The following is a 52380-nucleotide window of genomic DNA, read 5'->3' as shown; positions in this document are numbered from 1 at the left end:
CTAGAGTCAGTAGGTAGTTCTCCTGCCATCAGTAGTTTACAATTTGGTATAATTTTGGCCCCTTGAACAACTACTTAAGTGAATGTATCTGGAAGATTGGGAACATTTCTATATTCTGGGGGAAAACCAATTTTCCTTGAAGCAGAAGACCCAGCTAAGCCACACTCAGATTCCTGGCCTATAGAAACTCTGAAGTTATAATTGGTGTTTCAAATCACTGATTTGGGGGAAATTTGTTGTGCAGTAATAGAAAACTAACAAAGAAACATTTTTTAAAATTTTTATTTGCGTATAGTTGACTTACAATGTTGTGTTAGTTTCAGATATACAGCAAACTGGAAAAAGTTATATATATATATATATATATATATATATATATATATCTTTTTTGGATTACTTTTCCCATATAGGACATTACAGAGTATTGAGTAGAGTTCCCTGTGCTATACAGTAGGTCCTTATTAGTTATTCATTCTATATATTGTAGTGTGTATATGTCAATCCCAATCTCCCAATTTATCATTCCCTCGCTTTCCCCCCGGTAACTGTAAGTTTGTTGTCCACATGTGACTCTTTCTGTTTTGTAAATAAGTTCAATTGTACCATTTTTTTAGATTCCACATATAAGCAATATCATATGGTATTTGTCTTTCTCTGTCTGACTTCACTCAGTGTGACAATTTCTAGGTCCATTCATGTCACTGCAAATGGCATTATTTCGTTCTTTTTTATGGCTGAGTAATATTCCAGTGTGTGTGTGTGTGTGTGTGTGTGTGTGTATGTGTGTGTATATATATATATATATATATATATATATATATATTCCACATATTCTTTATCCATTCATCTGTCTAAGGACATTTAAGTTCCTTCCATGTCCTGGCTATTGTAAATAGTGCTGCAGTGTATATTGGGGTGCATGTATCTTTTTGAATTATGGTTTTCTCCAGATATATGCCCAGGAGTGGGATTGCTGGATCATATCGTGGCTCTATTTTTAGTTTCTTAAGGAATCGCTATACTGTTCTGCATAGTGGCTGTACCAAATTACATGACCACTAACATTGTAGAAGGGTTCCCTTTTCTCCACACCATCTCCAGCATTTATTATTTGTAGATTTTTTGATGATGGCCATTCTGACTGGTGTAAGGTGACACTTCATTGGAGTTTTGATTGGCATTTCTCTAATAATTAGTGACCTTGACCATCTTTTCATGTGCTTTTTAGCCATCTGTATGTCTTCTTGGGAGAAATGTCTATTTAGATCTTCCATCCATTTTTTGATTGGGTTGTTTGTGGGGTTTTGGGGGTTTTGTTTGTTTTTTGATATTGAGCTGCATGAACTATTTGTATATTTTGGAGATTAATCCCTTGTCAGTTGCTTCATTTGCAAATATTTTCTCCCAATCTGAGGGCTGTCTTTTCATTCTGCTTATGGTTTCCTTTGGTTTTCAAACACTTTTAAGTTTAATCAAGTCCCATTTTAAAATTTTTGTTCTTATTTCCATTACTCTAGAAGGCAGATCAGGAAAGTTCTTGCTGCGATTTATGTCAGAGAGTGTTCTGCCTATGTTTTCCTGTAAGAGTTTTAGAGTATCTGGCCTTACATTTAGGTCTTTAATCCATTTTGAGTTTATTTTAGGTATAGTGTTAGTGAGTGTACTCATTTCATTCTTTTACATGTAGCTGTCCAGTTTTCCCAGCACCACTTATTGAAGAGGCTGTCTTTTCTTCACTGTATATTCTTGCCTCCTTTATCATAGATTAGGTGACCATAGGTGCATGGGTTTATCTCTGGACTTTCTATCTGTTCCATATCCTGTTCCATTCTATCCTTTCTATCCTGATCTATATTTCTGTTTTTGTGCCAGTACCATACTGTTTTTATTAATGTAGCTTTGTAGTATAGTCTGAAGTCACAGAGCCTGATTTTTCCAGGTCCTTTTTTCTTTCTCGAGGTTGCTGTGGCTACTCGGGGTCTTTTGTGTTTCCATACAAATTGTAAACTTTTTTGGTTCTAATTCTGTGAGAAATGCCATTGGTAGTTTGATAGGGATTGCATTGAATCTGTAGATTGCTTTGGGTGGCATAGTCATTTTTACAATATTGATTCTTCCAATCCAAGAACATGGTATATCTTTCCATCTGTTTTGTCATCTTTGATTTCTTTCACCAGTGTTTTATAGTTTTCTGAGTACAGGTCTTTTGTCTCTTTAGGTAGGTTTATTCCTAGGTATTTTATTCTTTTGGATGTGGTGGTAAGTGAGACTGTTTCCTTAATTTCTCTTTCTGATCATTTGTTGTTAGTGCATAGAAATGCAAGAAATTTCTGTGTATAAATTTTGTATCCTTCAACTTTACCAAATTCATTGATGAGCTCTAGTGGTTTTCTGATAGCATCTTTACGATTTCCTAGGTATAGTATCATGTCATCTCCAAACAGTACTCTATAACTTCTTCTTTTCCAATTTGGATTCCTTTTATTTCTTTTTCTTCTCTGTTTGCCATGGCTATGACTTCCAAAGCTATGTCGAATAAGAATGGCTAGAGTGTACATCCTTGTCTTGTTCCTGATCTTAGAGGAAATGCTTTCACTTTTTCACCATTGAGAATGAAATTTGCTGTGTGTTTGACATATATAGCCTTTATTATGTTTAGGTAGGTTCCCTCTATGCCCACTTTCTAGAGATTTTTTTTCATAAATGGATGTTGAATTTTGTCAAAAGCTTTTTATGCATCTATTGAGAAGATCATATGGTTTTTATTCTTCAGTTTGTTAATGTGGTGTATCACATTGATTGATTTGTGTATATTGAAGAGTCCTTGCATCCCTGGGATAAACTCCACCTGAGCATGGTGGATGATCCTTTTAATGTTTTGTTGGATTTGGTTTGATAATATTTTGTTGAGGATATTTGCATCTATGTTCACAAGTGTTATTGGTCTGCAATTTTCTTTTTTGGTGATTGGTATCAGGGTGATGGTGGTCTCATAGAATGAGCTTGGGAGTGTTCTTTCTCTGCCATTTTTTTTGATGAATTTCAGAAGTGTACATGATAACCCTTCTTTATATGTTTGAGAGAATTTGCCTGTGAAGCCATCTGGTCCAGGACTTTTGTTGGTTGGAAGTTTTTTAATCACTATTTTAATTTCATTACTTGTGATCTATCTGTTCATATTTTCTGTTTCTTTGTGGTTCAGTTGTGAAGGTTGTACCTTTCTAAGAATTTGTCCATTTCTTCTAGGTTGTCCATTTTATTGACATATAGTTTCTTGTAGTAGTCTCTTATGCTCCTTTGTGTTTCTGTGGTGTCCATTGTAACTTCTCCTTTTTCATTTCTAATTTTATTAATTTGATTCCTCTCCCTTTTTTTCTTGATGAGTCTGGCTAAAGGTTTATCAATTTTGTTTATCTTCTCAAAGAACCAGATTTTAGTTTCATTGATCTTTGCTATTGTTTTCTTTGTCTCTATTTCATTTATTTCTGCTCTTATCTTTTAACTTCTAAATTCTAACCTCTGGATCCTAATACATAGATTATTGTCTGTTTTGTGTATAAACTGAATTATACAGTATGCTTGTTTTGTGTTGACTTCTTTTACTCAACACTACAACTTTTAATTCATTAAAGTTATTGGTTTATTTATTCATATTTATTGCTGCATAGTTTCCCTTTTTATGAATATACCACAATTGTTTTATCCGTTCTACTGTTGATGAGAACCTGGGATGTCATTTATGGCACTCAGCACATAAGTAATATTTCAATTGGTTATATATCTAGGACTAAAATTAGTTGATCCTATCGTATACATTTGTTCCTTTAGTGGTAGATATTATCCAACAATTTTCCAATATGGATATCCCAATTTATACTCTCAGCAAAAATGTATAAAATTTCCAATGCTTCATATTGTCACCATCATGTGGAAATGCCAGACTTCAAAACTGTAGTCATTTTTGTGAGTGTCTAGTTTAAGTTGCAGATAGTTTGATTTTCTTAGATAATTATTATTGATAAATAGGAAGGTGCAGCAACTTTTCACATCTATTGCTTACTTGGATATCTTATTTTGGTCTTACCTGTTCAAGATCTTGCTTATTAGTCTTAGGTGTTTTTTGTCTTTTATTCTTCACTTGATGGTCCCTTTATATATTCTAAGGTTGAGTTTCTTCCTGTGTATGCATACGTATATACATACATAATACATGTCTGCAAACATACCTGTCCATATATATATATATACATACATTTAAAATCCTTGATTTGCTTCTCATTCTTTTATGGTGTCTCTGGATGTACTGAGAATCTGAATTTTAAGTACTTACATTTTTCAATTCTTTATTTGTGGTCAGTACTTTAGTGTCCTTTTCCTAAGCCTGGAGGACATGAAAATAATCTCTCTAATGTTTTCTTAAAACTTGATTATTTTGCCTTTTACATTTGGATTTACATTCCCTGTACAATTTATTTTGTGAATGTTGTGATGTAAAAATCAGGCTTTGGGGTTTGTTTCTCCATAGATATAACACTGACCCAGCACCATTTATTCAAAAAAATATGGTTTTCCTATAGTTGCCATGAATCACCCCTCCATAAATGTGTCAGTCTGTTTCTGAGCTCTCTGGTTGGTTGCATCTATCCATTTCTTTACGTGTGCACCAATATCCTGATATCTTAATTATTCTAGCTTTATAATAAGATTTGACATCTGATAGAATAAGTTCTTTTATTTTGTTCTTCTTCACAATTGCCTTGTCTGTTCTTGGGTTTCTGCATTTTCATGTAAGCTTTAGAATAACCTTATCTTTTTGTTCACAAATATATACCCTTTGGAATTTGGTTTGGAATTGCATTGAATCCATAGATAAATTTGGGAATAAATGATTTTAAAAAAAAATGAATCTTGCATTCTTTGATCTTTATATGTTCCACCATTTATTATGCCTTTTAAAATCTATCAGTAATAGTCTGTACTTTTCCATATATAGCCTTTGTATATGTTTGTTAGATTTATTCTTACATATGTTTTACACAAACTTCTTAGGGCGTAAATATACACACAGAACAGTGCACATTTCATAAATGTAGAACTCTACATATTTTCAAACACAACACATCCACATTGCCACATCTAAATACAAAAATTAGATCATAACTGGACCCCCCCCAAAGTTTTCCCCATGCTCCCATTTTGGTTCTACCAATTCCCATCTCTCCCCATCAAGCATAACCACTATCCTGCTTTAGCATTTTATATGAATTTAATAATAAAATATGCACCTTTTAGTACACTTTTCAATATTATGCTTGTAAGTTTAGTCTATATTTTATATGTAGATGTAGATCATTTATTCTCATTGCTATATAGTATTCCATTCTAAATGTACACCACATTTTATTTATCCACACAAGTGTTGATGGACATTTAAGCATTGTCCAGTTTTTTGGATTATTATGACAAAATTGTTATCAAAATACTTGTACATATCTTTCAGTTCAAATATGCACATATGTGCACATTCTTCTTTTATATATACATAGAAAATGAGCTGTAAAAGCATATGTTCAACATTAGAAGACACTGTCAAACAACCTTATAGTGGTACTAATTTGTATTTGCATTAGCAGTGTAGAGATTTCCAGGAGATCCACAACCTCATCAAGCCTAAATATTGGCAGATGTGTAGGGTAACATATTGTAATTTAAATGACTCATACAGTGAGCATCTTTTCACATGTCTATTGGCCATTTGACATCTGCTTTTGTGATTTTGTTATAAAAATGATATCATTTATGTATTGTCCACTGAAAAAAATGCACAACCTAAAAGTTGAGAATCATGTTTTATTCAGCAGATTTTCTGAGGACTTAAGCCTGGAAGGCAGCCTCTCAGATAGCTCTGAGAGACTGCTCAGAAGAGGAAAGGGAGGAGCAGTATATATGAGTTTTTGCCACAAAAACTAGGCAGTCAGAACACCAAAAGATTACTGTTAATTAAAGAAAACCAGATGTCTCAAGTTAATGAATTTAGCACTTTTCTAAGTATGGGAAGTTGCAAGTGTCTGGGCTCACTGCAATCATTCCTTAGATATGCAATGTAACTATCTAAGGCCAGTATACTGTTCTTTTCCACCCTGAATCCCTTGCTGGGGCCAGCTGCAGTGGGTGGTGGGCTGGTGGCTGACAGCCTGTTTATCTCCGTGTTACCAAATGCAGGTTCAGCTGATCATCACTTGAAAGCCAATACTCGAGAGGCAAGTGTTGGCTGGAAAGAAAAGGTTGCTTTATTCAGGAGGCCAGCAACCTGGGAAGAAGGCAACTTGCGTCCAGAAACCAACTACAGAGATCCTGCTGGACCATGATACTTTTTACAGGGAGAAACATTTGTGGAGGAGGGCAGAGTCTTCCTTATCTTCCACTGTGTGGAGACTTTCTTCTGATTGGTTGGTGATGTGGTAACAGGGCAGTGTTCCAGGAATCTTGTGCTCAGCCTGAAGTTACCTTCCTTCACCTGGGTGGGAGGGGGCTTAGTTCCTACAGAAGAACTCAAAGATATTGTTATGTATATCCCTTGAGGAGGAACAGAACCCTGACCTGTTGCTGTGCTATTGTTTCTTAGCTGCTCCTCCTTTGTGTCCTCATTTCCTCCCTTCCCTGAAAAGCCACTGTTTGAATATGCCCTTTGGAATTCAGGGAAGGTCAAGGAGGCTAAATGAGGCCTGTTTCCTACAAACAAGAAAGGAGGAGCACAGAAAGTATTTGTACCTGAGAGGGCCCCACCTGGTCCTGTGCCATTTCATCCATCCTAGTTCCCTCAGGGCTCACATTTGGGGGCCACTGTGGTGGCTGATGGCTTGATAGCCACAACATCCTCTGTCTGCTGACATGGCAGGTGGCATTCTTTGTCCACAGTATGCAGCTGTTTTTAACAGTTCTTTTTTCACATGATCTTTTTTCTGGTTTTGTTTTGATATCTGTTGTGGATGTATGTATCCTTGTAGAGCTGTTTATACAGATATGGATATAACATTTGGATTTACCCACTGAAACACATTTAGGCTGCTTTTATTTTTCAATACTTCTAAGACCATCCCTAGTTTTTGGCAGCACGTGAGTCTGTAGCTCATCCTCCAGTACTTACCTCAGAGCCAATCTCATGCAGAGAACCCAGTCACCAGGACACTCTGTCTTGACACATGAGACACAGTAAAGAGTTTAGAACAGTCCAATATTATGTGTCATGGACTTCTTTTCCCTTCCCTAGGAATTCACTTTCAGAGCTCTTTTTTTTTATTGTTGTTGATTAGTACACGACAGCCTTCTTCACTCTGCTAAGAAGATTTATGGGAATAAAAACTCATTTATCTAATTCAAGCAGTCTGTCTAAATTACACAGCCTCCCAAAGGGGAAAACAGATCAAGGAGTGCTTTTATTTTTTCCTGTGGCATTTGGGCCATTTCTAGGGCTGGCTGACATCATGCTATCTCAATGTCTGATCACTTGCAGCATGACTTTTGCAGTCTTGGGGAAAGTGACCTCTCACCTTTTAGATGGTAATTCAATAAGAGTCAGAGCTGCAGATAGCACCTCCTATAAACCCACCGAAAAATGCAAGACCATCCAAAAAGCTCATGTAAGTGTAATAGATTTTACTGAAGATGGGGGAGAACAACTTTATTCCTAAGATTTATTTGCCCAACACAACTTTGAAGGGAACCATGAGCTCTTCATTCCATCAAAGTCCAGCCCTTTCTACCTTGCTGGATCCTTTCTCCTCTCCCTATCTTATTCTTTCCATTACTCACTCCCTTCTTTGGGGAGCAATTCAAATTTCTCTAACAAAGCAATTTAGCAACCTTTTTTTTGCTTAGATTTCTGCTGATGAAACCTAGCAGGACCCTAAGGGGCCCTCCCAGGTACAAAAGCCCATCTGTGTCTCCTGTTCTTTGTTTGAAGAGAAAAAAAAAGGTTTTAGTCTTCTAAGCCTTCCCTGAGTTCCAAAGAGCAGGCTTAAGCAGTTAATAGGACAATAGAGTCACAGGACTCCTAGTTCCTCTGGAAGGGATAGAGATAATACAAGGATACATATCTCTGAGTTCTTACACAGAAACTAAGATGCCCAGGCAGGTGGAGGATGGTGACTATATGTTGACCACAAGCTCATAGACCTCACACTAGTTGGAACCAGAGGTGGAGATTCCAGAGATATCACCCTGTTACCTCACAACAAACATATCCAAAGGAAGACACACATCCTGCAAATTTTACATTTAAAAACACTTCCAGGAAAACCATCAGAGAGTTTAGGCCTTCTGAGAAGGACCCTCCTGTTTTCCTTGCTTGGCCTTTGCAATAAACTTTCTCTGCTCCAAACTCTGACGTTTTGGTTTGTTTGGCCTCACTGTGTGTCAGGCACAGTAACTTGGACAACACTGACACATCCTTGTCTTCTCCCTCTCTGCTCCAGAAGGCAGGCCAAAACATTTTACAGACATGTGCATTTTCCTCTCTATCAAGTTTTGGGGGGGGGGGGGGGTCAGATGTTAAAATAATGAACCTTTGTTTTATCTTTTGATAATGTTATCCCAATATCTATTCTGCTATATTGTAAGAGCTCAAATAGTGGCCAGATAACTTTGCTCTGGAAATCTTTGGCAAAATGTACCATAGGGGGACAGAGACATGCAGCTTAAATTGAATTACACATTTTGAATTATACCACTCTGGGAGTTGGTGAAGTTCCTGATACTGAAAACTCAACCTCTGTGCACGGGGTACCAAATTGAAACTTGGAGACAGAGTTTTGCGTGAAGTAGAAAAGAATAGCTTTATTGCTTTGCCAGGCAAAGGGGGACACAGCAGGCTCTTGCCCTCAAAAGCTGTGTGTCCCAAACTGGAGGGATTAGCTGGGAAGTTTTATAGCAATGGTTCAATGTTGGGGTTGCTAATAAGGATCTTGGTGTGTGCAGGGCCTACATTCTTTTAATCTGGCCTCAGGTCATCTCCTGATGAGCTGTGGTTCTCAAGGTTATCAAACTATCACTTTCTCTCTGGAATGAAGAATGCTTCATCAAGTACTTCATCTTCCATTTGTTGTGGCGTTTGTTTCTTCAGAAGAACTCAAAGATATTGTTATGTGTGTCCCTTGAAGTGGAACCAGGACCCTGCCCCAAGGTTGCACTATTGTTTCTTGACTGCTCCTCCCTTGTCTCTGCATCCGCTCCCTTCCCTGGTTGGCAACTGTTTGAAAGGTTTCCGTGCCCAGGAGCCCCACAGGGTCCTGCTGTGTTTCATTCCCAGCTAAGCAGAAGCTGAACAATCCATGGGATTTTTCTGGCCAGTGAAATACAATGTACCCCAGAGGAAGAGTGTGGTGTCTAAAGATAATCTGCAGAAGCACTTTAGGGACACTGACGTAATTGTCTGAACACTTTTCACATTCTGCTACGGAGTTAGATTTTCAAAATCAGGCTCTCCTTTTGCTCATACAGAAAACATGCTGATTTCCTACAAATGAGCCTGTTATAAAAGGAGCTCTTCAGTGCTTTCAGTTTCAGTCTGAATTATGTTTACAAGAAATGCCATTTCAAGTGGCCTTGAGTGATTGAAGAGATTGTTTGCCTGGCTGGAAAACTGTTATTCTAGATCATTTTGAAAACTAATTACTCTTCACCTTAAACATAAACTATGGGCTTCCCTGGTGGTGCAGTGGTTGAGAGTCCGCCTGCCGATGCAGGGGACGCGGGTTCGTGCCCCGGTCCGGGAGGATCCCACATGCCACGGAGCGGCTGGGCCCGTGAGCCATGGCCCCTGAGCCTGCGTGTCCGGAGCTTGTGCTCCACAACAGGAGAGGCCACAGCGGTGAGAGGCCTGCGTACCGCAAAAAAAAAAAAAAAACAAAAAGACACAAACTGTGTTATATATCTATTATATCTCACTAAAGCTAGACGAAATAAAAAAGAAGTCATGACTGGGATCATGTGCAATTTGGAGGGAACAAGGGGAGAAACATTATGTGAAATAAAATTTATATTTTATGGCAAGAGAAGAAAAATTTAAGCATAAACATTTTCTCTGCCCTTTGGCTGCCTGTCTCCCTCCTTCTGTGCATTGTGTGTATGCATTATACATCAACCAGGCTTCCAGCATTGGCAGAAATACCTGCTCAACCATAAAGGGCAACATTCTCCTAGCACCAAGACAACTCTTTAAGAGATAACATTCCTTCTTGATCTTGTAAAGGGCCACAATGACGCTTAGCTCTTGATTGTGTGAACTACCAATAATACGTCATTTTATGTACAGCCCTCTGTCTCAAAAATCTTTTAAAACTGTGCCTTGTATAGAATAGATAACTAATGAGAACCTGCTGTATAGCACAGGGAACTCTACTTCACTTTGCATTACAGTAGAAACTAACACGACATTGTAAAACAAATATACCCCAATTTAAAAAAACAAACTGTGCCTTGACTTCTAATGGGTGAAACGAGTTCTCAGAGCTTTCTGCGATGCTCTTCCCAGGTTATAGTCCTCAAATTTGGCTTGAATAAAATTTCCCATTTCTTTCATAGATCAACTGATTACTTTTTCATCAACAATTACATCTAAGAGTTACAGCACCTCTCATTGTTATTTTTCCAGAGCAGACTGGCTTGTTTGTAGGGCTGATGGCATGGCCAGGTATCATCATTTTTATCAGTGTCCAATTCGTTTTCACCTAGTAGTCACAGTGAGGTCTTTAGAATACAAGGTAAGTCACGTCACCTTTCTGCATAAAAGTCTTAAGAGCAGGCATTCTCCATATGGAGGTTACAGGATCCTACATCATGGGGCTCTTGCCCGCCCCTCCCCTCCTCACGTGTTATCCCAGCTTCAGCATATGGCCCTGCCTTAAGGTACCAAACACACCCTACTCTCCTCCAATCAGGAATTTATACACAAGCTCTCCTTCTGTCTAGAATTCACTTCTCTCATTTTGTTCCTTATTGTGCTCTTACTAAAATTCATCTGAACTCTCATTCTGTCAGGGAAGGCTTGCTGACTGACTAACCTAAACTGGGTCTCCTTTCTATACTTACTCATAGCACCCCGTGCTGTATTCCTTTACATTGCCTACCAGAAATTCAAACATTATACTTGTTTGTATAACTTGTTTTAATGTCTTATTTATGAGCTAAAAAAAAGAAGCATGAGCAGGGACCACGGTTGTTATACTAACCACAGAATGCTCGATGCCTTCCCAAATACCTCCCACAGTACCCAGCACATGGTCAGTGGTCAATACATGTTTTCTGAGTGACTAAATGCAGTTATATTTAAAAGTATCCACATTGATGTCATTCAGAACTGTGTATGACTTTTGCTCTCTGCAGTGTAACTTTGTTTTTAAAAAATATAGAAAATCCATCAATAATAATCAAAGCATGAATTGATGAAGGTGAATCTTGCTAGTATTGTATTTGTTGCTCTTGTCATCATCATCATCATCACCATCATCATTTACATTGGGTTTGCCTTTGACGGTTCTGTGTCTCAAAAGAAAGCACTCTCTCTATAAGATAAATGTATTATACAAAGCAGGGAAATTTAGGGATTTTACTTAGCCTTGTTTTGAATTAATACTGAGAGTTTTGGATTTTATTCTAAGTCCAGTTGTTTACATAATATCATTCTGAATAAAAAATGAAAAGTTATTGAAAAAATTTGGTAAAGTAGGGCACACTTCCTTCCCCATTAACAAAGCAACAAAAAACAGAGACCTGAGGAAGTACAGCCTGAGTCAGTGGATTGAACCCTGTTACTTTTATCTTCTACACAGAGAGTTAGGCAATTTAAACATATTTTAAGGCAAACAAGACATCTTCTGTAGACATTGTTAAGTGGCCCCTTCCTCCATGCTTTTCTTCAGTCCTTGAGACTGTTCAAACCCTGGAGCACCAATTATGAGATGGAGAGGTGCTTGCATACAGATGTTTTTAATTATTCCAGCTCAGTAGCTCCCAATGGTGCTGATTTTGCCTCCAGGTAACATTTGACAATGTCTGAAGACATATTTGGTTGTCATAATAGGCTTGGTTAGCCCTCTTCTCTGGAGAATTTCCCTTGAGTAAATGGGAACTGCTCTGCCCAAAGGGGATGACCCACGGTCAATGCCTGATGTGGTGGGCTATAGATATCCAACCCTTTGCTTCAAGGAGGGACCAACTCTAGTGCTGGTTGTGCTACAGAGATCCCACGGGACGAGCCTGAAGCCAGTTTCTACCTGAGACTATAACCTTTTTAAATTTTTACTTTATTGCCCTCTCCTGCTTACCTCAGACCCCTTGAAAACCCTCCCTCAATAAGTCACTTGCACAAAACTACATCTCTCAGTCTCTGCTTCTAGGGAAACCGACCTAAGATATTACAAATCCTGCCTTGTGGTTTAATATATGTAAACTTCACGTGAAGGTTCCAAGTCTGTTTTAAAAGAATGAGTATTCTGTTTGGGGGTGCAGGCTCTACAACTGAACATTAGGCCAAGTTTGTTCATCATGTTTTCCAAATATTTTCTAACTTCTCTGACGTTTTGGTCTTTTATTTTATGAATTATTGAGATGTGTTAAAATCATTTTTATACCTCACAGTATGGAAATTGAAAGCCTTCTCTGTTCTTTATCTGATTATAATTTAAGTGAAAAAATTCATGCTTAAATCGTCAAACTCAAAATTATTCACCTTTACTCTCCTCCAGGATAATTCAAAGACCTTAGAACACTTGATCTATATACCACTCTTTCTGAATTATTTTATGTTAATTCTGTCTTCTCATTTTTCAATCCCAGTATATATTATTTAGACTTCCTGTCTCTTGGATCTTTTTACTTCTGCTTAAAGTAAAATATTTAGAACTTCCATTAGAGTTGGTCTGCTCATGGTAAACTCTCCTCCAGATATGAATTTTGTACCCATTTTTGAAAGTTTTCTTTTCCCTGCATACATCTAAGTTGACAACTATCTTTTTCTTTACCTTGAACTTTTTCTCTTGCACTATCATTCCACTTCCATTGATGCTACTGAGAAATCAGCTTTCTTTTGCCTTGCTGTAAACTAAATGTTTTTCCTCTGTAAATATTTTTCAGACATTCTCATTTGTATGCTATAATTTCGCTCTGATTCCTCAGGTGTATATTTACAATTTTTTTCTACTTGAACTTAATCTTGCATTTGCACATGGATGATTTTTAAAGTTCTGGGAAATTCTCTGACACTGTATCTTCAAATATGACCTCTGTCCCTTTTCTCTTTCCTCTGCTACTACTTCTGATTACATATAGGCTAGACAATTTGCTCTATTCCCTCCATTACTACCCTAATTTTCAACATGCATCACTTTTTCTGATGTTTCTCTACCTCAATCAGTTTCTCTTCATTTGGGTCTAATCTGCTTCTTAAACATATAGCCCCTCCCCGAGTGACAAAGATGTTCTCTTTCACCAAATATTAGTTAGGTTTCCTCTGAGCACTCTTCTAAAATAGGACTTGACCTTGACCCCTGTCCTTAACTTGTCTAGCCCAACTTTAATAAGAATCCTGCTAAGTTAGTTTATTGAATTTCCCCACCTTTGATATCAGATCAAAATCTTCAACACCTACTCTTGATGCCGTGGACTGAATGCTTGTTCCCTCCAAGGCAGAATTTGGTATCAAGAAGTGAGGTGCTAAAGTTTAACGCATACCTAAAAATGTGGAGGCACATTTGGAATTAGGTAATGGATAGAGGGTGGAAGAGTTTTGAAGTAGATGCAAAAAAAAAAAAAAAAAAAAAACCAATATTGCCGTGAAGAGTACTAAAAAGATGATACTGGTGAGAACTCAGACAGAAATGAGAAACATCTTTTTTGAAACTGAAAGTAAGATGATTCTTTTCATAAAGTGACAAAGGACCTGCCCAAATTTGTTCATGTTCTACTATTTGGTAGAAGATAGATGAAACTGGATATTTAGCTGAAGAAATTCTAAGAAAAGTGTTGAGAGAGAGGCTTGATTCCTTCTAACTGCTTAAACTATGAGAAGAGAGGGCTTCCCTGGTGGCGCAGTGGTTGAGCGTCTGCCTGCCAATGCGGGGGACGCGGGTTCGTGCCCCGGTCCGGGAGGATCCCACATGCCACGGAGCGGCTGGGCCCGTGAGCCATGGCCGCTGGGCCTGCGCGTCCGGAGCCTGTGCTCAGCAACGGGAGAGGCCACAGCAGTGAAAGGCCCGCGTACCGCAAAAAAATAAAATAAAATAAAATATATATATGAGAAGAGAGAAAATGATGAAGTAATTGTTAACGAAAGAGGAAACAGAAGGTACAGATTTGGATAATTCTCAGGCTGACCATATTACAAAAAATAAGAAAATGTATTCAGAAGAGCACAGTAAGGTTGTGGAGGCAGGACCATTTGATACGGAAATCAGTGTGGTGTGAAGCATGGATTTAATTAGCCATCTCAAAAGCAAGGATAGAGATGGGACTGTAACAGCAGAAACACTGCCAGCTGGAACTACAGGTAACAGAGAAAATAGGATAAAATGAAGAAAGACTGTTGGACTTCTTAGACCCAAGAGAACTGGACCATAGTACTATTTGTCTGCTAATATGTGCTATTGTTTAAGATAAGGGAAGAGGAACCCCCAGATACAATCCAGAGATCATCAGGGCTGCCACTTCCACCACAAGCACAAAGTGCATGGACTTGGGGGGTAGGGGTACAGGTCTGCCTTTATTTTGCTTTCAAAGGGTGGGGAAAATGCCCAGCAGAGAATCTGTAGCAGCATGACCTCCACCCCACAGAGCCACAGGCACATGACCTCTGCCAGGAACAGACTCAACCATACAACCCCCACCAGGCAGAATTGTGCAGGCAGGGCTGATGCCCCAGTGGGTCCTGGGGCAGGATTCTGTCCCAATAAATATAGAAGGCAGAGCACTGAGAAAAAGTGGATTATTCTTGTGCCTTAAGATCTAGTAGAGCTTACCTTGCTAGGATTTAGACCAGCTTGGGACACGCACACCTTCCTTCTTTCTTTCTTACTTTTCCCTTTTGGGATGGAATGTCTATCCTTATGCTATTTATCCATGTCCCACCATTGTATTTTGGAAGCATATAACTTGTCTGTGTTCATGAATTCACAACTGGAGAATTTTGTCTCAGGATGATTCTTACTGCAAGCCTCACCATATCTGATTTAGATTATACTTACATGAGACTTTGGACTTTAGATTTTAGAGCTGATGCTGGAATGTGTTAAGAATTGTAACTTGGAGCCTGTTGAGATAAAGTGAATGTATTTTGCATGTGAAAAGGACATGAATTTGGTGGAGCCAGTGATGGAATGCTATGGACATCATGTTTGTGTTCCCCCAAAATTCATCTGTTAAAGCCTAAATTCCCAATGTGATAGTACTTGGAAGTGAGTTTTTTTTAAAAGTAATTAGATCGTAAGGTAGAACCTTCATGAATGGAATTATGCCTTAATAAAAAGAGAGTTAAACATAGGATCTCTTTCTGCTCTCTGCCACATGACCATACAATGAGGAAGCAGCTAACTACAAACCACCAGACACAGGATCTGCCAGCAACTTGATCCTGTACTTCCCAGCCTCCAGAACTAAGAAGACAATAGGTGCTCAATATCACTAGTCATTCGAAAAATGCAAATCAAAGCCATAATAAGATACATGTCACACACATTAAGATGTCTACTATTTTTTTAGAATACAAGAAGCTTGTTTTTCAGAAAACAAGTTTTGGTAAGGCTGTAGAGAAACTGGAATTCTTGTTCATTGCTGGTAGGAATGTAAAATGAAACAGCTGCTGTGGAAAACATTATGGCAGTTCCTCAGAAAATTAAACATAAAGTTACCATTTGATTCAGCAATTCCACTTCTAGTTATATATCTCAAAAGAACTGAAAGCAGGAATTCAAACATGTATTTGTACACCAACGTTCATAACAGCATTATTCACAATAACCAGAAAATGGAAACAACACAGTTATCTATCAACCTATGAATGGGTAAATAAAATGGAATATATTATCACCTCACACTGGTCAGAATGGCTATCATCAAAAAAGACACAAGTAACAAATGTTGGAGATGACGTGGAGAAAAGGGAACCCTTGGTACACTCTTGGTGGGAATGTAAATCTGTGCAACCACAGAGAAAACAGTATGGAGGTTTCTCAAAAATCTAAACATAGAACTACCATATGACCCAGCAATTCCACTCTTGGGACTGTAGCCGGAAAAAAAAAAAACCAAAACACTATTTCAAAAAGATACATGCGCCCCAACGTTCATAGCAGTGTTATTTACAATTGCCAAGGTATGGAAGCAACCTAAGTATTCAGATGAATGGATAAAGAAGATGTGGTATATATACACTATGGAATACTCTTCAGCCATAAAAAAGAATGATATCTGGCCATTTGCATCAATATGGATGGACTTGGATGGCGTTCTGCTGAGTTAAATAAGTCACACAGAGAAAGACAAATACTGCATGATGTCACTTATATGTGGAATTAAAAAGAATACAACAAGCTAGTGAATATAACAAAAAAGAAGCAGACTCACAGATATAGAGAACAAACTAGTGGTTACCAGTGGGAGGCGGGAGGGGCAACAGAAGTGTGGGGGCAGAGGAGGTACAAACTATTGGGTGTAAGATAAGCTACAAAGGTGTACTGTACAACACAGGGAATAACTGTAAATGAAGTGTAACATTAAAAGTTGTATAAAATAAAGTTTTTTAAAAAATTAAAAATAAAATTCAGTATCCATTTTCCATGGAATAATATTCAGCCTTAAAGAGGAAGGAAATTCTGACACATGTTACAACATAAATAAACCTGAGGAGATTATGCTAAGTGAAGTAAGCCCAAAGACAAATACCGTATGATACCATTTATATGAGGTATCCAGAGTAGTTAAATGCATAGAAATAGAAAGTTTACTAATGATTCCTGGGAAATAGGTGGGAGGGAAATGGGGACTTATTGTTTATTAGATACGGAGTTTCAGTTTAGGATGATGAAAAGGGCTGGAGACAGATAGTGGTGATGATTGTAACAACTATGTGAAGATATTCAATTCCACTGAATTATACGCTTAAAATAGATAAAAGAGTAAATGTTATGTTGTGTCTATTTCACCACAATGAAAAAAAATTAATATTTTAGGTGGAAGGAAAATAGAACTTGATAGTCTCTGCATTTTATATATTAATGTACAGTCAACAGGGACAGAGAGAGATTGGGACCTCTCCTACTCCAAATATATCAGGGGAGGAATTCATTAATTCATGTTTGATCTGGGTCTGTTCCCTAGACCAATCAACTGGGCCAAGAGTGGACACCATATTCAGTGCAACCTGGGACAAGTGAGCACAAAAACAGTGGTCAGGGAATAAGATGATATTGATGAAGTAAAAGGCTTCCATTCAAATAACAATACTGAGTAAGGAAGCCACACTTCCACGGAAAGGGGTACAGAGTCCAGAGTTGATATATCAGTCATGGTACAGCACAGAAACCACTTTAGTTTGTTTACACATAATACATTTGTACAGGTGATAGAGGAATAGAGATCAAAGACAGGGGCCTGTGACGTAACCCCAGGGCTAAGTAACTGCAGGAAGAAGCAACAGTCTAAGGCTGGAGAGACAAGGGACAAGGTGCTGATACTGAAGCCCAGAGGCTTGGGCCTCACAGCAGAAAGTGATGCGTCACAGGGCCTCTGCTGGGGCAGTTGGAGCCGCAGAGGAGATGTACCTCCTCCCAGATACTACCTGAGGAACACAGGAAGCAGAGACCCCAAATTGTCCCTTCCTCCCCACTCACAGTTTTCATCCAAGGCCTCATATCTTGGCTGAACCCAGCAGGCAGGCAAGGGAAAGGAGGAATATGTGTGGTGCTGAGATTTAATTTCCACAGCAATGGAGAGCAACAGGAAAGGAGCAGAACAGATCTCAGAGCAAACAGGCAAAGACCAGCAATGATAAGCACTCCAGACACTACTATTACAGAGACAAAGGGATCTTTCTATTTTAAAAAGGGCTGGAGGGGCTTCCCTGGTGGCGCAGTGGTTGAGAGTCCGCCTGCTGTTGCAGGGGACACGGGTTCATGCCCCGGTCCGGAAGGATCCCACATGCCGCGGAGCGGCTGGGCCCGTGAGCCATGGCCGCTGAGCTTGCGCGTCCGGAGCCTGTGCTACGCAACGGGAGAGGCCGCAACAGTGAGAGGCCCGCGTACCGCAAAAATAAAATAAAATAAAAAGGGCTGGAAAAAACTCATTTTAGCTAGTTAAAAGGTTCCATCACTCAGACCTTAGATGGAAAATCACATTGAGTATTTGCCTAAGGTCAGAAACCTCTTGTCCTAGCCTCACTCTGGGACCCTGGAGTTCGGGTTCAGAGCTATAAACTCAAACTCTGCTCTGTGAGAGAGTTTGCTCAGTTTTCGGCTTCCTCCAGTCCAGCTATCAAGATGCTGGCATCAATCCAAGCGTCTTAGATTTGAGATCTTTTCTGTATTTTGTTTCCATCAGATGGAAAAACACAATATTCTCAGCAAACACCTTTACTATTTTGACTATGGGTAATGGTAGGTATATTTATTACCCCTTGAAATGATAAATATTACACTCGCTTATTCATCCAAACATTCATCTATTTATTTATTCTTTCAATCACCACGCATCTGGGTTTTACTATGCTTTAACGTTATCATATTTGGTCCTTAGGATTCAATAACGCACAATTATATTCCCAGGCAAGATGGAGTAGATTGAAACCAAACTTAAAGAAGGAAGGACTATTTGGTTTCTACTCTGAGTCTTAATCACTATCCAGGCAAGATATATATATATTTGCAACATTTATTACTGCCTGAATATTGCCATAATATTATGTAACTTCCCTATAGGGGGTAACCTGCATGAGAACAAGATCTTTACTTTGCTCTCTTCACATAATCCAGAACAATGGCAGGTAGGGCATGAGAATTTAGTAAACAGTGTAAATAATTGGAACTAAGTATTCCTTAATGAGTACTAGATGTGTGAATAAATTGTTAACTACTTTTGAAAGCCTTTTTCTCTTTTTAAGTGATCAATACAAGTTGTTTTTATTATTTTTTATTGAAAGGAAATAAAAACAGTATTTCAAAGAGATATCTGTACTCTCATGTTTATTGCACTGTTATTCACAATAGCCGAGATATGAAAACAACCTAAACACTAATCAACAGATGAATGGATAAAAAAGAAGTGGTACATGTACACAATGGAAAATTATTCAGCCACAGGGAAGGAGGATGTACTGCCATTGCGACAACATGGATGGACCTTGAGCCCATTATGCTAAGTGAGATAAGTCAGACAGAGAAAGACAAGTACTGTATGATGTCCCTTATATGTCAAATCTAAAAAAGTCAAGACTTCCTTTTGTTCTTCAATTCGGGGTGTCTCTAGTCTAAGGGATTAGAACATCTGCTTAATTCAAGCTCTCAATGAGAACAGATACACAATATTTCTATAGAACAGTTTGCTTTTTCATTAAAGCCTACCATTTATTGGCCACCTATTCATTAATATATGGTTTCTTCCTTAAAAGTCAAAGCCATTCTTCCTTCTGAACACTTGAAGCCACAACTGGATAGAGTCATTTAAAGCTCCAATGAAGGGGCTTCCCTGGTGGCACAGTGGTTGAGAGTCTGCCTGCCGATGCAGGGGACACGGGTTCGTGCCCCGGTCCAGGAGGATCCCACATGCCGCGGAGCGGCTGGGCCCGTGAGCCATGGCCGCTGAGCCTGCGCGTCTGGAGCCTGTGCTCCATAACGGGAGAGGCCACAACAGTGAGAGACCCGTGTACCGCAAAAAAAAAAAAAAAAAAAAGCTCCAGTGAAGACGTGTTAACATCCTTGCAGAGGCACAGAGACTGTGATACACGAAGTCACTGAGAAAACTACACCAGAAAAGTTTCTTTTGCTTTGCTAGCCTTTAAGACCTTAAAGGTTTAAAGGGTCACCTTAGAGACCTTAATCTAGTGTGTAAAATCCGAACTATTACCAAAGACGCTTAGAGTGTTCCTAGAAATCTGGCATGATAAGTCACACATGTGTCAGTCTTTTGTTTTTCCAGCAGATTCTTATGTAGTACACTCTGTGCCTAAACATACTCTATGAAGATGTACAGAAAAATATGTAACGGTTTCTGTCCTCAGATGAACTTTACTTTTATTTGAAAACAAATACGAGACCAAATTAGTTGCATGGCACCTGAGCCAAGCCTGCATTTATTACCAGGATCCTGTGTGCCTCTACTTTAACAGGGAGACTGTGGAGTCTTTTCAGGATCTGAGTATCACTGCAAACTCAGATCCTGATTCCAAGAGTCACCGAAACGTTTGGCCATTCCCATTTCCCAGAACACAGGTACCAAGTGAATTTCCAGAGGTCCCCTAGGAGGGGGACTGGGGAAATCATTATCATTTAACCTTGTTCTAGAGTTGCAGAGTCCTTTCTCTTGGGATCCTGCCCTCTCCTCCAGGTGATAGGTTCATGATCTGAAATTGGTTTAGATCAAGACTATGGACGGTGTCTTTTTTATCGAGGCTACCTCTCAGCCTCCTGGTAAACATCCTTGTCTCCATTTGATTGTTTCCTCCCCTCCCTTTTGACTCTACAGACACCCTGTTCTATTTGCCATATTCAGAGTTTTCTCTGCTCAGGTCTGGCTGGCTGCCACTCCAACCACATTATAGACTGAGTGCTTGTGTTCTCCAAAACTCATTTGAGGAAACCCTAACTTCCAATGTTCCAATGTACTTGGAAGTGGGCCTTTGGGGAGGAAATTAGGTAATGAGTATGGGGACTTCATGAATCTGATTAGTGCCCTTATAACAAAGAATCATTAGGTTCTCTATCCGCCTCCTCCCTTTTCCAAAAATGTGAGGACACAGTAAGAAAGTTGCCATCTGTAAAGCTGCCAGAGGACCCTTACCAACAACACAACAGTGCTGGCACGTGCTTTTGGACTTACAGCTTCCAGAAACGGGGAAAAATAAACGTTCTTGTCTTAGCCACCCAGTCTACGGTAATTTTGTTATAGCAGCCTCAGCTAAGACAAACCATGATTCTCATCACTATGGTATGTACTTGGGCTTCTGATGTTTAAATGCTAACAGGTGGCCTCCATGCGTCAGGGTCTATAATCCCCAGTACTATCAGGGCATCCAGTTCTTCAATGATACATCACATCTTTGGCCCTTGCCTGCAGCAGAGAGTCAATCAATGAACATTCAAGAATGATGGGATTCCTCTCACCAGTGCATATTCTTAATGTTTAGTAATTTTCTTCCAATACCTTAGAAGTGTAACTCAAAGAGAGGAAGTGAAGGCTCCTCTAGCTGAGATTTCAAGGGGTAACAGGAAAGGTTATACCTTCTTTTTGAAGAAATATAAGGGATTAAAAACACAGCCAAAGTGAAAACAAGATTAGGATGCAAATTTTATGCTTTCTAGTAGTATTCTGATCCAACTCATTGAACAGACTGATGTCATTTCTAGAAGCAATGAGCAATTTCATCATCTAATAGTCAATTTCACATTCCATTTATTATCATTTTTAGTATTATACTTTATGTTTTCTTTGTCATTTGAGAAATGATGATACAAGCTTTCTTTACAAAATTGAGAAGATAGAGGATATAATGAAAAGTGTGTGTCCCTTCCATCACGAATGCCAAGCTGTTCTCCCCAGAAGGAACCAATGATACCACTTTCTAATGAATCTTCCAGAGGCGTTCTATTTGTACATATATATGAGTGCACATAATAATTGCATTTTTTATGGTGAACAGATTATACAAACTGTTTTGTACCTCATTTTTTTCACTCTACTATATATTTCAAGGTTGTTCTATATTTATACATATAAACCTCCACTATCAATTTTTTTACTGGCTACATAGTATTCCAGTATATGTACATGGAAAATGTATATTACCAGTTTATATAGATGGACATTTAAGTAGTTTCCAATCTTTTGCCATTAAAAGGGATGCCTCAACGGGCCTCTTGTATGTATGTATGTATATATACATATATATGATTTGGCACACATATATTTCCTAAAAGTGAACATGCTATATCAAAGTGCATTTATTCTATCTAATGTGGGCCAGGCATTGATATTTTCTAGTAACCACTTTTTATATTTAAAGATTTGCTGAATGAAAGTGAAAAGCATTCACACCAAACATAGGCCAGAGCATGTACATATATTGTGTATCTATAATTTCTTTAAAAGAACAGCAACTTCATTTTAAATAGGGAGCTCACACCACTCACAATATGACCAAGAAGTTTGACTGGAGCGCACAATAGTGAAGAGATCTTTTTGCCAAATTTGTCCAAGGCTACTGCCAGCCAGGAAGTATCATCATCTTTAGTATTATCAATCATATTTTTCAAACGATTTATCTCTGCATTCATCTCCTCAGATTTCTTTCTAAATCCTTCTTTAAGCAGAGCTTCCTGGACCTAAAAAAAAAAAAAAGTGAGAAAAGGGAAGTAAAACTTTTTAAATCCCCATTTTGTTTCAAGGATTACATTTTGTCAAACTTTAAAACTTTGCAAATTATCTTTGTTTCACTGCTAAAATTGTTCTTTCTTACTCAGTCATGAAAGGAGAATTTTGTAACACAGAATATCTACTGGTTTGGACCTAAACACTAAGAGAAAGTATAGTTTACAGCCTTACTAATATTCACATACCATTGGGTTTTGCCAAAAAGCTAAGCCTGACATGAGGACAAATATATGTTCCAGCCAAAAAATGAGAGGCGAGAGGTAACCTTGGTCTGATTGCACTGATTCTCAGTCCCACTCAAGATGATGCAGTCACCCAAATCATAGAAGTCTGTTATAAACACATCCAGATGGACAGTGAGAAAATTCCCTCTATGTCACATGATAGCTTGGGTATCTATCCACACCTGGAGACAAGGCAGCAAGTTTAGAAGCCGTTGCCTCTCTATGTTTTTAAGTCTGGACATTTCCAATAGTTTTATGACAGCATAGATCTACCTCAGGGTCTCTGGGTGGTAGCAAGGTTCCTGGTAATCGGCAATGATCCTGGTAAAGCAAGCCAGTTGCTGCTCATATCAAATATATGTGGTTGGAATATCTGTTTAATGAAGCCTCATGAGATCATTTTAAAATTCTCAAAATGGATATCCAAACACTATTTATATTCTCCAGGGGACTGGAGGGGCCATAATCATGCTGAACTCTCCAGAGTCTACTTATACAGTAGAACTCAAAGGCTTTTTGGAAGGATTCAAAGGCTTCAGGGTTTTAATATATCACAAGCAGTAAATGGCAGCGGTGCTTCCCTCCCTAGTCTTGCTGTAACCTTCGCCCACCCCTTCCTGATGTACAAGGGTAATGACCGTCAAGCACTACTAAGGCCACAGCCTGACCTACCTTCAGCTTATGCTCCAACGTCATATTGTGCTCTCTCAGTAGCTTTTCTCTTCTGCTCGCCAGCTTCTCTGTCAGCAGGGCTATGTTTTCCTGGAGACTCCTCTGTCGTGCTTCCGTCTGCTGCTCCAGCTCCTGCAGTTTCTGTTTCAGCAGCTCCTGTTCCCTCTCAGCTGTCTCCCTCCTGGCCTGCTCCTCTGCCCCAAGAAGGTTTCAGAGAGGGATGAAAATAAGGTAAGAACTGATCTCTACCCTCCTGACCTCAGAGACCAAATAAAATTGGAAAGGGAGGTAGAAAATCTCTGAAATCCACCCCCCGTGTCCACACCACCAAGAGCACATTTCAGAATGTGATGGGAGAGGCTCTGTCTGGCTGACATCTAACCATGTCCAACCACAACTCCCCTTGCTGTTTTTGGATGTAGCAGAGCTATCCCACAGATGGAGAAGAGGCTCCTTCTTCCTTATCAGGAAGGTTTTGCTCTCACACCTGTCAGAGGGAACTGCGGGACTGCCAGAGCCCTACTCCGTACCTGCTACTGCCTTCTCCCCATCACTGAGGGCTTTATCTGCCTGCAGGATGGATATCTCTATTGCCACCTGTGACAGCAGAAAGTTCTGGAGGACTTCGTTTGCCTGAGGAACCAAGAAGGAGCACAGAACTTAAAATTCCATTGAGGAGATTAGTGCTGCAAAAACAAGTATGTCCATGTAATTTTTGCTTCATGTTTAAAATTCTACAGTGGTTCACTACAACAAGCCTAAGCTCCTTACAGCGACCTGTCTTCCTCCAGTATCTAGCCCCGTGCTACTTCCTTCTACCCACTCCAGATTCCAGCCAGTCAGAACTATGTTCAGTTCTACAAACCCAGGATGTCTGGTGCTTTCCTATATTCCTCTTCCCAATGTGAAATACTGCCTCTAAAATGTGCTGCTGTTTTCCTCTGCTACTTGCTGTCTGTAACTTTAGGCAAGTTAGTTTAACTTGCTAAGCCTCTCCGTTCAGATCTTTAAAATGTTGACAATAAGCGTAGATGCTTCTTAATGTTATTTGAAGGATTAAAGAGTCTAGCGAAAGAGCTTAGCATTATGGCTCTAGGCAATAACAGTTCAAAATATGTCAGCTGCATTCTCCTCTAGCTGAGATTTCAAGGGGTAACAGGAAAGTTTATACCTTCTTTTTGAAGAAATATAAGGGATTAAAAACACAGCCAAAGTGAAAACAAGATTAGGATGCAAATTTTATGCTTTCTAGTATTCTGATCCAACTCATTGAACAGACTGATGTCATTTCTAGAAGCAATGAGCAATTTCATCATCTAATAGTCAATTTCACATTCCATTTATTATCATTTTTAGTATTATACTTTATGTTTTCTTTGTCATTTGAGAAATGATAATACAAGCTTTCTTTACAAAATTGAGAAGATAGAGGATATAATGAAAAGTGTGTGTCCCTTCCATCACGAATGCCAAGCTGTTCTCCCCAGAAGGAACCAATGATACCACTTTCTAATGAATCTTCCAGAGGCGTTCTATGTGTACATATATATGAGTGCACATAAGAATTGCATTTTTTATGGTGAACAGATTATACAAACTGTTTTGTACCTCATTTTTTTCACTCTACTATATATCTTCAAGGTTGTTCTATATTTATACATATAAACCTCCACTATCAATTTTTTTACTGGCTACATAGTATTCCAGTATATGTACATGGAAAATGTATATTACCAATTTATATAGATGGACATTTAAGTAGTTTCCAATCTTTTGCCATTAAAAGGGATGCCTCAACGGGCCTCTTGTATGTATGTATGTATATATACATATATATGATTTGGCACACATATATTTCCTAAAAGTGAACATGCTATATCAAAGTGTCCATGCATTTATTCTATCTAATGTGGGCCAGGCATTGATATTTTCTAGTAACCACTTTTTATATTTAAAGATTTGCTGAATGCAAGTGAAAAGCATTCACACCAAACATAGGCCAGAGCATGTACATATATTGTGTATCTATAATTTCTTTAAAAGAAGAGCTACTTCGTTTTAAATAGGGAGCTCACACCACTCACAATATGACCAAGAAGTTTGCCTGGAGTGCACAATAGTGAAGAGATCTCTTTGCCAAATTTGTCCAAGGCTACTGCCAGCCAGGGAGTATCATCATCTTTAGTATTATCAATCATATTTTTCAAACGATTTATCTCTGCATTCATCTCCTCAGATTTCTTTCTAAATCCTTCTTTAAGCAGAGCTTCCTGGACCTAAAAAAAAAAAAAAAAAGGGGGGGGGCTTCCCTGGCGGCGCAGTGGTTGAGAGTCCGCCTGCCGATGCAGGGGACACGGGTTCGTGCCCCGGTCCGGGAACATCCCACATGCCGCGGAGCGGCTGGGCCCGTGAGCCATGGCCGCTGAGCCTGCGCGTCCGGAGCCTGTGCTCCGCAATGGGAGAGGCCACAATAGTGAGAGGCCCGCGTACCGCAAAAAAAAAAAAAAAAGTGAGAGAAGGAAAGTAAAACTTTTTAAATCCCCATTTTATTTCAAGGGTTACATTTTGTCAAACTTTAAAACTTTGCAAATTATCTTTGTTTCACTGCTAAACTTGTTCTTTCTTACTCAGTCATGAAAGGAGAATTTTGTAACACAGAATATCTACTGGTTTGGACCTAAACACTAAGAGAAAGTATAGTTTACAGCCTTACTAATATTCACATACCATTGGGTTTTGCCAAAAAGCTAAGCCTGACATGAGGACAAATATATGTTCCAGCCAAAAAATGAGAGGCGAGAGGTAACCTTGGTCTGATTGCACTGATTCTCAGTCCCACTCAAGATGATGCAGTCACCCAAATCATAGAAGTCTGTTATAAACACATCCAGATGGACAGTGAGAAAATTCCCTCTATGTCACATGATAGCTTGGGTATCTATCCACACCTGGAGACAAGGCAGCAAGTTTAGAAGCCGTTGCCTCTCTATGTTTTTAAGTCTGGACATTTCCAATAGTTTTATGACAGCATAGATCTACCTCAGGGTCTCTGGGTGGTAGCAAGGTTCCTGGTAATCGGCAATGATCCTGGTAAAGCAAGCCAGTTGCTGCTCATATCAAATATATGTGGTTGGAATATCTGTTTAATGAAGCCTCATGAGATCATTTTAAAATTCTCAAAATGGATATCCAAACACTATTTATATTCTCCAGGGGACTGGAGGGGCCATAATCATGCTGAACTCTCCAGAGTCTACTTATACAGTAGAACTCAAAGGCTTTTTGGAAAGATTCAAAGGCTTCAGGGTTTTAATATATCACAAGCAGTAAATGGCAGCGGTGCTTCCCTCCCTAGTCTTGCTGTAACCTTCGCCCACCCCTTCCTGATGTACAAGGGTAATGACCGTCAAGCACTACTAAGGCCACAGCCTGACCTACCTTCAGCTTATGCTCCAACATCATATTCTGCTCTCTCAGTTGCTTTTCTCTTCTCCTCGCCAGCTTCTTTGTCAGCTGGGCTATGTTTTCCTGGAGACTCCTCTGTCGTGCTTCCGTCTGCTGCTCCAGCTCCTGCAGTTTCTGTTTCAGCAGCTCCTGTTCCCTCTCAGCTGTCTCCCTCCTGGCCTGCTCCTCTGCCCCAAGAAGGTTTTAGAGAGGGATGAAAATAAGGTAAGGACTGATCTCTACCCTCCTGACCTCAGAGACCAAATAAAATTGGAAAGGGAGGTAGAAAATCTCTGAAATCCGCCCCCCGTGTCCACACCACCAAGAGCACATTTCAGAATGTGATGGGAGAGGCTCTGTCTGGCTGACATCTAACCATGTCCAACCACAACTCCCCTTGCTGTTTTTGGATGTAGCAGAGCTATCCCACAGATGGAGAAGAGGCTCCTTCTTCCTTATCAGGAAGGTTTTGCTCTCACACCTGTCAGAGGGAACTGCGGGACTGCCAGAGCCCTACTCCGTACCTACTACAGCCTTCTCCCCATCACTGAGGGCTTTATCTGCCTGCAGGATGGATTTCTCTATTGCCACCTGTGACAGCAGAAAGTTCAGGAGGATTTCGTTTGCCTGAGGAACCAAGAAGGAGCACAGAACTTAAAATTCCATTGAGGAGATTAGTGCTGCAAAAACAAGTATGTCCATGTAATTTTTGCTTCATGTTTAAAATTCTACAGTGGTTCACTACAACAAGCCTAAGCTCCTTACAGCGACCTGTCTTCCTCCAGTATCTAGCCCCATGGTACTTCCTTCTACCCACTCCAAATCCCAGCCAGTCAGAACTATGTTCAGTTCTACAAACCCAGGATGTCTGGTGCTTTCCTATATTGCTCTCCCCAATGTGAAATACTGCCTCTAAAATGTGCTGCTGTTTTCCTCTGCTACTTGCTGTCTGTAACTTTAGGCAAGTTAGTTTAACTTGCTAAGCTTCTCCGTTCAGATCTTTAAAATGTTGACAATAAGCGTAGATGCTTCTTAATGTTATTTGAAGGATTAAAGAGTCTAGCGAAAGAGCTTAGCATTATGGCTCTAGGCAATAACAGTTCAAAATATGTCAGCTGCATTCTCCTCTAGCTAGGATTTCAAGGGGTAACAGGAAAGTTTATACCTCCTTTTTTTGTTTGTTTTTTGTTTTTTGTTTTTTTTGTTTTTTGTTTTTTGCGGTACATGGGCCTCTCACTGTTGTGGCCTCTCCCGTTGCGGAGCACAGGCTCCGGACGCTTAGGCTCAGCGGCCATGGCTCACGGGCCCAGCCGCTCCGCGACATGTGGGATCTTCCCGGACCGGGGCACGAACCCGTGTCCCCTGCATCGGCAGGCGGACTCTCCACCACCGCCACCAGGGAAGCCCTATACCTTCTTTTTGAAGAAATATAAGGGATTAAAAACACAGCCAAAGTGAAAACAAGATTAGGATGCAAATTTTATGCTTTCTAGCATTCTGATCCAACTCTTTGAACAGACTGATGTCATTTCTAGAAGCAATGAGCAATTTCATCATCTAATAGTCAATTTCACATTCCATTTATTATCATTTTTAGTATTATACTTTATGTTTTGTTTGTCATTTGAGAAATGATAATACAAGCTTTCTTTACAAAATTGAGAAGATAGAGGATATAATGAAAAGTGTGTGTCCCTTCCATCACAAATGCCAAGCTGTTCTCCCCAGAAGGAACCAATGATACCACTTTCTAATGAATCTTCCAGAGGCGTTCTATGTGTACATATATATGAGTGCACATAAGAATTGCATTTTTTATGGTGAACAGATTATACAAACTGTTTTGTACCTCATTTTTTTCACTCTACTATATATCTTCAAGGTTGTTCTATATTTATACATATAAACCTCCACTATCAATTTTTTTACTGGCTACATAGTATTCCAGTATATGTACATGGAAAATGTATATTACCAGTTTATATAGATGGACATTTAAGTAGTTTCCAATCTTTTGCCATTAAAAGGGATGCCTCAACGGGCCTCTTGTATGTATGTATGTATATATACATATATATGATTTTGCACACATATATTTCCTAAAAGTGAACATGCTATATCAAAGTGCATTTATTCTATCTAATGTGGGCCAGGCATTGATATTTTCTAGTAACCACTTTTTATATTTAAAGATTTGCTGAACGAAAGTGAAAAGCATTCACACCAAACATAGGCCAGAGCATGTACATATATTGTGTATCTATAATTTCTTTAAAAGAAGAGCTACTTCGTTTTAAATAGGGAGCTCACACCACTCACAATATGACCAAGAAGTTTGCCTGGAGTGCACAATAGTGAAGAGATCTCTTTGCCAAATTTGTCCAAGGCTACTGCCAGCCAGGGAGTATCATCATCTTTAGTATTATCAATCATATTTTTCAAATGATTTATCTCTGCATTCATCTCCTCAGATTTCTTTCTAAATCCTTCTTTAAGCAGAGCTTCCTGGACCTAAAAAAAAAAAAAAAAAGTGAGAAAAGGGAAGTAAAACTTTTTAAATCCCCATTTTTTTTCAAGGATTACATTTTGTCAAACTTTAAAACTTTGCAAATTATCTTTGTTTCACTGCTAAAACTGTTCTTTCTTACTCAGTCATGAAAGGAGAATTTTGTAACACAGAATATCTACTGGTTTGGACCTAAACACTAAGAGAAAGTATAGTTTACAGCCTTACTAATATTCACATACCATTGGGTTTTGCCAAAAAGCTAAGCCTGACATGAGGACAAATATACGTTCCAGCCAAAAAATGAGAGGCGAGAGGTAACCTTGGTCTGATTGCACTGATTCTCAGTCCCACTCAAGATGGTGCAGTCACCCAAATCATAGAAGTCTGTTATAAACACATCCAGATGGACAGTGAGAAAATTCCCTCTATGTCACATGATAGCTTGGGTATCTATCCACACCTGGAGACAAGGCAGCAAGTTTAGAAGCCGTTGCCTCTCTATGTTTTTAAGTCTGGACATTTCCAATAGTTTTATGACAGCATAGATCTACCTCAGGGTCTCTGGGTGGTAGCAAGGTTCCTGGTAATCGGCAATGATCCTGGTAAAGCAAGCCAGTTGCTGCTCATATCAAATATATGTGGTTGGAATATCTGTTTAATGAAGCCTCATGAGATCATTTTAAAATTCTCAAAATGGATATCCAAACACTATTTATATTCTCCAGGGGACTGGAGGGGCCATAATCATGCTGAACTCTCCAGAGTCTACTTATACCGTAGAACTCAAAGGCTTTTTGGAAGGATTCAAAGGCTTCAGGGTTTTAATATATCACAAGCAGTAAATGGCAGCGGTGCTTCCCTCCCTAATCTTGCTGTAACCTTCGCCCACCCCTTCCTGATGTACAAGGGTAATGACCGTCAAGCACTACTAAGGCCACAGCCTGACCTACCTTCAGCTTATGCTCCAACATCATATTCTGCTCTCTCAGTTGCTTTTCTCTTCTCCTCGCCAGCTTCTCTGTCAGCTGGGCTATGTTTTCCTGGAGACTCCTCTGTCGTGCTGCCGTCTGCTGCTCCAGCTCCTGCAGTTTCTGTTTCAGCAGCTCCTGTTCCCTCTCAGCTGTCTCCCTCCTGGCCTGCTCCTCTGCCCCAAGAAGGTTTCAGAGAGGGATGAAAATAAGGTAAGAACTGATCTCTACCCTCCTGACCTCAGAGACCAAATAAAATTGGAAAGGGAGGTAGAAAATCTCTGAAATCCGCCCCCCGTGTCCACACCACCAAGAGTACATTTCAGAATGTGATGGGAGAGGCTCTGTCTGGCTGACATCTAACCATGTCCAACCACAACTCCCCTTGCTGTTTTTGGATGTAGCAGAGCTATCCCACAGATGGAGAAGAGGCTCCTTCTTCCTTATCAGGAAGGTTTTGCTCTCACACCTGTCAGAGGGAACTGCGGGACTGCCAGAGCCCTACTCCGTACCTACTACAGCCTTCTCCCCATCACTGAGGGCTTTATCTGCCTGCAGGATGGATTTCTCTATTGCCACCTGTGACAGCAGAAAGTTCTGGAGGACTTCGTTTGCCTGAGGAACCAAGAAGGAGCACAGAACTTAAAATTCCATTGAGGAGATTAGTGCTGCAAAAACAAGTATGTCCATGTAATTTTTGCTTCATGTTTAAAATTCTACAGTGGTTCACTACAACAAGCCTAAGCTCCTTACAGTGACCTGTCTTCCTCCAGTATCTAGCCCCATGGTACTTCCTTCTACCCACTCCAGATTCCAGCCAGTCAGAACTATGTTCAGTTCTACAAACCCAGGATGTCTGGTGCTTTCCTATATTGCTCTTCCCAATGTGAAATACTGCCTCTAAAATGTGCTGCTGTTTTCCTCTGCTACTTGCTGTCTGTAACTTTAGGCAAGTTAGTTTAACTTGCTAAGCTTCTCCGTTCAGATCTTTAAAATGTTGACAATAAGCGTAGATGCTTCTTAATGTTATTTGAAGGATTAAAGAGTCTAGCGAAAGAGCTTAGCATTATGGCTCTAGGCAATAACAGTTCAAAATATGTCAGCTGCATTCTTACTATCATTATTACTTTTTTATTATTACATTTGTTACTATCACCTTTGTAGCCCATTTTCAAGGTTCACAAGAGTTGTAACTTTGTATGCAATTGTCTGTGTATTGGACTTCCTCTCTTGTGATCAGCCTTGAGTACAAAGACTCTGATTTGTAGATCGTCTGCACTTGGCACATCAAAAAGCATGTTGTTGGATGAAGAAATGAACAATTTCTGTTCTGTCTCGTGAACTTTAGATCCATAGTCATTTTGGGGGAATGGACATTTCTCCTCAGGAATAAAGAACATTGTATGGACCTCAAGAGCTAAAACTGTCATGATATGTCCATGCTCTCTCATTACCGACACCTGGTGCTGTGCTCTCAGATTTTCAGGAACCCCCCTTGACTCTATTCTGTAGACTCCCATGCTCCCCTTATTCCTCACCTTCACTCCTTTCCTGGGCACTTGGCAATACTCGCTTTCAACCATTCCCTTTGCTTTCCTGTAGAGTTCATGACCTCCAGGAACAGAAAAAGTGCCTGCTGAAATATTTTCCATTAGGGCCTTGGAAAGCTCCTGAAGTTTAGCCTGGCAGTATTTGACAGATGCCTGTTCATTCTGCAGCAAGAAACCCTCCTTCTTATCCTTTATGATTTCCTGCGAGGGAAATGTAGAGAGATGTCACCAGAAGCAAGGAACAGAGGAGATACGTTTCCAAGGAATCTGGTAGAAGGACTGGTGTGACTGTGGTCCTCAGGAGAAAAGCATTCTGTTGGAGTACAGGGAATAAAACAGCAATCACAAGATCTGATCTACTCACAATCTTGAAAACTCTCTGTAAGACCACAGGAAAGATTCTAAGCCTCCCTTCAGGCTCTTCATCTGAAATGTTGGAGGCACATTATCTAATCTCTGTGGTTCCTTGCAGCTGCAACATTCAGTGATTCTATATTCAATGATACAAGGAGCAACCTAAGTTGAAAATGGCCTGGAATGAAGGGCTGATAAGAGAAATTTTGGGTGCTGGTCATGGGAATGTGTTCACAGGAAGAGAAACCAGCTTCAGAATGACTTTTGGATGCTCTGGACAGCCTTGGAATCCACAGAAGTATTTACTTTATGAAGATATCTATACTGATTTTACATCAGAGTTGAGAGACATTTCCAGATAAACTGCCTGAGGCTTGGCAGAAAAAAGAAGGAAATGTAGTCCTTTGAAGCCCTATATCCCTGATGGGAACACAGACTACTTTATCCTTGAGAGAGGGATGAGCCATGGGTTCAATAAAGGCTCTGCTAGGCTTTTGACAGATGCCTCTTCATTCTGTCATATTCTCCCCTTCTTCAAGAGAAGGGGACAAATAGTAAATACTAAGAGAAATTACCACAAGATTCTTCTGGAATTCCTGATTTTCATCCTTGAAGGAGCACTCCATGAAGATTGCAATGGCTTCCCTCTCACAGGCTGCGTGCACCTCCAGAAGCTCCTGGAGCGTGTCCGTGGGGAGCCTCAGTTGCTGGGCCATCTGCTCACTGTAGTGGTCGGCTGCCTTCTGCACGGCCGCTGAGTTCTCCAGCTGGGCCAGAGTTGTCACTGCGTTCTCCAAACAAGGTACAGCTCCAGTATTGATGGTATCCACATAGGTCACAACCAGAGTCCTCAGACCTGAATAAGCCAGGACATTTAAGGGATAAATATTAAGTTATCAGTCAATAGGCACCAGGATTCTGAGGCTACATTTCTAAGGTCTCACACACACACACACACACACACACACACACACATACCACTTCCCCCTTCTACTATCCCTACCTTCATTTCCCTACTGACTCTTCATTTTTATGGTTTTCCAGCCCACAGGGCTGAAAAAAATTAAAAATTTACCTGTATGTAAAATACTAGGGGATATCTGAAATATTGAAAGCAAGATAGATTACAGAGGTATTAGATGAGACAGGGTATATCAGATTATATCAGATTATATTTATTCCCAATTCTGGGGCTTTGAATGGATTTTTCAGTGATTTATGGGCTAATATTTATTTTTGGACCACTGTAAACTCCCAAAATATTTTTTGTATTCTCCTTGTGAAGAACACTTACTATACAAGACTTCCCCTGAGAAAATGGAATTTTGTTTTTATACCCAGATAGTGAATTTTTTTCTTAGTGTAGGAATTTTTCAGATCAGTGGAAGCCACAGATTTCAGTGACAAAACTTGCAATTTGGGGGAGAGATTTTTAAATCTCCGAAAGTAAGATAAGTATAAAATATACACATTTCTTCATGGAGTATGAATGTCTGTAAAACCTAAATTCTATACGGAATCACACAAAACTACTGAAAAACACATATATAAAATATTCAGTGGTCCCACGGAAATGGGAAAAAGAGTCTCACGGTTCCCAGTGACTGTGATTCCCTCTCTGAGGGTCTTGGTTTTTGCATTGGTGAAGATGTAAGAACAGAAATTCTTTGTTTGTTCCAGGAATTTAGGATCCAGTTGGTCTTCAGACACATTCTCAATATCAGCTAGAAGTTCTTTGTCATTTGTTGGCCGGTCAAAGACAAAACATTTCCGTGTTGGAAAGAAATGCCTGATACACTCTCTGGGTAGATTTGATGTTTGGGCTTTGGGATTCTTGCCTGAGGGAGAGAAAAACAGAGATTAGACTGGGAAGAGTCTTGGGACAAGGGAGCTAATGGTTTTTATGACAGGGATTTGTGTATCTTTGCTGTCTTCTGTTTATAACTCCTTTAACATAGACATTCAGTACTTCTATGCATATCAAACTTATACCAATGATGTAATTCTGGAGAGAAATTTGGGGAGACTTCTGATCCAGTAAAAGAAACCTATGGCTGGTATCCCCAGACCTGCACATGGTAGAGTAGTTGTCTATTAGATGTTTACTGAACTAATGGCTAAAAGAATGAAAGGTCAAGTGTAACTTTTTGCTCTACTTAATCTCATGTAGGAATTGAGCTGTGGGACTAAAAAGAAGAGCCACAAAAAAGGGATACTGAACAATATCAGGAATATTAGGAATGACACCAGATTATTTAGGTGAAATGATTTTGATGCTAAAAAATAATTGGTACAGAGTTAGCTAATTTTTAGTAAAAAACACTGAAGGGTAAATGTACCTAAAATGTAATTTTAAGATGTCACCACTAATCAATAACCTCTTTGACATAAAGGATTATGTTTGATCTGACAGTTGTCTTCTCCCCCCTAGCCAATTTCTCAATAAATATTTAAAGAAAGCATAAATAGAAAAATGAAAACAAAAAGGAATAAATCAGAATTGTTATATCTTTCAAGATTTCGTCAGATATACCCACGGTAAATGTAACCCATTAAAATAATTTATTAATTTGTAATTAAAGCATGGGTAAATATATGGGAATTAGGAGAAAGCTGTGATATGGAATGTAAAATGAATGTTCTAAAAATTATTGCAAATATTGAAAAGGCATAGATTGAAAAGACACACACTTCTTCAGGATTACTTAGAACATGAAGTCATTTTGTAGATGATATACTATACAGGATTAGAAAGTTCCCTCTTTGAGAAAAATAATACCTAGCTATGTGAAATGCACTTTTTTTTTCATTAGATTGACTTTTCATTTTAATTTCATGTCTAACAAGTATCTTGTCAGTTTTTTTCCTCAACAAAAAAAGCAGAAGCCAAAATAGGGAACTCAAGTGTCTGGTCTTTAGAAGAATTAGCACCCATTGTAATCTGGATGCTAAGTTAAAAATGGTATGAAAAACAAATTGGTTTTGAATAATTTCACTTTACCTTACACTTTACTTTTCTTAAGAGAACTTAGACTCTAGTCCCTAGAGCTTTGCAATCCGCTTTCCAGCCACAGTTTCTACAGACTTTGATCGAGTCTCAAATACAAATGCAGCCCCAGAGATGGTGGACGGTGTGTAGTAGATCCCACCCTCTATTGGACCATCCACTGTCCAGACCATGCTCTGATACCTGGAATCAGCTTCAAGGCATTCTCCAGGTACTCATCTTCTGTGATAGGGTGACCGTTTAACATCAGTTCCAGGGTGAAATCCCGTACAGTCCAGATAAAGTCTGGAAAGAAACTCACAAACTCTGTGGAATCTTCTAGTACACCAGATCTTGAAGAGGACTTGGCCCTGATGAGTTCTGTGAGCTCTGTCACATAACTAGGAACTTGGTCAAGGAAAAGAAAACCCCTACACACAATTCCCACATTTCCCTAATTAAAAAGTATTATAATCACTCTCTTTTGCCGTGAGTCCCCTCCACTCCACTAAAGGCAGCTAAATAACAGGGAAGGAGAAACTGACGCTATCTCCATTCCCAAAAACTCAATGAAACTTGGTGGTTCAGTTCCTGGAAGGATACTGCAGTTGTTCCAAGGCCTGGTGGTTGATGGTGTTCATGCTGTTGTAGACAAAGCTGCTACATAGAAGCACAGTCAGGGCAAAGATCCACGAGTCATTCTTAGGGTCACCCTAGAAAGCACATTTGAACACAAGACTTAGGAGTTTACTCCTAAATTAGAAATTCATTCATACACTTATTCTATCATATTTTCATTTATTATTTCAGCTGACATACTCACCATGCAAAGAAATTGTTTGAAGAGAAACATAAATACAGATAACAGCTTTGACAATTACAAAGACATTTTTATGTTTCCAATTTTTTCATATATAAAATCCTTCTTATCTTCATAGTGCTTTTTTCCCCTCAATTGGATGAAGTAAAATAACATATACATAAAATCGAGTACAGTACTTGGTGTGTAATTATGTATTCAATGATGACTGTTAGCACTTATTTATTCTACAAACATTTATTAATCATAGCCTATATAAAATATACCACAGTTGGCATAACTGGGTATTTAAATTATATCCAATCAGTAAATATCTGCAAATAGTTACTGAATGCTCCCTACTGTTTCTTAGATTTCAAAAAGCCATGTTAAAAATGACAATTATTCCTTTCAAGATGCCTATTTAAAAGCAGTGACAAACAGCCATAACAATAAATGTAACAAAGATGACAATACCTATAAAAAGCTTACATCTTAGTAGTGTATATAAGCAGTTGAACTTATAGCTATAATATTAAATTAAAATTTGTCAAGGAAGAATAGAGCTATGAAAGCTGGAGAAAGAATCTATGATATGAAAGCCTCCTCAAAGTCTTGAACTGAGTATTAAAGGATTGGTTGAATGTGGAATTGAAGAAATGAAGGTGGTCCCATAGATAGAAACACTCACAGAAGCAAAATTAGACATGGGAGAATACAGGGGTCTTGTAATGAAAATAGAGTCATTTCATTTGACTGGAGCAGAGGTTGAGTGGAGAAGTACATTTGAGCTCTAGTGCAGCCTGATGAAGGACCTTAAAGGCCAGGCTAATTTGTTTGTATAAATCATAGCACTGTCTAAGTAATAGCATAAATCCAGAGATCATTTCTACTATAACGGTTGTGAAGCTATTCCCTAGAACAAATGCAAAAACTGTGATTCATGTCAAGAACAGTCTATATTGGAGTTTGGGGGGGAAATAATCTATTCATCACTTTATTTCCCCAAAATGCAATTTTTAAAAATAATCAATTAGGATAAGAAGAAGTGGTATTTATGACAAACAATAAATTATTTCAACAACAAGACTATATCATTGCTTGATATATGATTTTAAATAAATACAGAATTTCTAATTCTCCTTTAGGAAGAAATAGAAAGCTATAGAAATTTAGATACTATTTCCAAATAAGTCTCAAAGTAAGTGGAAAAAAAGTAATTTATTTCATCCATTAGTAGAAAGCTAAAATACCAAAAATCCATCTTAAAATGTTTCTTGTAGGACAAACACATGCCTTTATAGAAACAGCACATTCAGAGGTATCTTACAGCATTCTACAATGCTCTGTGAGTAGTTGATGAACTTCATCATAGAAAATATAAACCCATCTCTTAACTCTAACCCTCAAATACATTCTTCATCTGGTAGCTAAGAAGGTGAATCAGAAAACTTTCCTCACTCCCAGGTTGATGTTTCTCCACTTTCTTACCAAGGCATCCTTACACTTAACTGTCAATTATAGAAACTGTGAGGTGCTGCCTGGATCACGTTTCAAGACTGAAGGACTTAGTCCCCCAGCTGTTGGGAGTGCTGGTGAAAGACAGTCTTCAGGTGTCAGGCCTCTTAATTAGAAAGGCTTCCAGAGCAGGCTTCCAATAATTTATCAGCACCCTTGTCCCAGCTCAGGATAACTCAAAAGGACCTTTCAATCTAGAGCTCACATGGAATTGACAGAAGTTGGAGATTGCAACGCAGCACTTCTTCCTCTCTCCAACCTGCTTCTTTACCAATCATACTTTATTAAAGCCGACTGCATATGTGCGGCCTTGTCAACTGGACTAAAGACTCTTTGAGGACAGGACCTTTATTTTGGTCAGTGATATCTACAGTACTAAGTCCAAAGGTCTAGAATTCAGTTGTTCAACAATTATTTATTAAATGTAATCAAGTCATCCACACAGTGCCAAGAAATAAAAGATTTTATCTAACATACCATGATACCTTACCTAGAAGTGAGATTCAAACAAACCATAGTCTGCCTCCTTTACTATAGGTGATTTCTAGACTTTACAAATAGACAACAGCAGTTAAATGTCTATGATCATCAAGCAATAAGGAGAAAATCCAGAATAAAAAGGATTTATCTGTGATTTTCTGCCTTACCTTTTCCACATCGCCCAGGCCCTCTGTGTCCAGAAGGACCAGGGTATGGTCTGACTTGGAAGGGTGAGGCACACACCACATCCAGATGCCCTTTGTTTTAGACTGCACTGTAGAGCCCAGAGGGAAACCTGCAAGGGGAGGGGAGAAAGCAACATTCAGTTACAGCAGATAATCTAAGCAGCCCAGGGGCTACAAAGTCAGACTTACTGGAGTTTAAGTACCCCAGCATACAACATGGTGCTTTCTCTATTTCCTCAAGAATGTCCTACTTTGTCTGTCACCTATTTCAAGGAGGAGGGGATATTAATTGTGAGAATGACGCCAAGCAAGGGATCAACAAGGAGACAAAGAGTTATCCATGAATCAGACAAAACAGAGGTCTCAGGTAACCATAAGAAGAGTATTTTGAAGGAATGGTGAGGTTCAGAGACAGAGAGAAGTGGATTGCAGTAAAATATGGGCAGGTAAAAAAGTGGAAAAAAGAAATTGAGATTATACTTTTTGCCAGACAAAATAATTTTTGAAAAGGGTAAGAGGTATTAGCCACAATAGGATATGAAGTCCAGGAAGGGTTTTTAAGATAATACATAATGAAACATCTTTATATGTTGATGAGAATATCCCATAGAAAAGCAAAATGTGTTTTGAGAGAGAGAGAAGACACAATTGCAAGAGCCCAGTACTTAAGCAGGTAGAAGAAGGTAGGATTTTTTGCATACATAGGAGAAATATTGCTTTATAGGAATAAAACAAAAAATATGATAACAGATCACAATAAGGTAGTGATTTAGTGGTGAGAATTAGAAGTGAAACGGTGGCTTATTGAGAGGAATTTGGTTCTCCCTTCACATGACCAGGGAAGAAAATTAAGAGGCTGAGATATCAGCTAGAGTCAAACAAATGGATCCTGACCAAGTATAACACTCACCATTGTTCTGTCCTTTAAGACGGTTCATCAAGTAGGATTTGCCTGTACGATACAGTCCTACAATGGCCACCACCACCAATGGCTGTGAAATCTTCTCAAGAATCTGTAGAGCTTCCTGGTTCACTGACAGCAGGTCATTGTCATTTTCCACCAGACAAATGGGGTCCATCATGTTGGGTCCAGATGCCATGGCAACCTGCTAACCTAGAAGTGATTCCTAGTAGAAATAAGATTATAAAGTCATTCCCTAACTCAGAGTCATACAAGCACTTGTCAACGTTGGACTTGGTAAGAATTCTGTACTTTCCATGAGACGAAAGCTAACTTAGAATTAGCAGACTACAGAGGCTTCCCTCCATCATTCCCTCAAATCTCTGCTGAGGTTTGTAGTGAAACACAGGCTATTATCACTCTCTATAGTTTTACTTCAATAATAATAATAAAATTCAAGTTATTGTTACTACACATTGAAGGCCTAGAATATACCAAGCCCTATGATACATAAAGTACATACCCACCTAAACGCATACTTAAAAGAACCAACCATGCTATTAGAGACATGGAACATTCAGCTTCATCCCCCAACCTCTGGGGATCAGAGAACAGCTGAAAGTTGTGTAATCATCAATGACTAATTGTTTAATCAACCATCCCTATTTAATGAAGACTTCATTTAAAAAACCCTAATTAAAAGGGTTCAGAGAGATTCTGACTTGATGACCATGGAGGTGGTCAAAGGATGGCATGTCTAGAGGGGACATGGAAGCTCCACAACCCTTTCTTACCTTTCTCTATGCATTTCTTCTATCTTGCTGTTCCTGGGTTGTATCCTTTTTTAATAAACCAGTAATCTAGTAAGTAAACTGTTTTTCCTGATTTCTGTAAACCATCCTAGCAAATTATTGAAACTGAAGAGGAGATGGTGGGAACCTCCAATGTATAGCCAGTTAGAAGTCCAGGTGACAACCTAGACTTGCAATTGGCATTTGAACTGGGGGGCAGTCTTGTGGGACTGAGCCCTTAACCTGTGGGGTATGGACTAACTCTTGGAAATTAGTGTCAGAAATGCTTAGTGTGAAAAAAATGCCCAGATATGTGGTGACCAGAAGTGAAGTATGGAGAATAGAGAGTTGAGAGGAGAAATTGAATTTTTCCTTTTCAGGGTGGAGACAAACAATAGATGATCAAAAGACCCAAGGAGAGAAACTTTGGGAAATTAAGATATTTAAAAGCAGCATATACAGGGGAAAACTGAAAAGGCACACACAGGTTCAGGGAAGATGCATGCTCAGAAAAGCCTAAAAAGACTTTATGGTTTCTCTTTAGCTTAATCCCAAGCCTCAAAACCAAGGGCCAGTTTAGTGAAAGAATTCCTTGGCACAAAGCCAGTATGCAAAGAATGGGAAAGTTAGCTGCTTTTATAAATGCCCAATTTTCAACAAAAGCAACAACAAAACAAAAATCACAAGGCATACAAAGAAATGTATGCCCATTCAAGGCATACAAAGAAAATGTGGCCCTTTCAAAGGAAGAAAATAAAGTAGTATGAAACACCCCTGAAGAAATACATGCACTAAGTGTTCTAGGCAAAAACTTTGAAATAACTTTCTTAAATATGCTCAGAAAGCTAAATGAAAACACAAAGAACTAAAGAATACCAGAAAAACAATATGTGGGGACTTCCCTAATGGCCCAGTGGTGAAGAATTTGCCTTCCAATGTAGGGGACACAGGTTCGATCCCTGGTTGGGGAACTAAGATCTCACATGCTGCAGGGCAACTAAGCCCATGTGCCTCAACTACTGAGCCCGTGCGGCACAACTAAAGAGCCCGCATGCCTCAACTACAGAGCCCACGCGTTCTGGAGCCTGCACACCACAACTAGAGAGCCTGCATGGTGCAACTACTGAGCCCATGTGCTATGGAGCCCATGCACTACAACTAGAGAGAAGCCTGCATGCCACAACGAAAGATCCCACATGCTGCAACTAAAACCTGAGACAGCCAAACATTAAATAAATAAATAAGCTGTAACTCCATCCCATCCACACATTTCTAAAAAAAAAAGAAAGAAAAGAAAAACAATATGTGAACAAAATTTTAAAATCAACAAAGTGATAAAAATAATAAAAAGGAACCCAGTAGAAATTCTGAAACCGGAAAATACAATAACTGAATTTAGAAATTTTCTAGATGGGATTAGACTTATGCAGTCAAAAGAAAGAATCAGCAAACTTAAAGCTAAGATATCTGAAGTTATAAAGTCTCAGGAGCAGAAGGAAGAAAGAATTTTTTAAAGTAATATAGCCTAAGAGATTTATGGGATATTGTCAAGTAGACAGATACATGCATTACGGAAGTCACTGAAGCATAAGTGGAGAGGCAGGGCAGAGAGATTCTTTGAGGAAATAATCACTAAAAATTCCCAATGTGATGAAAAAACATGAATCTACAAATGCAAGAAGTTCAACAACTCAAATAGGATAAATAATTAGAGACCCATGCTGAAACGTATTATAATAAAACTGTCAAAAGACAAAGAGAGAATCTTGAAATCAACAAGAAAGAAGCAACTCATCACAACCCACCACCCAAAAGAATTCAAAAGAGAAGAACAAACAAAGCCCAAAGTCAGCAGAGGGAAGGAAATAATAAAGATCAGAGAGGAAATAAATAAAATAGAGATCAAAAAACAATAGAACAGATCAACAAAACCAAGAGCTGGCTTTTTGAAAGGATAAACAAAATTGACAAACCTCTAGCCAGGCTCACCAAGAAAAAAAGAGAGGACCGAAATAAACAAAAAAGAAATGAAAGAGGAGAAATAACAACTGCAACCTAAGAAATACAAAATAACATAAATGGATACTATGAATAGTTATATGCCAGCAAATTGAACAACCTGGAAGAAACTGACAAACTTCTAGAGACATAGAGACTGCCAAGTCTGAATCAAGAAAAAACAGACAATTTGAACAGACCGATCACTAGAAGTGAAATAGAATCTGTAAAAACAAGCAAACAAACAAAAAATCTACCATAAAACAAAAATCCAGGACTGGATGGCATCACTGGGGAATGCTACCAAACATATAAAGCAGAACTTATACCTATCCTTCTCTAACAATTCCAAAAATTGAAGAGGGAACACTCCCAAATTCATTCTATGAGGCCACCATTTCCCTGATACCAAAACCAGACAAAGGCACCACAAATAAAGAAAATTACAGGCCAATATCTTTGATGAATATATATGCAAAAATCCTCAACAAAATATTAACAAACTGAAATCAACAATACATAAAAAGAATCATACACCATGATCAAGTTGGATTCATTCCAGTGTCACAAGTATGGTTCAATACAGGCAAATCAATGTGTTACACCACATTAACAAAAGGAAAGACAAAAATCACATGATCAATTCACTAGATGCAGAAAAAGCATTTGACAAAATTCAATATCCATTCATGATAAAAACTCTTGTCAAAGTGGGTATAGAGGAAGCATATCTCAACATAATAAAGTCCATTTATGAGAAACCCATAGCCAATATAATACTTAACAGTGAAAACTTGAGAGCCTTCCACTAAATTCAGGAACAAGACAAGGATGCCTACTCTCATCACTTCTCTTCAACATAGTATTGGAAGTCCTAGCCACAGCATTCAGACAAGAAAAAGAAATAAAATGTATCCAAATTGGAAAGGAAGAGGTAAAATTGTTACTATTTGCAGATGACATGATACTCTCTGTATAGAGAACCCTAGAGTCTCCACCCAAAAACTATTAGAACTAATAAATGAATTCAGCAAGGTTTCAGGATACAAGATTAATATACAGAAATCTCTTGCATTTCTATGCACTAATAAAGAAATATTAGTATGAGAAAATAAAGATATCTCATTTAAAATCACATCAAAAATAAAATAAAATATCTAGGAATAAACTTAACAAAGGAGTTGAAGACTATATTCCGAAAACTATAAAATATTGATGTAGGAAATGAAGATGATTCAAAGAAATGGAAAGACATCCAGTGCTCTTGGATTGGAAGAATTAATGTTATTAAAATGGCCATACTACCAAAGCAATCTACAAATTTAATGCAATCTCTATCAAAGCATTTTCACAGAACTAGAGCAAACAATCTGAAAATTTATATGGAACCATGAAAGATCCTGAATTGCCAAAGCAATCCTGAGAAAAAAGAGTAGAGTTGAAGGTATAACCCTCTCAGCCATCAGACTACATGATAAAGCTACAGTAATCAAAATGACATGGTACTGGCACCAAAAAACAACATGTAGCTCAATGGAACAGCATAGAGACCCCAGAAATAAGCCCACACTCATATGGTCAATTAATCTGTGACAAAGGAGGAAAGAATATACAATGCAGAAAAGACAGTCTTTTCAACAAGTGGTGCGGCGAAAACTGGAAAGCCACATGTAAAATAATGAAATTAAAACATTCCCTCACACCACATACTTAAATAAATTCAGAATGGTTTAAAGACCTAAATGTAAGACGTGAAACCTTGAAACTCCTAGAAGAGAACATAGGTGGAACATTCTGACATCAATTGTAGCAATATTTACTTAGATCAGTCTCCTAAGGCAAAAGAAATCAAAGCAAAAATAAATAAATAAGACATAATTAAATTTAAAAGCTTTTGCATAGCAAAGGAAACCATCAACAAAACGAAAAGACAACCTACAGAATGGGAGAAAATATTTGCAAATGATGTGACCAACAAGGGGTTAGTATCCAAAATATACAAACAACTCATAAAACTCAACCTCAAAAAGCAAACAATTCAATCAAAAAGTGCACAGAAGACTTGAGTAGACGTTTTTCCAAAGAAGATATACAGATGGCTAATAGGAACATGAAGAAATGCCCAACATCACTAATTACTAGAGAATTGCAAATCAAAACCACAATGAGCTATCACCTTACACCAGTCAGAATGGCTATCATCAAAAAGATCACAAATGACAAATATTGGAGAGCATGTGGAGAAAAGGGAACACTCATACACTGTTGGTAGGAGTGTAATTTGATGCAGCCATTAAGGAAAACAGCATAGAGATTCCTTAAGAAACAAAAAATAGAACTACCATATGATCCAGCAATCCCATGCCTGGGTATATATCCAGAAAAAATGAAAACTCTAATTCAAAAAAGATACATACACTCCAATGTTTATAGCAGCACTGTTTACAATAGTTAAGGCATGGAAGCAACCCAAGTGCCCATCAACAGATGACTGGATTAAGAAGTTGTAGTATATAGACAATGGAATATTATTTGGCAGTAAAAAGAATGAAATACTGCCATTTGCAGCAACATGGATGGACCTAGAGAATATTGTGTTTAGTGAAATAAGTGAAACAGAGAAAGACAAATAATATCAGTTATGTGTGGAAACTAAAAAATAATACAAGTGAATGTATATTCAGAAACAAATACAGAAACAAAGTCAGATGTAGAAAACAAACCTGTGGTTACCAAAGGGGAGAGAAAAGAGGGGAGGAACAAATTAGGGGTATAGGACTAACAGATAAAAAGTACTACGTATAAAATAGATAAGCAACAAGGATATACTGTATAGCACAGGGAATCACACCCATTATCTTATAATAACCTTTAATAAAATATAATCTACAAAAATACTGAATCATTATGCTGTATGCCTGAAACTAACACAATATTGTAAATTAACTATACTTCAATTTTTTTAAAAAAAATTTTTTTAAGAAAAAAGAACTCTTTCCATAAAAACTGCTCTCAAAAATGAGGTAGAGCTTAAGACATTTCCAGGTAAAGAAAAGCTGAGATATCCATTACTACTAGACCTGTCCTGGTAGAAATGCTAAAGGGTTGAAATAAAGGACACTAGACAGTAACCAGAAAACCATATGAATATAGAAAGATCTCTGGGAAAGGGAATTTATCAGTAAATATAAAAACCTGTATTATTGTAATTGGGGGTTTAATTACACTTTTTCTACAGTATATAAGAAACAAATACATAAAAATTATAAATCTATGTTAATGGATAGACAATATATAAAGATGTAATTTTGTCATTAATAACATAAAGTGGAGGAAGGAAGAGCAATGAAAAAGTAGAGTTTTTGTATGCATTTGAACTTAAGTTGGCACCTTTTCAAAATAGATATTATAAGAGTGTTACTGTAATCACCTCAGCCATCACAAAGAAAATATCTATAGAATATACACAAAAGGAAATACAAAGGGAATCAAAATATGTCACTACAAAAAAAATCAACTAAACATAAAAGAAGGCAGAAATGAAGAAAATTAGAAATAAAAATCAATAAGACATATAGAAAATAAATACGAAAATGGCAAAAATAAGTTCTTCCATATCAGTACTTACTTTAAATGCAGATAGATAAAACTCCCCCTAACAAATGTAAATGGATTAACTCTCCAATGAAAAGGCATAGATTGGCAGAATGGATGTTTTTTTAAAAGTGCTCCAACTACATGTTGTCTAACTCACTTTAGATCTAAGGACACACACAGGTTAAAAGTGAAAGAATGGAAGAAGATATTCTATGCAAATCGCAGTGAAAAGAGAGCTGGGGTGGTTATACCTACATGAGGCAAGAGAGAATGAATGTACTTCAAACATTATTAAAAGAGACAGAGAAGGACATTATGAATAGGTAAAAGAGTCAAGTCACTGGAATATAAAACAATTCTAAATATATATGCCTCAAACATCAGAGCTCCAAAATATATGAAGCAAGCATTGACAGAATTGAGCAACAGAGCACTCAAGAATAACAGGAGACTTTAAAACCCTACTTTCAATAATGGGTAGAAAAACCAGACAGAAGATCAATAACAAAATAGAGGACTTGAACAACACTACAGATTAGTTGGACCTAACAGACATATATGGCACACTCCTATTCAACAACAGGAGAATACACATTTTCCCAGGTGTGCATGGAATACTTCCAAGGATAGACAATATTTTGGGCCACAAAACAAACCTTAAATTTTAAAAAGTCTGAAATCATACAAAGTATCTTTTCTGATCACAGTGGAATAAAACTAGAAACTAATAGCTAGAGTAAAACTGGAAACCTCACAAGCATGTGGAAAATAAACAACACACTCTTAACCAACGGGTCAAAGAAGAAATTCCAAGAAATATTCGTTAATATTTAGAGACAAATGAGAATGAAAGCACAACATAACAAAACTTATAATATGTAGCAAAAGCAATACTAAGACGGAAAGTTATAACTGTAAATGATTGCAATAAAAAAGAAAAAACCTCAAGTCAACAACCTAAGTTTACTACTTAAGTAACTAGAGAAAGAAACAAGGTTCAGGGCTAGCAGAATGAAGGAAATAATAAAGATTAAGCAGAAATAAACAACAGCAAAGCAATAGACAAAATTTTAAAAAGCAAGCATTGGTTCTTCAAAAAGATCAGCAAAATTGACAAACCTTGAGCTAGACTGACTAAGAAAAAAAGAGAAGTCATATTACTAAAAACAGATATCAAAGTGGGATACTTCTTGTACGATGGCGGAAGAGTAAGACGCAGAGATCACCTTCCTCCCCACAGATACACCACATCTACAAGTGGAACAACTCCTACAGAATAAAAATTTACAAATTAAAAAAAAAAACAGCAAAAAAAAATGTGATTCATAAATAGGCAAAGGACCTGAACAGACATTTCTCCAAAGATACACAAATAGCCAATAGACACATCAAAGGATGCCTAACATCACTAATCATTAGGGGAATATGAATCAAAAGCACAATGAGATACCACCTCACACCAATTACGGTGGCTATTACCAAAAAAAAAAGGCAAACAAGTGCTGGCCAGGATGTAGAAAAATTGGAACCCTTGTGCATTGCTGGTGGGAATGTAAAATGATGCAACCACTGTGGAAAACACTATGGTGGTTCACCAAAAAATTCAACATAGAACTACTATTTGATCCAGCAATTCCACTTCAGGGTATATACACAAACGTATTAATAGCAGGGACTTGAACAGATATTTGTACACCAATGTTCACAGCAGCAGTATCTAAATTAGCCAAGAGGTGAAACAGCGCAAATGTCCATCAAGGGATGAATGGATAAACAAAATGTGGCAAGTCATACAATGGAATATTATTCAGCTATAAAAAGAATGAAATTCTAATATGTTACATTGATGAACTTTGGAGACATTATTCTAACTGAAATAAGCCAGACACAAAAGGAAAAATATAATATGATTCCTCTTATATGAGCTACCTAAAATAGTCAAATGAATAGACAGTAAGTAGAATAGTGTCTAGCACGGGCTGCAGGGAGAGGGAATGAGGAGTTTTTGTTTATTTAAAGGGTACTGAGTTCCCATTTGGGATGGTGAAAATATCTGGAGATGGATAGTGGGGATAGTTGCACAACTATGTGAATGTACTTAGTACCCCTGAACTAAGTAAAATGGTTAAAATGGTAAATTTTATGTTAAATATATTTTTTCACAATAAAAAGTTTAAAAAAAAAAGCAGACAATCTATTTTTCTGTGCCATGCTACTGCAACCAATTAATTGGCAGAATAATCTTCTGCAAAGACATTGGTTATCCTATAAGTTCCTTTATCAATAGCCAGTGGTAGCTTTCAAGTGACCATCATACACCAAAATGTGCTAACACTTTAGTGTGATCCTATGTGCTCATCTTTTACCTACAGGTATAGAAGAGTGTTAAGTAGAAGAAGCAGCAGCTGTGTGGGAATGAGGTCAATAAAAAGGATGCAGCCTCCCTTTCAAAAAGAGAAGGCAGGAGACAGGAGAATGTCTTGTATCTTAAGGGATTCAGGCTGAAGTACTTAGCTGAGAAGGGTCAGGTTTTTTTGCAACTTAGTCCCAGAAATGAGAATAAGAATAAAAATGCAAATATCATTTTATATTACATTGAGAGAGATATACATGTATTTAGAGAGAGAAAGCAAATCTAGCAAGAGATCACCACTGGGTAAAGCTAGGTGAAAAGGATATGGGATTTCCTTGTCATTGTTTTCCAAGGCAAAGTTTGATTTGAAAAATTAAGTATTAAAAGCACAATTATACCATGGGTCTCCTAGCATATTTTGATTGCTATTATGTTAAAAGTTTCCTATAATATCTATGCATGTTTCATTATCAGAATATATAAACATGATATAATATTCAAATATCTCAAATATTCAGTTTTATATTTATAGGTCAAGTATTCAAGATACATCTAATATTATCAAAAAAAAAAAAAAACGGAGAAAACAGCTCTATCAGTTACTACTCATGTGGCCTTAAACAAGGAGTCTCACCTAGACAATTTTAAAGATTGGGGGTGGTGGTGGTGGTGGGATGAACTGGGAGACTGGGATTGACATATATACACTAATATGTATAGAATAGATAACTAATAAGAACCTGCTGTATAAAAATAAATAAATAAATTAAATTTAAAAAGAAAGATAATTATAGGGGTAATGTGAGAAAAATTATAGGTCCCGCCTGGAGAATGTTTTGATAATGAAATTAAATACTATAAGCTTATATCTGAGCATAGCATGCGACACAAAATAGGATTTCAGTACATGTTTGTTGAATTAGATGGAGATTTATCCGTAATAATTGCACTGAACAAGTTGGTCCATTGGGTGCGTTTGAACACAGTCTGTGAACTCGAGGTTACTAAGAAACAAGGCCTACAAATAGAAATTTTTTATCAGAGCAAAGCAGCAAGCAAATTCAAACACTGCTCCTGCACCATCTCCTTTTGTCTAATTCTTCAGTGTGGGGAGTAAAGAATACAAAGGAAAACATGGGCCTCTAGCAGCTACATTATAATTTCTGCAGTTGTCCAGTCCCCTCTTTAGAGTGAAGACTAAAGGAAGCTGTAGGAAGATGTGAGAGGAATAACTGCAAACAACTTTATATATGGAATCTTAAAAAAAAAAATGGTCATGAAGAACCTAGGGGCAAGATGGGAATAAAGACGCAGACCTACTAGAGAATGGACTTGAGGACACAGGGAGGGGGAAGGGTAAGCTGGGACAAAGTGAGAGAGTGGTAGTGTATATATGGACATATATACACTACCAAATGTGAAATAGATAGCTAGTGGGAAGCAGTCGCATAGCACAGGGAAATCAGCTCGGTGCTTTGTGACCAGCTAGAAGGGTGGGATAGGGAGGGTGGGAGGGAGGCAGACGCAAAAGGGAAGAGATATGGGGATAATATGTGTATGTATAACTGATTCACTTTGTTATAAAGCAGAAACTAACACACCACTGTAAAGCAATTATACTCCAATAAAACCGTTAAAAAAAAAGACCCCACCAGTTCAAAGGGCTAAAAATAAGATAAAAGGGGAAATCAAAAAACCCTGCAGGGGTGCCCCACACTCTCCTCTGAGTGTTTCCTTTTGCCTTTGCCTCAATAAACTGCTTCTTTGTTCTCTTTGCTCCAAAAAAACAAAAAACAAAAAAAAAAACAGATCTGTGATTTCTTAGCTGTGAAGAGGCTACAGAATTTTTAACTTCAATTAACAAAGTACAACTGTTCAGCCCTGCTCAGGAGTGGTTTTCAAAATTTGATCTACAGAAGAATCATCCAGAGGGGTTGTTAAACCCAAATTGTATAGATTTTTTAAATGCTACAAAAGACTCCAATGTAACTATGAAAAACAAACCAACAAACACAAGGGCGTGGGGGAGAAGAGAGAGGGAAGAGAGAGAGGAGGGGGAGCCAGAGAGAGAGAAGGAAAAAGAGAGAGTTTTGAAGAGATTTTTAATTTTTAACTAATAAAAAATCAGCTATGTGGGAACTAAATTTATCTCTACATAGATATTTTCAGAGCTCTCACTACGAAGCTTTCTTAAGTATGACTGATAGAAAGATTAAAAGAAACAATCTCTTCAGATGATAATTGCCTATAACCTCCTTGGCAGAGACTGTCTTTTTTTTTTTTTTTTTTGCTGTACGCGAGGCTCTCACTGTTGTGGCCTCTCCCATTGCGGAGCACACAGGCTCTGGACGCGCAGGCTCAGCGGCCATGGCTTACGGGCCCAGCCCCTCCGCGGCATGTGGGATCTTCTCGGACCAGGGCACGAACCCGTTTCCCCTGCATCGGCAGGCGGACTCTCAACCACTGCGCCACCAGGGAAGCCCCGCACAGACTGTCTTATTCTCTGAATTCTAATGCCAGCCACAGAGCTGGATAAAGCAAGACAGGCAAACTCCCATGAGGACTCTTTCGAGGAGCAGCACATCCAGGGAGACAGAGTGTGCCCGTCACTTTGCAGACCTTACTGATCCAGAGAAGCTGAGCGTCCTCCAAACTGAAGCCAGCCATAGACCTCTGCACCCCAGACAATAGGCAACCTGCCCTCTCTCAATTGTCACTTTGAATCAGAAATCAATTTGGGGTTGCACATAAAAGAGATAGACATACCTGCTCCACACACACCAAGAACAGTTCCAGTTGCCTCTCACCCGTTGCTCACTTGCTCCTTGCACCTTTCTGTCCCTCCTTTATCAAAGCTAAAACAGACTGAGCAAGCCAGTCTCCCCTTCCAGTAGAGTAACGGGATAAAACTGAAATTGAAAGTAATTCACGCTGTTTTTGAGACAGCAGAGTCATGCCCGATTTAGTGACTACAGCACAAATATGCGGGTGGGGTGCAAGGTGAGAGGAAGTTAGAAAAATCCAGTCACCCAACAGTCACATCCTAACACATTCCACCAGCTTTCTTTGGGCCTCCCCACATTGAAGACTTCCCTGGCCTCTCTTCTTGATACACCTCTCTCCCGGGTGTAAGGTTGCTTATGGTGGCTTACGTCTCCTTGACAAACAAGAAAATTAGAAAATCCATGGTACAAATGTAAGCAAAGCAGTATAAACCTAGTATATTTCAAGTATTTTTCTCTTAGCGAGGATTCCTGAGTGCTTTGTTTAGTGAAGAGCTCTTAACATTTCAACCTGTTCCCTAATATATATAAATATTTAATGAAACAAGTATCTTTTATAATAATTAGAACATAAAGATAAGTAAAGATGAAAATGAATAACCCTTCATGGTATTATCCAGGGATGCTCACTGCTGGCTTGGCATTCTTGTACTTCCCCAAAACATGACCCTCTCCTAACATAGGTACAGCTCCTTTTCTACAGAAGTTTAGCCAATTGGACCAGTTTCAAAGGGATTTATTCAGTCAGATAAGAAAGTGATTGGGTGTGCCTGTTTGTTAGTGAGGAAGGAAATGGAACAGTTTATAAGAGAAAAATGCAGGTGCAGTAGGAAGATGCCCAAGGAAGTCAGGCTGTGAGAACAAAGGAGTCCTCCTCCTTCCTCCTCTTCTCCACCTTCCTCACCATTCTCCTTGTCTATGGAAACTTTTCCATAAAAGGCCAGATAGTAAACACTTTAGGATTTGCAGGCCACAGATCTCTGTCACAACAATTCAGCAAAAGTATCCATAGACAATGGGTAAACAAATGGGTGTGGCTATGTTCCAGTAAGATTTTATTTACAAAAGTAAGCAATAGGGCGGATTTGGCCTATGGGCTATAGTTTGTCCACCCTTGGTTTAGGTAAGTGTCATGCTACTACATGCTAGGGGTTGTCACTGTCTCATGTATCATTGTTTTACAGGCCAAGTGAACTTTGGTCTAAGTCCAAAGTCTCAGGCTGAGTATCTGCTTCTACGGCCATTTGGGTCAAACAGTATCTAACTATTCTTATTGTTTTGGAGCAGAGAGATGGAAAAGGAGTGCGTTTGCTGTCCATATGTCTGAGCATCATCCAGGTGAGTTCCTACCTGGGTGCCTGAGCCATGCATCCACATGTCTACATAATTGTCCAACTCCCAACAACATATCACTGCAAGTAGCTCCTAAACAAGCCAAAGAGAAACAAGTGGTGATAGAATATAGTCAGTGGTAGTGATTAAGAGGCTGGTTTGGTTGTGGGACACCTGGCCAGGTCTACAGGACTCTGTGAATGAGTGAAGAAGCCTAACATCTGGGTACATGTCAAGGTGACTTCAGCCTGAGTGGGCTGTGCCTTGGTGAAGGTTATACAGGCTTTTCTGCCTGCATTTGCTAGAC

General features: G+C 38.6%; 1 protein-coding gene across 4 annotated transcripts; it reads right to left on the bottom strand.

Annotated features, from left to right (window-relative positions):
- Positions 1–19211: 19211 nt before the first annotated feature.
- LOC101339075 (guanylate-binding protein 6) lies at positions 19212–50909 on the bottom strand. 4 transcript variants are annotated; one of them, XM_073787552.1, is made up of 17 exons: positions 50725–50908; positions 39229–39445; positions 38301–38428; positions 35940–36049; positions 35541–35737; positions 33943–34188; positions 32926–33206; positions 31985–32197; positions 30959–31061; positions 30429–30622; positions 29423–29480; positions 27494–27598; positions 26964–27157; positions 25610–25801; positions 24056–24158; positions 23526–23719; positions 19212–22580 (listed from the first exon to the last, which is right to left on the bottom strand). In XM_073787552.1, the coding sequence occupies exons 2-17, from the start codon at positions 39416–39418 to the stop codon at positions 22341–22343; spliced, it is 2748 nt and encodes a 915-aa protein (XP_073643653.1). In that variant the 5' UTR covers positions 39419–39445; positions 50725–50908; the 3' UTR covers positions 19212–22340. The 4 variants fall into 4 exon arrangements, with proteins under 4 accessions (XP_073643653.1, XP_033719616.1, XP_073643667.1 ...); XM_033863725.2 differs by having other exon boundaries at positions 27494–27596; positions 29289–29480; positions 50725–50907; XM_073787566.1 differs by lacking the exon at positions 29423–29480 and having other exon boundaries at positions 27494–27596; positions 50725–50909.
- Between the last annotated feature and the right edge of the window lie 1471 nt (positions 50910–52380).

This window comes from Tursiops truncatus, chromosome 1 (assembly GCF_011762595.2).
Source record: "Tursiops truncatus isolate mTurTru1 chromosome 1, mTurTru1.mat.Y, whole genome shotgun sequence".
Taxonomy (NCBI): Eukaryota; Metazoa; Chordata; class Mammalia; order Artiodactyla; family Delphinidae; genus Tursiops; species Tursiops truncatus.
This window is presented reverse-complemented; position numbering and strand designations above follow the sequence as displayed.

Coding starts and splice junctions, on each gene's coding strand:
- LOC101339075 (XM_033863725.2), bottom strand. CDS start 39,418: ATGGCATCTGGACCCAACATGATGGACCCCATTTGTCTGGTGGAAAAT. Junction 38,429..39,228: donor TCTTAAAGGACAGAACAATG/GTGAGTGTTATA, acceptor CTCCCCTTGCAG/GTTTCCCTCTGGGCTCTACA. Junction 24,159..25,609: donor GCAAACTTCTTGGTCATATT/GTGAGTGGTGTG, acceptor TTGGTTCCTCAG/GCAAACGAAGTCCTCCAGAA.